Source organism: Gopherus flavomarginatus, chromosome 14 (assembly GCF_025201925.1).
Source record: "Gopherus flavomarginatus isolate rGopFla2 chromosome 14, rGopFla2.mat.asm, whole genome shotgun sequence".
In the NCBI taxonomy this organism is placed as follows: Eukaryota; Metazoa; Chordata; order Testudines; family Testudinidae; genus Gopherus; species Gopherus flavomarginatus.
The window spans coordinates 8223886-8284078 of record NC_066630.1 but is presented as its reverse complement, the minus strand read 5'-3'; the positions used below and the strand labels follow the sequence as shown (position 1 = coordinate 8284078).

The 60193-nt window shown below is 43.3% G+C and overlaps 1 protein-coding gene across 1 annotated transcript; it reads left to right on the top strand.

The window, feature by feature from the left end:
* The first annotated feature begins 8958 nt into the window (after positions 1–8958).
* On the top strand, positions 8959–34819 carry LOC127034424 (uncharacterized). The gene is made up of 12 exons (XM_050923269.1): positions 8959–9294; positions 12377–12511; positions 15583–15707; positions 17407–17475; positions 19222–19335; positions 20684–20799; positions 22000–22055; positions 24888–24940; positions 26894–27021; positions 28279–28435; positions 30529–30697; positions 34151–34819. The coding sequence occupies exons 1-11, from the start codon at positions 9004–9006 to the stop codon at positions 30671–30673; spliced, it is 1389 nt and encodes a 462-aa protein (XP_050779226.1). The 5' UTR covers positions 8959–9003; the 3' UTR covers positions 30674–30697; positions 34151–34819.
* The last annotated feature ends 25374 nt before the right edge of the window (positions 34820–60193 follow it).

Sequence of the window (60193 nt, the reverse complement as noted above, 5' to 3'; positions counted from 1 at the left end):
CAAATGATAAATTTAAACAACATTATTTCTCAGGATTAACATACAACGCTTATGTGTGATCTTTTAGAGAGAAAGGCTGTTTAGTACCTCAATAGTAAATCAGTCCTAATTTAATCTATACACTCAAATACATTCTGTGGGTTCTAGCCACAAGCATCTGCACTCCCACCACTCGACACTACAAGGCAACTGCTGGAGTTAAAATCAAGCACAAAATGCTGAGATAGATGAGTCCCTCTACTAATACAGAATGGAAAACAGAACCCAACCAAACCAGTTGATATTTATGCAGGATGGTTGTCACAGCCGCTTTTGTTTCATTCAGCTTCAGGAAGCTGGTACAGGGTTGAGAAGATGAACTGGTGGTCTTAATGTTGTTGATGTTTAGCATCAACTAACATGCTAGCTGGTTAGAGTTACTTGCTTGTAGCTGTCAAATCTTAGATATTGCCTGTTGCTGGACTCCTGTTCCTTAGTGGCCAGTGGGAACTGTGTAGGAAGCACAGACTGATTTGTCAGGAATGGCAGCATTGCATAACCAGAGAGCAGCAACTGATAGTTGCAGCAGCAGCTAGTTTAGGGGAAAAAGGCAAGCCAACAGTAAGTCTTCTTCCTTTCCTTCAGCTTTCTGAGGATAGTGTATTGACTAGCTCTTCCTTTTGGAACTTCTCTCCGGAGCTTCTAGGCAAATCAGAACGTGCCACTCCACTTCTGAGGTTGCTGGTGTGACAGATGAAGAGATGCTCTGTAACAATCCAACAATGTGGAGATGTGATAATTTTATGAAAACACTGTATGTGACCTGACCAGTGAGGTGAAGTTGTTGCTTATCAGCATATTGACCTAGCTTTATAGGGGGCTATGGGCAAAACAAGCAGTAAAATAGCTATTGAATAATAGCTATTGAAAAGCAACTTCCCAGCTAATGCCGGGGAAGCAGTTACAGGACAATGGCATCCTTCCATGCTCCAGGCCAAAGTGACACAGCTGTTCTGCCAGTGCTGGGAACTAAGATGAAAGTCTATAAACAGTTTAAAAAAAAAACACTTGTGGGTGGGGTATCAATTGTCAAGAACTGTCCAAGGAAACTTCCTGATATAGCCAGAGGCTCTGGAGAGGGAGTCTGAAAAAGCTGAGCTTTCCCAGATCTATCAGGGAATGGTAAGGCTTAAGGAAAAGCAGACATGAATAGAGACTGGCTTATTTTTTAAGATGTTTTCTCTTAAATGCTTTTGTTCCAAAATAAATAAAACACTGCTTTAAGAAGACTGCTTGGTTCCTGAATACCAACATCATTGCTCTTCGGGACAAGAAGACTGCAGGTGCTGAACATAAATCAGACCTGATGAGGTCATCACGGTTGGTCACTAGGCACTGCTCTGCAGCCCAAGGCTTGGTCAGAGTGGGAGAACCATGTGATTCCATCCTAAAAGAGAGGTGACAGCTTGAGGCCCAAGACCTGAGAGGGGTGTACTTGAATTACCCAGGAGAGTTCAGAAGTGCAGTTAACAACTGTGACAACTAGCATCATCAAATGGGGGCTGATTAGATCACCTTTATACAAAGGAAGAATCTTCCTACTCCAGTAAATGTGGGTAAGAAAGTCCATAGATCCAAAAATATACCTAGTCAGTAGATCCGTAAGTAGTTTGAGACATTTGAGGTCATGGGTCAGACCCAAGGTATTATCTCAAACATCCTAAAGGTAGCAAAAAATTGGAAATCCTGTGAAGATGCTGATCATATATGCATTCAGCCATGCACAGAGAGGGACAGTTCCTGTTTTAAGGATAGATGCTTTTAACTTCCCCCTTTATATTTCAATACTAAGCAGCAGAATTTGAACAGCATTTTTTTGACACACGCAATCTGGGTGGTCAGAGTAAAGTCTTTTCCTCCTTAAAAACACACACTATTTTGGTGTTCAATTTGTATATGCAGACCTATCTGCCTCACATTTTCTTTACTCCTGAATCAACAGGAGGTCCCAAAACATTATTACTTGTATTATCATAGTGCCTAAGAGCTCTAGTCTACAGACTTGTTCCCCTCCCTCCGTGCTAGGTGCTGTACAAACACTGGGGGGGGGGAGAAGAGACAGTCCCTGACCCCAAAAGCTTATAATCTAAATATAAGACGAAAGACAAATAATTGCAGACAGACAAAACAAGGGAGAACAAGGAAACAATAAGACAATATTGGTCTGAATGACAGTGGTCTCAACACACCGGCAGCCCAACCATTATCATGATTTTTGTAGGCCTCATGGCAAAGGCGAGACTCAAGGACGGTTGTGAGGAAGGATAAAGAAGGCTCGTTTTGTGGATGCTTATGGGGAGCTCCTCTGAAGCATAAGGAGCAGCAGGGGAAAAAGCACGATGGTGCTTGTTTGAAAATAAAATAAGCTGGATGGAGGTTGGCACCATGGGACGATCAAAGTGGTAACATGGAAACATGGGACTAAAGGAAACACTTTTACAATATGGGTATTGCTAATGTGATAACCCGCACTCACACTCCCAAAGGGCATGGTCTGAGGGTTCGGACAATGGTCCGACCTTTCAGTTTATTAGCACTTACTATTAGAAGGAGCAAGAACAACCCACCAGATGGTGCTAGCTGGCAGCACTGCTTTCTTGTTCCTAGTGCCTTGGCCCAGTGGATCTCTGCAACAGAGGATGTACCAGCCTGCATTTTATAAACCCCATCACTTCATCAGCCAACACTTTTAAAAAAGAAAAAAAGGTGCACTTTCCATCTTCCCCCAAATAATCCCAGTGCCAGTAGCCTAGTACTGGTGTGCAACCAGGGCCAGCACTTCCATTTAGGCGACCTAGCCAATTGCCTAGGGCGCCAGGATTATTGGTGGGCAGCGTTTTGCCGGAGGGGGAGGCCGGTGGCTCTGGTGAACCTGCCGCAGTCGTGCCTGCGGACGGTTGGCTGCTCGCGCAGCTCCAGTGGACCTCCTGCAGGCACGACTGCGGCAGGTCCACCGGAGCCACGGGACCAGCGCACGGAGTGGCGAAATGGCCGTGCACCTAGGGCGCTAAAACCCCTAGTGCCAGTCCTGTGTGCAACCCTATAACAAACCAGTGTATGCCTGCAATATCTAGATAAAAATTCAGTACAGACAATTATTTGATTTCAGTCTTTCTAAAGGGATTTTTACTGAAGTCCTGCACACCATTTTATTATGGTATTTCATTATTTTCCATTTGTTATTACGGCAGATGCTTACAAACTATCCTTTATAAATAAGATTCAGAAGGGGGACACTGTCATTTTGCATATCAAAATTATTTAAAACAAAAGTGTAAACAGCTGAACTATGACAAACTTTGAAAAAAATCACAGGCACTTTTTTTTGCAGTGCGTGATTTTTGCTTGTTGCATGAATGCCATCTAGTGGGACATTGAAAGAAACAGCATAAAGCAACATCTCTGCTTATCTGCACTAGAAAGTTTTGCTCCTTTAAGTATACTGGTATAGTTGAAGTGGCAAAATATACTACAGTATTTAAGTATATAAGTGCTTATACTGCCATAGTTTATTCCAGTTCAGGAAGTGAATTAAGCTATACCAGTATAATGCACCTCTTTGTTGTTATAACTGTCCACACTAGGGCTTATATCAGTATAACATCACACCCTAACATAGTAATAGTGATATAATTCTTTCTAGTTTAGCTCAAAGCTTAATCATGGGACATGAGCAACTTAAAAGCATGGGCCCAAGTCATCACTCTGCTGGATCCCTTTATGCCAGTGTAAAGGGGCCATTGAGCTAATAATCTATCTCCTGGGGACTCTACTTCATGTAGGTAGCTAACCAGGCTGAGTAACAGCTCCATGTCCCATCTCTGCAGAAGCCCCCAACACAGATGTTTTGGGATATGTGGCAAAGTGGCTCACCAGTGCGCTGCCTTGTGGCCAGGACGAGCATTGCAGTGTTTAGTTCCTCGCCAGTTCTGCTGCGCAGGCCCTCTAGTACCCTCCTTTTGCCTTGTGACTCGGCCCTTTGATTAGGGTGACCAGACAGCAAATGTGAAAAATTAGGACAGGGGGTGTGGGGTAATAGGAGCCTATATAAGAAAAAGACCCAAAAAACAGGACTATCCCTATAAAATCGGGACATCTGGTCACTCTACCTTTGGTCTCACCCCTTTTGGGGTAAATCAGGGCTTTCACTGTAAAAGGTTAAACAGTTAACCGGTTAGCATTAGGGTTACCGTTAACCGACATTAATCATTAACCCCAGCAGCCCGTACCGGCCAGAGGGACCCCAGCCCCGGTCGCCTCACGCTGACCAGCCAGAGAGACTCCAGCCCCAGCCACGCCAGGCTGGCTGGAGCAACCCTGGTTAATGGTTAATTGGTTAAATGATATAATTTTAATCGTTTAACTGGTTAATCTTTTAAACCAATATTTACATCCCTAGTTTTCACTCAGTAGTCCCAGGCCCTTACACAGGTTTACGGTCTTGGTCCAGGCTCAAATAGTCCATCAGGCCCCTTGTGTCTGTGGTCTTTCAGCTAGTCCTCCCAGCAAGGCTGTAGGAGAACCGAGGCTCTCTCCTTATCCATGTAAGTATGAGTATCCAATCTCCTTAGCCATGTAAGTATGAGTTATCAATGTCATGAAGGACTAAATGGGCAATGGAGATTAAACAAGTGTTAAAGGCCCTTTTCTGGTTAAGGTTTAAGCATGTTGGTGGGGCAGCTCTCTGGTTATCTTCCCATTAGTACAACAGAGAACCTCATTCTGGCATCTACTGACTCCTTCATAGAACAGTGGGTGCTGTGTGGGGTTTTCTGCTTGGTGTTTCCATCTGGTCCTGGCTTTGACCCTCACTCCCATCCCATTTTTTTTTTGTTCCATTTGCTATCCCAAGAAATTAGTTGTATCTGGTTCTGTGGTCCCTCCCTCTGGTGAGGGGGCAGGCCTCTAATTTTAGATGGGCTCTGCCCACCTTTCCAGAACATCAATAGGCAAGCACTCTTTACCAGCAGTAATTTCACCTCTTCTCCCCTCAGAAATGATTATAGTTATTTAAGAAAAGAAAATAATCCAGAAAAAAAGAGAGGGGAGCTAGACCCTTCAGAAATGTTAAATGTTCCATGTTGCAGAGTAATTCTTCATAGATATGAGCAGGGCCGGCGCCTCCATTTAGGCGACCTAGGCAATCACCTAGGGCGCCAGGATTATTGGGGGCAGGCAGCTCCAGTTGACCTGCCTCAGGCGTGCCTGTGGAGGGTCCACTGGTCCCACGGCTCTATTGGACCTGCCACAGGCGTTCCTGCGGAGGGTCCGCTGGTTCCGCGGCTCCGGTGGACCTCCCGCAGGCATGCCTGCAGCAGCTCCACTGGAGCTGCGGGACCAGCGGACTCTCCATAGGAACGCCTGCGGCAGGTCCACCGGAGCCGTGGGAGCAGAGCGCGGGGCGGCGAAATGACCATGCGCCTAGGGTGCCAAAAACACTGGCGCCGGTCCTGGATATGAGACGTTTAGTTTGTTTAGGGAGTTGAGTCTTACCAGTTAGAAAAGAATAAAAACAGCAGCCTTAGCTCGAGCTGCCATTCCTAAAAGAGTTGTCTTGAAGGACATTGCTGGTGTCCATCCTGGAAATGGAGCTAGAGAGCTAGGCCCAAACTGGAATCTGTCATTTGAACCCTGTTGAACATCGGTGGCTTCAATCAAATGGAATCCACGTCCCAACCACCACTGACTTGGGTTTTCCAAAGTCAAAAATCCAGCTGCTGAGACTTTATAAGACACATAACAAAGCATGGCCTCTTCTGCTTATCTCTGCTTAAAGATCAGAGATACAATAGACCAGGTAAACACCATATACGGAACTAGTAGTGACTGAAAGCATTCCCAGGTTTATAAGAAAGGTAACAGGGTTCTACTGTGACCTAGTTTGGTCCGGCAGAAACCCTGCCTCAGTTCCCCCTCAGGTTCCTTGAAAACTCCACTAGAGGCTCTCTTATTACCAATAATACCACTGCCTGGGGCTGGTTGTTATTATAATTATTCAAAGCAATCCACAAAGTCCCAAAATAAACTCCAACACAACACAGGAGTTCACACTGAGCTCTGGCATCTTCAATACACCCTGGGGCTCTTCTTCAGTCCCAGTCTGCTCCTCTTCAGCAATATATGTTGGCTAGCATATAAATATAGACCACATTAATAACATGCATTATCTGCACCATAGATATACTATACATTAGCGTCCATCAAGCACCAATACCCTTGAGTACAAATCTTGTAAGTTATCTAGCCTAAAATGGCCTATACCATAATCCTCTGTACATATGCCCAAGTATTCCATAACTCCTGGCATTTGCTCAAGTAAGGATTTGGCATAAGCAGATAGGAAACATGCCAAAAAAATTAATCAAGAATCATGGGCATAGTTTGTGGGGCAAAGGAGGGGCATTGCGCCCCCAAAACTGCAAGCAGGTGCAGAATCCCCTCCCCCGCAACCCCATTGGCCTGACTAGCACTGCTCCCCCAAGTAAGTCAAACTATGCTTATGCGTTCAATCTATGTCTTAACAGAAGACAAGGAAGTAGCTTCATGGACCAGCACCTGGAATGCTAGTATCCAAGACAAAGATAAGGAAAAACAGAACAGGTTAGGAAACTGGAACAAACTGATAGGTTAGATTTTAAAGACGTAAAGAAATGTGTCACTTGTAAATGTGTCACATACTCAAACAACAAACCAACATGTGGTCATGTAATTGACTATACAATTTATCAACACTCTCCATCAAGCAGCATCTCCCAGCCCATGTTAGCTACTCTTCAATCAGCCCCTCTCGGGCCTTCCTCCAGTACCTAGAGTCCTTTCTTCCCCCAAGAGAGGATCCAAAACTCTCCTTGGGCCATTTCCTGTCTATGTCAGAGAAGTCATCCGTAAACCCACTTTACTACTTTTTACCAAGCAACAACTCCCATCCCTTCTATATCTACAGGTTTCCCCAGGCCTGTCTTATCTACAACCAGAAGCCTGACTGGGTCACATGACCTTAATTTTCCCCACCTGGAGAGGAGGAAGTGGCTGTGTCACAGGTGAGGCTGAAACTCATATCCCCTTAAAGAGTCAGCCGCCTTGTGACAATAAAGAAGGCACTAGAGGAATTCTGCTCTATCTCCTCCAGATGACACTTTCACAAGCACTACCAGACTCTGGGGCCACTGTATTATATATCACAAGAGCAAGATAGTACTATTGCACCAGCAAAGCTAACCAGGCCAGCTTCAACTTAACTGCCAGAGAAGCTCTTATGACATTGGGAAATCATGTCTGAGGTCCTGGCAGCCAGAAAAGCCTGGAATTCCCCTTCTAAATTTCAGCATATGCATGCATATCCTTTCTGGGAAGTGCAGCGAGATCTGCAAGAATTCCTTTAGGAAAAACAGCTCTGACTGACATCAAGCGTCTGGGAACAAATAAAACAGCCCCTAAGGGAGATGAGTAAAATAAACAGTGAAATATCATGTATTTCAATACTGTATTTTTCACTCCATGCATCTGATCAAGTGGGTTTTAGCCCATGAAAGCTTATGCCCAAATTAATTGGTTAGTCTCTAATGTGCCACAAGGACTCCTCGTTGTTTTTGCTGATACTGACTAACATGGCTACCCCTCTGAAACACGTGAAATTTGTGCCTCTGGTAGGTGCCCCCGAGATGGAGCTTGAGTTCAGGAAAAGCTGCTGACCATGAATGGACAAGTGTTAGGATTGGGGCTGGTTGGTAGCCCCAGGCTAGAGTCTGGGGTGGATGGTGGCCACAACATAAGGTTAGGCTTAGGGCCAATTAGTGACATCAGGCTAGAGATGAAACCTATTAGTGACCACGAGTCAGGTATACGTGTGGGACTGGTGGGTAACCCTGGACTACAACTCAGGCTGGATGGTGGCCCCGGGTTAGGGCTGGGGCCAGCTGGTGGCCCTAGGCTACGACTGGAGATCAGTGGTTATCCTAGGCTAGTGTTAATGTTGAGAGTAGACCCCTATTCATACCAGCGCCAAAGAATTTGGAAGGGGGCATGAAGGAGACAGTTGCCTTTCAAGTATTAAGGAAAGGCAAAAAGAAAGAGAAACCAGCAGGGAATTCAATCCAAATCCAAAAGCTGCCAAGAGTGGGCAGGGCTGGGTTTCAGGACTCATTGCTAGAGGTGAGTAGCTGCAGAGAGGGTCGTTGTGAGCTAGGATTTGGCATCGACGGTCTGGAGGACTCTGCACAGCTTGTGCGCAAGGAAAAGGGACAAAAGACTATAGCTTGGGACCAAGTGTGTAGCAAGAGGGTGAAGTGTAGCCAGTGGCTGAGGGCACCACAAGTGTAGCCAGGAGCTTCTGGCTGTACTAGTGAGTATCCAGGGGCTGGATCCTGCAGTGAAGTAAGTGTATGTGTGTGTGTAGCCAGAGGCTGGATAGTGCAGCAGGAAGTGTGTATGTGTAGCCAGGAGCTGGATTGTGCACTGGGGAGTGTGTGTGTAGCCAGGGGCTGGATTATGCAGTGGGGAGCGTGTGCAGAGACAGGGGCTGGATCGTGCAGGGAGAGTGTGTGCGTAGCCAGGGGCTGGATCGTGCAGTGAAGTGAGGGGTGTGTGTGTAGCTGGATCGTGCAGTGGGGAGTGTGTGTGTAGCCAGGGGCTGGATTATGCAGTGGGGAGCGTGTGCAGAGACAGGGGCTGGATCGTACAGTAGAGTGGGGAGTGTGTGTGTAGCCAGGGGCTGGATCATGCGGTGAAGTGAGGAGTGTGTATGTTGTCAGGGACTGGATCGTGCGGTGAAGTGGGGTATGTGTGTGTGTGTAGCCAGGGGCTGGATCGCGCAGTGAAGTGGTGTGTGTGTGTGTGTGTGTCTGTAGCTGGATCGTGCTGTGAAGTGGCTGGGGGGCGGTGTAGCCAGGGGCTGGATCGTGCACACACTCACACAGGCTCCGAAGCTGCCCTGGGAGGAGGGACCCAGCGCTGCATCCCCGGACAATGCCCGACCTCCTCAGCCTGCTGCTGGCCGCGCTGTGCCTTTTCCTGGCCGGGTGGCTGCTGCGGAGCCAGCGCTGTCCCGCGGCCCGCCCGGCCGGCAGCTGCAGCCGCTACTCGGCCCCGGGGAGTTGCTTCCAGCTGAAGAAATGGGCCATGTGGGGGGTTCTCTCCCTCGCGTTCCGCCGGCGCCGGAGAGCGAGGGGCGCCGCCCGGCGGGCGCAGACGGACACAGGAGCCGGCCGCGGGGCGGAGGAGCGGGAGCGGCTGCAGGGACTGGTCTGCGATGCCCATGTGAGTGCGGCCCTTATATCCCCGCCTGCTAGGGTGTCCCCAGGGGGCTGGAGCCCGGCACCTCTCCGGGATCAGGGAGATGCGCAGGACTGGGACCAGCGCCTCCTCCCGGCAGATTTGTGGAGATCTTAGGGGCAGATTCTTGGCTGGTGTAACCGTGTAAGGCTCCGTTTAAACACCTGGGCTTCCCACTAGAATCTGGCCGGGTTAGGGCAAAGAAATTAACCATCTAGCTTTGGGTAGAGGCATTTCATACAAAAACATGTTGGTCATTACCTGAGTCCTGCTCCTCTTCCTTCTGATTGTTGCACCCTCTTGTCCTGTCTTCTCTTTGTAAGTTCCCCTTGGCAGGGATGCTTCTGTCTGTGTGTCGGTGCAGTGGGCATCTGATCTCAGTTGGGGCTCCCCCACGCTTCTGTAATGCAGATAATAAATATTATGAAGCCACTGTTGCAGGAACTAGAACAACATTGCAGGGCCAAGAAGCTAGAGATGAGAAAGTGCTGGCAAGTGGGTAAGGCGGAAGATGCAAAATAGCTAAAGATGTAGGGTAACATCTTCATCTGGTGTAAATGAGTATTGCTTCATTGAGGTCAAGTTGATTTACACCAGCTGAGGATTTGGCCCACTGTCACTATCTACCAATTTGCAACATTTTCTAAAGGTTTTGAGGAATCCAGAATTTCCTCTCTTTTTCAAGCTGATTGTCATCACATTGGCATTGTGTGTGGTTTTGATGGGCAGGGATGGTGTCCCTCGCCTCTGTTTGCCAGAAGCTGGGAATGGGCGACGGGATGGATCACTTGATGATTACCTGTTCTGTTCATTCCCTCTGAAAGACCTGGCCTTGGCCACTGTCAGAAGATAGGATACTGGGCTAGATGGACCTTTGGTCTGACCCAGTATGGCCGTTCTTATGTTTTATTTTGTTTTATTTTTTAAATAAAAGACTGTTTTTAAAGTTGGTGTTTGAGACACCAGGACACAAAGCAAGTCATGAAAATTGTAATAAGTGATATTGGATGTGCATCTTAAAGTAGGGCTGGAATAACCCTTCGTGTTTTTGTCCATTCCAGTTCTGTGAAAGCCCTTTCTGTGGCAAGGACAGAGATCGCCTTCCAAAACTGTGCTCACTCTATGACCAGACAACACTCCGACACCAGAGTGGTCTGAAAAGTGGTTCAGATTGTAACCTTCACCTGTCACCCAGCGTTACCCTTTTCCTTGTCAGACTGAGAGCAGTGGAGCACCTCTTATAGTATGCTTCCAGAAAATCCCAGCAATGGTCCTGAAACTCTCTCTCCAAATATCTATTTTGACAGTCTAATGCACTCTGCTTTGCACAATATAGGACCCAATTATCAAACTTGGCTACCTCAAGTCACACACATACATGCATATTTAGGTGCTTAGATGGGCACTTAGTCACCTGAAGTAAGTATTTTTAAGCATTATTCTGCGTACATTTTTCAGAGGCAGGAATCTTTCCACACCCAAAATGCACAAAGAAGTCAGGTTCTGCATGTGCAAACCTGATTTCAGAAACTGCATCTGGTGAGGGGTTGAATAATTTGTGCATGTATACAGCTGAATTTGAAAATTTGGGTCTAAGCACATAACACAGGCATTAACATTTATCATTTGGACCCATAACTAGCTGATTAGGACTGTGATTGGATTTTACTGAAATAAAATTCAAACTTCCCTGTAAATCTGAATATTCTGCATACAATTTTGAGCTACTATCTCAGCTTGACTCTGGTGTAACAAGTGCTAACCTGGGTTTGGAACCACTTCACACTGGATGCTGGGGCTAATAGCAGTGCTGTTTGCCAGCTGGGCAGATGTAAAGTCAGTCTGGATCGTGACTCCGAATGCCTGGGGATATCAGGCATGCTAAAACATATGAAGCACAAGAAGGCCCAGGACGAGGCCTACAATAATACATACAATAAATAATCATTTTGACTTGAAATGTGTCAAAAATCATCAAAACGAAAAGTTTTGATGTTTCTAAAACGAAATTTTCCCAGCATTTTGGTCTGGTTAAAAATGTAGAAAACTTGTCTTTTTTTGTCCTGGTTTGGGACAAAGCAAAATGCCAAGATTGTAGAGTTTTTTTAGTGAGTCATAAATTCCATCTTCTGGCCAGCTCTAGGTGACCACTCCCAACACACCAGGCTACACCAAAGGAAAGGCACAGGTGCTCCCAGGTGGAAGTGATCAATGTTAAAAGGAATGAAAATTTGGTTGTCGATGCTCTGTGCAGGAAATACGTCAAAGTGTTTCCCCAGGGTACTGGTCGAGCACTCTAGAGTTATACTGTTTCTTTTAGGGAGAGATGTGACACTATTCATTGCAAAACTAGCAACCTGGTTGATTTAGAACAATATCAGGCTTGTTCCAACAGACCACAGTGCCAGGGTTTTCAGTCATATTTTCCTTCTCCTACAACTTCCTCGCATTGTTTCTAAACTCCAAAGTCAGCAAACAGGAAAAAAAAAAAGTATCAGGGTCTAGCGAGCTAATAAATGGAACCATTGCACAATCCGTTAAAGTAATTGCTGTGGAATGAAGAGATTATTTTCTGTCCATTTCTTAAAGAGACATGTGGTCGTACAAATATTAAAAGAGGAAGAAGCATTGACAGCTGATTAAAAATAGTGGACTGGGAGTGCGCTCACTGACCAAGTATGACCTTGGGCAAATCTTTTAACCTCTTGGCAGCCCTGCATAAATAGAAATGAGAATACTTACCTACTTGCCTGAAGTATTGTGAGGCTTAATGTAATACATTGCTATTTGTAAAACACTTTGAGATGCTTGGTTGGAAGGGCCTTGGGGGTGGGGATTGCAGGTGTTAACTAAAAGCAGTCTCTGGATCAAGTCCACTAGTGTCATTCTACGAAGGACTCACATTAGGAAGAAAGAACATCCTACATCCTTTGAGTAGAGGGGAAACTTAGCTGACCTGATGATTTCTGACATGCATAATCACTCTTCCCCACACACCTCACTTCCCATTTGTTCTTTGTTCTCTTTCTCAATGCTAAAGCATTTTTTCCCCTTTACCTTTCTGTAGGCCCTGGATTCAGTTTACTTCACTGGGTTGACAGAAACTGACAAGACTTTTGTGATCACTCGTCTCGGAAGACGTCCGAATGGGCTCTGTGAAATGTGGCTCTTCCTCCGTGTGGATGGAATTGGAGAGTTTGAAGTAAGTGGAGAGTGAGAGGAAAGTAGGTGGCTGGAGTTTTGGGATAACTTTCAAGGGGGATGTTCGTTACCCATCTGGAATTTAACACTGAGGTATGACCCCAAGATTATTATTCTATTATCAGTGGTAGTGCTTAATGACTAACCCAGAATGGGGCTCCATTGTACCAGACACTGGACAAATGGAGAGTAGACAGTCCTTGCCCCCCAGAGTTGACAATCTAGACAGACAGGACAGACACAGGGGGAAAGATGAGGTATAACATACAAGCAGAGTGAATAATGTGATGGTCAATTTAGTGGCCAATATAGATCCCTGAGAGACTGCTTAAAGAATGGATAAAAAGTAACTCAAGCAGAGACTAAAGTTTTCTACCTCTTCATAAACATCAGCATCTGGAATTCTGTGCAAGAACGCAGTGCTATGACTAAGGTCAATTACAGGTAACGTGTCTGTCCCTTTGTTTCCCCTCACCATGTTTCAGTCTCTTTCCCCATCCTCTTGTTTCTCCACCATCCTTCAGCAGCAAAGGAGGTCTTACTAGCTCAACATGGCTCTACGCCACAGCAGCTCTTTTCCAAGTGGCTCTGGCAGCAGCAGTGTGAAGCAAAATACAATTGTGATCCCAGTTCATCCATTACTGGGACATAAATGATTCACTCAGCTGTAGGGCACTATGCAGGAGGACAAGGAAAATGCACCCCTTCCATGTTCCTGCACCGAATTAGCTGTTGCCATGATCCTGACATAGTGTGTGATTTTGGATTAGTGAGAGCTGTTTAAACTAAAGTTTTTGGTGGATTTGACCTTTTTACTGTTCACAAATTGCCCGCAAACTGATTGTGACTTAAAATTGAGCTTGTAAGATTTCTAGGAACATATTTGTGCTGTGAGCTGCATGCTCCTATTTAATCTGAGTGGTTGCTCACCTAACTGATATGGTAAGGTTACCGTTCTGTCATTGGACAACCTATATTTTATAAACAGGTGCGTCAAGAAATCCGTAAGGTGTTGAATATTTCAGGTGACGGACAAGGAGCATTTTAGGGAGACACATGTAGGGCTACTTATTTCTTGCAAAAAAAAATAATTAAATCTGTTCCTGGGTGTGTTTTGGGGTTGGTTTTTGGTTTTTTGTAAATGGATGGATTGTTTCCTGACTGTGGAATACAGAAAAATATAACAGATTTTTTGGCTGTCTACTAGACAACATATTTTAGTTTCTCCTGAGTACTTCTGGCACAAATGCCATCATTTGCAGGTAAAGAATTATATGCACATGAATAAAAGTTCTTTTCTAAACATTAACGGGACTAAAAAGCAACAGTCTAAATGTTTGCAGAAAACCAAACAAGTTAGGATCTAAATACACTTCTTATTTTCATTACAGTAACACTTAGAACCACCAAAAGCTAGAAGAGCTTACGGTCTAAATAGATGAGATGGACACAGGATGAGAGCACGGAAGTATTATCATACCCATTTTGCAGATTTGGAATTGAGGCAGAGGGACATTAAGTACTTAACTGAATTGAATCATAAGTGAGATTTAGCAAACATGCCGATATATTTTCCCACTGTTTGCCTAGCTGAGGTTAGGGAGATGTGTGTATAACCTGGACTCACTGCTCTGAGTTTAGCAGTTGCTAGGCAGTTCAGTTTCATTATCTGTTACCTAGCTAGTATTACCTGCAGTAAATACCTGGTGATTTGAACAGGATGGTATTTCAGACTCTATTATGGCAGATGAAACTGAAGTCTTAAAACAGTGATTGAAAACTGCTGAGTGTTAGAATAAGGAGGCACAACTGGTTCGTGGCTGGGACCATATGTATGCAGTTGATAGAAACCCCATTCTTTCGTAAACCAAAGCTCTGTCAAAATATTGCATATAAAGCTATTTTTACAAGAGGGAGTGACACGGGGAGGGACTCACAACAGATGCAAATCTCATTAACACGAAGTGGTGTTACTAATGTGCACTAACTGCAGAATCAGGCCCCTGGGTTGGTAAGAATTCTGTTTGATGTGTTCTGCAGGAGTAATTTCAAATAATAATAATGTCTTTACCAGCTGCATGGTCCTCTACAGCTCCTGCCACCTACAACATTCCCCTTCCTTTACCACTGTCGCAATATCATCTCTTTCCAAATTTCATGATAAAACAAATTTTTCTCCCTTTCCCATGCTATTTCATTTTTCTGTACCCTTCTATTATCAACTCCCATGAGTGTATGCCTGTATGAGTATATGTATTAGAGTGGATTCACCCTCTATTGCTTTTTTACAACATGACTTCCTCTAACTTATATGATATATGCTGTCATATATCATATATGTACATGATGATATATCATGTACATATATGATATATCATCATGTACATATATGATATATGACAGCATATATCATATGTTATATCATATAAGGCTTTATGAGCCTTTCATAATGCAGTTTACATTTAAAAAGTTGTACAGAATAACTGCATAGGGTGAAATCATCTCTCCATTGACATCAATAGGAGTTTTTTGTAACATTCTTTGAGATCCAGTGATGAAAAACGCTATACAAAAGCTCGGTACTATTATTTTGCCATCGACTTCAATGGGGCCAGGATTTCCTCCATTAAGTTTATAACTGTGAGCAGTTCCATTAAAGTCTACATAGGGAAATTGACTGGCAGAACGATAGGAATAATGATGGATGGATGGATGGATGATGGGATAAAACTGGTTTTATCCTGGTATAATCACGCTGGTCAATTTTCCCATGTAGACAAACCCTAAAAACAGTGTGATAGTAATGGTTACTCTTGACAGTGTTTGTATCATGAGGTCCTAGAATAGTAGTTTACGATTTCATTCCATTTACCATTTGTGCTGTCTGCAGTAATTACTTGATATTCATCAACTCAGGTATTTTACATGCAGTTTTCTCCTCTGTGAAATATGTGGAATCAGAAAGCTCTCTCTGTCAATGTTCTTCCTACCACAGATGAATAAATTATGTCCTCACCTCTGCCTTACCCCCACACTTTAATTCAATGAATGTTTTACTGAATTGTCTCTTAGCACCCAGTACATCCGGACATGATGGTGAGTGATGAATCTGAAAAATGCTGGCGTGGCGGAGGGCTGATGATTGAGTGCTTACAGCCACACAGATGCTGGAAAATAAAATTCAATGGACGACTCAGGTATTATCATATCATCTCTGGGGGGCAGAGGATTGCTAAGACACCGGACTCAGGAAAACTGGGTCAGTCCTCAGATCTGCCAAAGACTTGCTCTGTGACCTTGGAAAAGCCATTTATCTCTTTCTGCCTCAGTTCTCACCTGTAAAATGGGGATGATGATAATGCATTGTTTGTTACTGCCTTTTGTCTGTATTATCTATTTAGGTAAGTTACTTGCGTGGTCAGAGAGTGCCCCTCACAGTAGGACCTGGATCTGTTTAGTTAGAATGGTTACATGGGATAAATCATGCAACTACAAAAGAGGTTTCAGGACAGGTTGTGTACAAACACTTACAATAGCCTTTTCCCCGAGCCTCAGCTAAACTCTGCTGAAGCACAAGCTACAGTGCTGTCTGATCAGGATAATTTAGAAAGCATAAAACGGAGTTCGAAACTGAATTCCATTTCTTATTATCACCTTCAAATCCTATTCAAAGACAGCACCATACCACGTGGTAGCTTAGTGTACAAATGTTTACATTTAATACAAACAGCTCAAGCATTTTAACCAGTACTTGGAAATATATTTAAATAATTTTCTATTAGGTAATAAGTCTAGCAGTGTAGTCTTCTAATACCAACTTTAACAAACTCTGCTGTTGATATCATGCAAGTAGAGTTTATAATATCTGCATCACAGTGAAGGGTTTCAGCATAACATTTACATTTTACTTTAGCTCACATACACTCATTCTTGCCCCTCTGATCTTCTTCAGAGATAACTTCTGGTGTGATCTAAAATATACAGTGTCAATGATAAAAATTTCAGGCAACAGCAAGAACTGAAGTGTCTCTTATCTTGTCCATATCCAAACACTTCTGCCTAGCCAGGAAACAGAAAAAAATGTGGTCTGGGGGAGATCCTTCTGCTAACCGTACTCAGTCCTTTGTTGACAGACGACTTGCTCTCTTGAGATTGTGTTTCAGATGGGAAATCTGTAGCTAAGGTGTTACAGGTTTTGAGGCTATGGCTGAAATATTCAAATATTCAAGATGTAGCTAGACCCCTACTGGAATTTACAAAAGCACTTGAGCATGTTAGTTGCCTATTTGCATCTTTAGGCCCCCAAATAGCTGTGAGGATCTGGGCCTAGGAGTCTGACTTTTAAGGACTACACCTAAATCACATTTGAAAATGGAGCTAAGGCTCCTAAGTCACCTAGGGGCTCTTGAAAATTTTACTCCAAGCTACAACACCAGACACATATTTTGGCTTTGCATTATCATTTAGCCAAGTCCCCTGAAAACATCTTGTAGCAGCTATAATTCTCTGTCCTCCACAAGATCAGATTGGCTCAGCTCTCACAATGAGGATATGACTTGCAGAAGTGCCAGCCTATAAAAGTTGGCTACCTATGTTGGCTTCATAAAAGCTATCAAGCATGTTTAGTACCTACAACTCTTCTCTTTAAATTTTTTTGGTTTGCCTGCCCTGCCCACATACAGAAACAGGTGATTTTAACAAAGCCCCTCCTCCCTCTCCATTGTTGCTTTCCCATTCGTTGGACTTAAACTAATGAAATGTTGCGATATAAAAGCATATGGGTTACACAACAGCTCAGTAAATGAAAACGGAGAAGTGAAAAAATGTAAGGAATGTTGGTAAATAAGGCTGCTGATACAGAAACAAGGCAAGATAACAACATGTCTGATCTTCCAGAAAAGGACCGTATCGGCATCAGTGGAATGAAGAGGAGGGCGAACTTGTCCACGTTAAATTCTCTTTCCAGTAAGAGCATGGCTGTTTGATGCATCCATTTTTTTTTGTAAGAGTACAAATAATAAGTTGTGGGCCAGATCTTGACCCATTCTAATTCTGCTTAAGTTGTGCACGGACCTTGTTTTGTCTTTCAGCTCAGGGTGAATGTTCTCCTGTATGTATAAAAACATTTCCATTTAAATAACTAATATCATTTATTGAGGATTGGCCTGATAAATACAAATCCTGTTATCTAATCATTGCCTGAGTGTGCTGTTAATCGATTTGTCATTTTATTAACTCACTACAGCAAAAACTTTACTTATATTTTGGAACTTTTAATTTAAAGGAAAGCTGCCATATGCTTAATTGTCAAAGTTAGGCCTTTTTAAAAAAGTTTTATAGTCTCCTGGTGCATCTAGGTGCCACTATTCATATATTTTCTGTATTTGTGCAAAAGTGATGGGTAAAAAAAAAAAGAGTAATGAACAACCATAGTTTTATAGTAAGGCTGCTATGGCTATAATCATCTAGTTAGGAAAGAGAATTCAAGCTGACTAACACAGAGCCACTGTCTGCTTTTGCCTATCTGTGGACTTGGAATTTTGCATGCATATCCAAGGGTGAGATTTGACACATCGCATCAATGACAGAAATATATACACAAGGAATTAAACTGAGCAGCTCTGTGATGGACTGTGTAAGAAACAAATCCAATGTCTGTATCATAGCAAGGGTCAAAACTGGTAGGGAAAGGAATGTTGTAATCTAGAGTTAGACACACATTTTTATAGTGTCCCTTAAAACAACCCACAACTTGCCATCTCCCTTAAGCAATCTGTAAACTGGGAAAAATCAAGCTTATTAAAAATGATCTTGAGCAATATTTAGAATTTTTTTTAGTTTATTAAGATTAGGGTGACCAGATGTCCCGATTTTATAGGGCCAGTCCTGATATTTGGGGCTTTTTCTTATATAGGTGCCTATTACCCTCCACCCCCATCCCAATTTTTCACACTTGCTATCTGGTCACCCTAATTAAGATTATATTTTCAGAACCATTTTTTTCTAAGGGCTGTATTCTCCAGAGTACTTTGATGATATGTGCATGCAAATAGTGCACAGAGCCCACTCTTCATGTGACTGTCTGCCTGCTCTGATATGCTGCTGGGAAGTGACAACAGCATGGAAACAACAGGCAGATATAACTGTGTCTTCACTATGGACTTTTGCCAACACACAGATGTCAATCAGGGATTGTATGTCTTCACACCCCAGCCCATCATGGCTTTTTGTAGTATAGAGTTGGCCTGTGTTTGATTTGTGGTTGCCTACTCTTCCTGATCTATAGGGTGTGGCTACTCACTTTCCATCCAAATTAATATTCTGCTGACAAAAGGACATGGCATTTGTGCTACAACATGGAGTGTGTACATTACAATAGATCATGAGAGAAAACGAGGCAGCAGTATCACAGATTAGAATCTTTTGCTATCTCCACTGCGATTCCAACTTGATGAGTAATTAGCTGACATGTCCAGTGCTGCTATGCAATAATTGCATCTTTGCATCATAGTTTCTCCATTGATCCTTTGTTCTTTTTCCTAGAGAATTGTAATATCTAGAACTATTGTAAAAATCAGAAGATTCTAATCATGAGAAATACAAAGGCACAAATCCTGCAGACAAACTGAAGCTTTGTCAGAGTCACGATTGCAGGGTTTGACTCAATCCAAACTGAAAACTGATGAGATTTTGCTTTCTCTTCTTTTGTAGCTGGACTTCCTTTTCAGATATATTTGACTTTAACCTTGACAGTCACCCGAAAGCGTTTGCACATGCCTTTGCTTTGGAAAAGTGGAGTGCAGAGTTCTTCCGGAGAGTCAAAGAGTGAGAGACAGTTTTAACTCTTCTGGGGTTGATGGTAACTTTTGCTTTACTGGCCCAGCTAGTATTACCAGCTAGTTTTTCCGCAGACCAATTCATAATAAAGCTGATCAGATACAGTCAACATCTGTGTAAGTTTCTGCCTTTGTTCTGAAGGTTGTGTGTATTTTTATTATTTTATAAGAATATTTAATTTAAATCTGTACATAAAAGAACTTTGCTCCTCCTGGCCTAGATGAATACATAAGATACATTTTTATTGTAAAATACGGTAGTCACCAGTAAGGAGTCAGCATTTGCCAATAGTTGCTATGCACATAATTTAGACCCCAATCCTGGTATGCATTCTGTGCAGGCCCCTCACTCACCTGGGATCCCATTGGCTTTAGCGGGGCTTCATGTGAGTGCAGGGATCTGCCCTTTGTAAGAACAGGACCTTCGGCGGCAAGTTCTTTGGGGCAGGGACCATTTCATTCTTGGTGTTTTTTACAACATCTAGCACAGTGGGATTCCGATCCTGATTTGACCCTTTCTCTCTACTGCCTAGCACCTGGTGTAGGCAAGTGTGTGTCTGTGAAATGAGTAAAAAATGCTACTCTGTCTCTTCTGACATGGCAGCGTTTTACGCCCACTTCGTGCAGGTGTAAATTACTACCCCATTACACCGAGGCAGTCTCTACACCGGGAGCTAGGGGCTGTGATTCACCTGCTCATGTGCACACACTCGCCGTAGCTCCCAAGAGTATAAATAACAATGTCGTTGTGGGAGCGGCAGCGGAGCATGGCCGAGCCGTGCCAAGTGTGAACTTGCCTGAAACTGGTGCTCAGCTCAGCCTTGCCACCGCTGCTGCTGCTCATGCTGCTGTGGCTGCACTGCCATTTATGCTCATGCTTGTGTACATGAGCAGGGGAATCACAACCCTCGCTCACACCGTAGACATAGCTGATGAGGCAGAGAAGAAAAGACCTAAGAAAATTGTCTCTCTTATTCTAAGTACAGGGAAATACAGTGAGATCGTTGTTGACATATGCTGACTTTTAAGTGCAACTACTGAACTGTCGCTTTCATAGGGAAAAAAGAGGGCAATTATTTTAGGAGGGGAAGAACTTCTTATAGCTTCAGGGTGTCTTTTTGTATAACCTGTTTATAGGCTAAACAGTTCGTAGCAATATTCTTAAAACTCAAAAATATGTCTGACAACTTACAGCTGGGATCCAGATGTTCTGAAATCTGTGTGTCTTTCATAACAGTATCAGCCCTTCTCTAATTGGGGTTTGGGGAGTGTGTTTGAATAAGAAGCTTTGTTTCTTAGCTGCATGATCTCCCCCCCTTACTTTTTTTTTTTCCCAGAGATGGGGAACAACATTCTCGTTATGAACAATGGGGCCAGTCTATAGGAGAAATTGAAATTGAAGGTCATGGGAAGAAAGAGGTCTCTCTGAGAGGCGTTCGGAGCCACTCGTATGGTAACAATATCCTGAACGATTAAATTACGTGGCAACCTAGAGGTTATCACTGTGGCTATTAAGTATTGCGGCATAATCACCCTTAAGTGTGACTTGTAAAATGATCTGTTTCATGATTAGATCTACAACTGTTTAAGAAAAACTATTTTGCAGCTGAATTTATGATATGCAATGATCAGAATCTTCCCACTGCAAGCTCATTCGTGATCTCTCACTTTAAATGCCAAACAAAGCTTGTGCTGGGAGAACACGCTGTCTTGTGACCATCCAGCCGCATTCCTCTAGCAGAGGGAGTGCCTAAAACTTCATCCCTCTCCATGGCCCATATGGCTGAGAGACAATCTGAGAGACTGACGACTCCTTCTTTGTCCAACCCCACAATCGGAGCCAGCTGACTGCTCTGAAATGGTGCTAATGTCTGGCTAAGGGGCCCACTAGGGTCGAAGATTCCTTCCAGCCTTGCATGTAAGCATTGTGTGCGCATAGGATGGGGGAGCCGTGAGTGGGGTATATAAGGCCCTACAACCTCCCCCAACACAAGTGTTGTTTGTGAAGAGCTCACTCTGAGCCCCCTCGATTCACAGGCGTCCCTACCTCCCTCCACTTCGGCGAGGGCGTCTGCTTCCTCTAGGCAGCATTAGCCTCTATGGTTCCTGCACAATGGGGAAAGGAGTTTAGGATCCATGGAAACCCTTACCATAGCAACAGGCCTGTCCCCAGGATTGGTTAGGTCAGTGCAGAGTGAGGGGGCTACACTAGCCTGTTGATACTAACTCAATTAAGTATTTGAATTAGTTCTAAAGAGCTTTCCTAGTTACAGCAAAGAAGAATCTATCCTGTGGGGGTCATGCCACTACCCTGGAGTCTATCCTCTGAGCTGCACTGGGCAGGCAGATACCTACAGCCATATAGCCCTGCTCGCTAGCTTGGGGCCTTGAACAAGTTAAAGGGGAATGTTTGTCCCCTAGCTATGATTGCGGCTAATTAACATTAGTCAGGTCTCAAATTAAATCCTTAATCAGAACAGTTACATTGATATTTCTACCTACAGGCATTTTTATAACCGTAGTATGTGATTGCCTCGTAGAGCATTTATCTGGCTAAAGATAAGGAAACCAGATACCTTTATATAAATGATTGTGCTTAAAGTGCTCAATAAAGGTGAACTTTCAAGCACATATTCTCAATTTTTCCCCCTAGGCATCCGAAACTGGGATGAGATTTACCGATATGTCATGATTTTGATGCATTGTGAGGTAGGTCTTATCGTGCCTGTCAGCACTCTGGAGATCAAATGCAAACTTCACTCGACTTGTAGGATATGTCTGAACATCCAGAAGCAATATCCTAGGAGGAAATCAAATCTCATAACAGCCACATCTTTAGACCTTGCCTTTTAGCAAGTTGTCTCTTTGCCAAACCTAACATTAACACTCCCTGAACAAGTTCTTAGTAGCACGTGCTTGCTGGACTCTGACCTCGTTAAGCTTATTCAAGATGTTTGTTTATACAGTGAACACACAAGAAGATTAATGGCAAATGGTCATCCTGAGATAGTCACATTGTGCAATTTGCTAGGTGCGTGGGTAGGCAGTTGCCATCCTCTGAGACATCAGATAACGGTTCAGATCCTCTGGTCTGTCTGAGCTGTGCTTGGCACAGAATGCCTGCCACCCCCTGTCCCTCCCACTTCAAGCCATTTTTAAGTTCCTTCCGTTTGGTCTGACCAGTCCGATGCCTTGGTACAAATTTGAGCACAGCTCTAATTTGTCCTTGGCTGTCCACAACCCCAAGGATCTGCTCCTGCAACTGGGGATTGCCCCAGCCACACACCCTTTCCCCTGGGATTGCCACCTGCTGCTCCTTCCCCTGCCCCCCAATCTCAATTTGGGGGTGTGGCACAAAGTTACTGTGCAGGCTCTATTCCACCTGGGGATTCCCGTTGCACAAGGGAAATTTACAGGGGACTGGAGCTGCACGCTTTACAATAACTTTGAAGCTTCAGAATGTGCTACAGAGAATGAGTTCTCAGCGTGTGATTGGTGGGTACTGCAGCATTCGTTGTTTTCTCTAGAAAAGTTTATGCATGAGGACTCTAAGGATGTGGCTGTTAATGCTTTTTGAAGGTGATATTTCATTTCCTCTAAGGGTGTATGTCAGGGTGATACATATCCATTCTTGCCATTTTCCATTCCTAGGGAAATTGCTTCTAAAATATCTGTTTGTTTCCTCTCATGTTTCACTCAAAACTTTACATCTTTTGTTAGCCCCAATTCTGATTTGCAGCTTCTCTGTTATCAGGAACTTCACCACAGTCTCACTCTTGAAATAGCAGAAGAGGCGATTTAGAAAATGTCCTTATGTCTGGGATTCCCCCCTTCCCTCCAGTGCACTTACATTTATTTCACTAGCTTCTCAATTTCTCATTCCTCCTTTGCCAGGCATCTTGTTTTGATCTGGCTGTGAGTCCTTGCAAAAGACTGCCCATGTCTGTGGGTGACAATTCATCACTTCTGGGGACAGATTCTCAGCTCCTGTAAATTGGCACAGCTCCTTTGACGTCAATGGACTTGGAGCTACCCTGATTTAGACCAGCTGAGGGTTTGCAACGTTCTAAGTCGGGTCTAAAATGAAAGGCTTTGCAAATATTTCCATACTGTGTCTTTCTCATGATACATTTTTGTGGCTATGCTGAAGGAATGTGCGGAAACATCCCAGTATGAGCAGCTGGGCTAGTGGAATTATTCACATGGGGAATCCAAACTTGGGCATCTTGACAAGCAACAGTTTCTTAGAAGGCAGTTCCTGTATTGATACAAGTGTAGGGAATTCCAGAATGTCCGCATTTCAAAAGATAAACTCCCAAGCAAAGAAACAGAATGAGAGGACTCAATCTTACATGGCCAACATCACTTCATGCCCTGTAAAATCTTGTATGCATGAATGCAGTTGCCTTGATTAAACATGCAGCATTGTGCAGATATGTCGTAGGGTAGGACTGAGCCACTTGAGTATACAATTCTTATCACCAGCTGATACCCCCCCAGCAGTTTGTTTACAGTTACGGAGTGTATGCCTACAGTGAACACCTCCCCATCCTTCCAGCAGTGAGTCTCACAGCCTGGATCAACTGACTCATGCTACGGGGCTTAAAATAGCGGTGTAGACATTCCTACTTGGGCTGGAGTTCACACTCTGAAACCAGGCGAGGGTTTCAGAGCCCAGGCTCCAGCCTCATAGCGTGGGCCCAAGGCAGTTGAGCTGGGCTCTGAGACTGGATCTGTTTTTTGCAGTGGACACATAACCTTAGAAGTTAAAATTATTTCCACCTTTTGATTGGAAGCCACCCACATCTTTGCTTTGATAGGAGGGAGAAAGTGTTTGACTGGTAGATGGTTGGCCCCCTTCCTTTGTGTGTATATGCAACTCATGATGCGCTGAAATTTACACGACAGTGGCAGGAAAGGAACATACTCTAGAGGCTTAGAATCAAGATAGGGGCAGGTATGAAAAGAAGGAAGGCACATTTGCTTATTTATTTAACATTTTTCCTATGTACTGTTGCCAGACACTTCTAGTCCTTAACTCTGTGTCGGCTTTCATTTCTTTCTGCTGCTACTGCCTGTACTCATTGTACTGCTACTGCTGGCTGTGTGGTCCTTCTGTCCTCCCTTTGGGTATCCTTCTCCCATTCATCTCCATGGCTTCTTCCATGCAATGCCATTACACTGTGCCAAAACAGCCTCTCTCTGAAAACACATAAAGCCATTAAATATCACCGCTGCATCAAGGTTAGTCCTTAATGTCTCTGGTTTGAATTGTCTGCCTCACATTTACTGAATGCTCTTCACGGGAAATATAAAATGTCTAGTACTTAAGTTGATATATCAAGAAAGTTTGGCAACATGCAATAGTAAAATGCTACATAAACCTTCTCTTCTCTGGAATCTCTCATTTTAGGAGATCAGTGACTTTCTGGAAGAAAGTGGCAAATAGGAATTATTTTGATTAGTAGCATCATAAACTCAGGTGTCTCCTTTGCTCCAAGCAATTAGAATACTTTCCCAGCTCTGCTCTTTTTCTTACAGGATGGGACGTCAGCCCACTTAACTATTATTTGTATACCAGCAACTACAACACAGTAAGTTCAAGCTGCATGTGTAACTTATACTTGTCTTCTTCTGCACTGGAATGGCCAGATTTTCTTCCAGACCACAGCCAGACCTTGGTTTTTGTCCCCACAGTTTTGTGGTTGCAAATAATCATGAGTCCAGCTTTCACCTTCAGTTATTTGCAGTCTCTGTTTAGATCATTCAACTGTCTAAGTGTATGATTTACAGACACCAGCTGAGCACTTCCAGAGATCCAAGTTATTTTATGTGCACTTGCAAGTGAAAGATTGGAGGCAAGCATTTAAAATCTGTCCTTTTGTAGTTGGTGTGATACTAACGTAGCTATTAACAGAAAGAACTTACATAGCATCTGAAATCTCAAAGCACTTTACTAACATTAATACAATCTCACATCAACTTCATGAATCCAGGGCCGCACAGAGGGGGGGCAAGTGGGGCAATTTACCCCAGGCCCTGGGTCCTGCAGGTCCCCTCCCCCAAGAATATAGTATTCTATAGTAATGCAACTTTTTTTATGGAAGAGGCCCCCGAAATTGCTTTGCCCCAGGTCCCCTGAATCATGAATCAGGACACATTATAACCATTTTACTGATGGTCAAATTGAAATGGAGAAGTTAAGTGACTTGCCCAGAGGACACAAACAAATCAGGAGTCATTGTGGGGAAATAAATCCAGTAGTCCCTGTCTTTTTACATTGAGGAATCAGTTTACAGCTTAAAGGCAGGCGGTTTAAAGTTTCCAGTGAAGTGAACTAGTGTGTATGTTTTCAACAAGTATACTCTTGCAATATTTAAACTCAAATTTTAGAACTTCCCTTCCTGGATTTGATGACTTCTGGATTTTTAGCTTAACATCATCTTTTCTCAGATCTTCACAACCCTTTCTAGCTAGCCCCCCAGCTTTGTCATAAAATTCATAAAAATTCCCCTTCCCTGAAGTTCAAAAGAATTGCCATACTGGGTCAGACTAGTGGTCCATCTAGCACAATATCTTGTATTTGACAATGGCCAGTACCAGAGCCTCAGAGGGCATGTACAGAACAGGGCAATTTTGGAGAGATCCAGCCATCTTCCCCACTTGGCTTCTGGCAGTCAGACCTTCAGGGTCTCCCTGAGCATGGGGTTGCATCCCTGAGCATCTTGGCTAACAGCCTCTGATGGACCTATTCTCCATGAACATAGCTAGTCCTTTTTTTAATCCATTTATACTTTTGGCCTCCACAACATCCCCTGGCAATTTTGTCTTGTTGCATTAAACCTACTGCCTATTAATTACATTGTGTGACCCCTAGTTTTTGTGCTGTATCTATTCACTTTTTCCACACCAATCATGATTTTATAGACCTCTATTATATCCCCTTCATCATTTCTTTTCTAAACTAAACAGCCCCAGTCTCCTTAATCTCTCCTCGTACGAAGCCATTCCATACCCGTGATCATCTTTGTTGCCTTTCTCCGAACCTTTTCTTGGTCCACTTTTTTGAGATGGGGTGGCCAGATCTGGACAGAGTATTCAAGTGGGGGAACACCATGGATTCATATAGGGACATTATGGTATTTTCTGTCTTATTTTCTATATCTTCTAATAGCTCCTAATATTGTCAGCCTTTTTGACTGCTGACCCTTCTATCCAACTGGCTCTCCTATGTCTCTTCACTGTCTTCGTCTCAAGAGGCTCATTGTAAGTCTTGCCTCTTGCCTACTCTTGTTACTAAAGAGCAAAGACATCTTTAGTTTCCTTGCTCCCTTTCCCAGCATGCATTACTACCCATCTACAGTTCCCAGGGGTCCTCCGGGAACCACTCATCCTCAGTTCTGTGCTGGATCAGAATTAGGGTGGTACCTGCCTGTAGCCTCCCTTAAAGGGCCAGCATTCTGTCCCATGGAAGACGTTGTTCGTTTTAATTGAGCATCGGAAACAGTGACCTGCCCCAGCAGTATTCTGTGTTTTGTTTCTCTCAGTCTCGCTGTAGGTTATGTTCTTTTCCCTGATGGGAAGAAGGCTGGCATTGACTGGTCCAGTGCCTCCCTGGCTGAAATGGCGGATGATGGTTTTATCAGAGATTTATACCAAGTCAGTTTCACTGCAGGTAAGTTAAAGAAAGTCAGGTCATCTTCAGTTTTTTTCAGTACTAAACAAAATGCTTTAGCATCTAGGAAATAACTTCACTGAATTACAAGCAAGGGGAATTTTGCAGGATGCACTATTCAATTGCTATATTTTCCAGAGATCCCATGTACAATACAAGGAGGGGGAGACCAAAAATCAAACTAACAAGCATGTCCCCTCTCCAAACCAACCCAGCCAGCAGCGTTCCTAGTGATTCTAAAATGTTCTGGGAGTTAGGGCCTTGAGTCAGAGCAAAGACTCCAGGGCCTAGGTCAGGCTCGTGATGTGTGTGGGGAGAGGGGGCTGCAGTCAGCATGGCTTGTGGTCTCCTCTCTCACTAAGCTCTCTTTTCTTGTGTATATAGCCTAGCCCCAAGGGTGGGGCAGGGTGCTCCATGGTTGCACCCAGGCTATATTGGCTGTAAGTTCCAGACTGTCCCTTCACTAGTCAGAACACCCTGCTACAAGTCACTATTATAATTGTATTTATCCTGGTGTGGTTTAATTGTGTGTGATTACCTCTCAAAGGGCCAAGCTACCAGACTCTTTTTCACCAGCAAAGACGTACAGGGTATGTCTACACAGCAACTAGACACCCGCTTGGGCTTGGGTTGCAGGGCTGTTTCATTGCTGTGTGACTTCTGGGTTTGGGCTGGAGCCCAGGCTCTAGGACCCTGTGAGGTGGGAGGGTCCCAGAGCACAGGCTGCAGTCTGAGCCCCATGAACCTGAGTTGGCTGGCATGGGTCACCCACAAGTGTCTAGTTCCTGCATAGACATACCCACACGTGCTTAACTTTAAGCATTGACATAGTCTCATTGGCTTCAGTGAGGCTATTGAAGTGCTTAAGTATAAGCACATGTGTAATTCTTTGGCAGGCAGGAGCCTCAGGCAGCTGTACCAGAGGATTTCAAATCCCCAATTGCACTGAACATCCCTGTGTTGCTCAGGTTTAACTATCCGGGAAATGATGGTGAAATTTCCAATCTCCTTTGGTCAAAGCTCACATTTTGGCTTGGGGAACCAGCTGCTCGAAAACACTTAGAATGGTGGAGGGCCAAAGAAGCTTTAGAAAAAAATGTTCAAAATGTATACAAAATATTTAGAAATTTTTTTTTAAAAAAAGGTTTAGGGGTGGGGGAACTGTGTGAAATCAACATAAAGCTCTTGCTTGTTTAATCTCGACTAAGTACTCTGTCATATGGTCAAGGAAATCTGCCTACATTTTCCCTTCCTAAGGCGGCCAGTTCTTTGAGGTTTGTGCTATACTGGACAAGCAGGCTCGCCCTGTGGTATATAATGGTTTAACCGGAACAGGCGTATTCCATGAGTGCATTGCTGATTTCCAACTGAATCAGACAGTTCCAGGCTGGGGCTTGGTTGAATTTTATTACAGGTGAGATCTTGGTATACAGGGGTAGAGAAATTATTCTTATACTGAGAGCTGAATGGAGATAGCAAACTAATATGCTTTCCAACAAAAGGCACACATCTGAATTGCCAGCCGTGGCATTCACTGTTGTTTGCTTTCTGTGAACATTTGCACAAGCACAGTTTGTTCCAAAGAACATTTGTGCAAAACAAAACTGCCCTGAATACTTATGCATGTATTCTTGTGTCTATGTGTGCATCATAGGGGCTTGAATCTCCTGCTGGCATTGTGAGTTGGAAGGCCATCTGCTCTGGGAAAATGAACGAGACTATGTTAATTGGGTGGCCTGTCGCATTATGTAAATAATGAATCACAAGCATTATCCATTCACAAACAGCACTTTAGCCATCTCAAGGCTGAAATTTGTTCAGCTGAAAGATTTGTCAAACAATTGCAAGTAGCAGACAAAGTATGAATAAACTCATCTTTTGTTCATGGGTAACTTTGGACACAGCTCTGGTAAAGCTCCCCCTGCTGGCCATTCACCAGGCTGTTGTTTTGGGCCCACATGCTGTGTGGCACTGCCTCTGGTTTGGGTCTTGAGGCACACTCTTGGGGTGCAGCTCCTCCATTTAACACCTCCTTCTGAGAGCTGGAACTAGGCTCCAAATGCCTAGACCCAGTGACTTATGCCAGCTCCCCCAGAATCTCCAGTTGCTTAAGCTCCTTTCTTACAGCTCCAGCCTCGAGGTCACTCTGGATTACAGTTTACTTCTCCAGGGACACGTCATAGATAAAGCACGTAACACCCAGATGCTGCAAAAGTTATTTTAAAACAATTACTCTTTACTTGAGACATCACAAGAAATATATAGGTCTAAATTAAAGAATACAACATCTCTATCCCATCCCTGCCTCAGTTTCCTTACCATTCTGGAGTGTTCTTTAGGATTTGAAGCAATGTCTTTTCAGGATCCCAAGTCCCCCTCTCCTGCACCTCTCACATTATGGCTCCTTTTCTAGAACATGGAGTCTTCCACTCTTCCAACCAGCTTCCTTTGGCTTGGCTGGTCCCACAGTTCAAAGAAGACCCTCTCTGCTATGAAAGCATGCTCTTCTATTCCTCTCCTGCCTAAGATTCCCTTTTCTCTGAGTCCTTCTGAGTTTTTAAATGTGAGCAGTAGCTCCTGGTTTCGGTGTTTTCCCATTGGGACATTTTCCATTCTCCACTCCCCTACAGATAAACATGGTTGAATGGGTTTGCCAGCTCAGGCATCACCCTTAGCATACGCACTGTCCAGCCAGAGCCCAGCTGTTCTGGTTGACAACTTCTATTTGTTTATTCTGTGATATGTCAAGGACCCTACGAGCCCACGGTTGACTCACTACACAGTGAGGCCTTTGGTGATACAACCCTTGTATAAAATTAACCAGAATTCATAAACGATACATAGACAGGTTACTCAAATTGTCATAGCTTGTGAACAGGAGAAAAGGCTACAGTCACCAAATACATTTTTCACTGCAAATTGTTCGCTTGGCTGTGCTGAGATGTATGATTATTTCTGATTCACTAGAGAATCCAGTAAAAGATTAAGCCCAAGTTTTTCCAAAATTAGTAATGATTCCTGGGACTCAACTTCAAACATCTTAAAGGGTTATGATGTTCAGAGGACAGGTGCTCAGCACTTTCTGAAAATTGGACTCCTTTAAGGTATCTAAAGCTGGACTCCAGTGGAACATTAGTTACTTCTGAAAATTGTGGTCTAAGACTGTTGCCAGGTAACCAGATAGCTTATTAGACTCATAGACTTTAAGGCCAGAAGGGGCCACCATGGTCATGTAGACCAGTGGTTCTCAACTCGTAGCCCATGGGCCGTTTGCAGCCCAATCAGCACACAGCTGCGGCTCATGTGACATCCTCAGGGCCATATAAGTAGTATATAGTGTGCATGCAGCCCACAATGGTAAATAGGTTGAGAACCACTGATGTAGCCTGACCTGCACTGAGCGACATACATACATATTGAGAATGTAGTATTCATGACAGAAAGGCAGTCTTACTCCTTGTCTTCCCTACCACTGTGGCATAACATGCATAATTTCTATACTTCTAGAGATGCAGCTGGACAGCTTATTCCTAATTCTGGCTCTACGTTGAAGGAGCCATCCATTCCTGCCAGCTCCCAATTCACTGAAGAGCACTCTCTATGTACCAGGGACGTGGGGGGCAAAGGAGCCCAGCTAGATCAGCTCACATAGTTACAAGAGCAGCTCAGGAACAAGGTGAGTTTTCACAAGGAGCCAGCATCTTTCAACCTTCAGCTCTCCAGTTTCCAGGCTGTGGAGTTTTGCAGTGACATCTGTGTTGTTATAAATGCATGTATGTGGCAGGTCAGTCTTGGAAACTCAAGCTATATCATAGAATCATAGGACTGGAAGGGACCTTGAGAAGTTTGATAATTGGGTCCTGTATTGAGCAAAGCAGAGTGCATTGGACTGTCAAAACAGATATTTGGAGAGAGAGTTTCATAGAATCATAGGACTGGAAGGGACCTCGAGAGCTCATCTAGTCCAGTCCCCTGCACTCATGGCAGGACTAGGTATTATCTAGACCATTCCTGACTGGCGTTTGTCTAACCTGCTCTTAAAAATCTCCAATGATGGAGATTCCACAACTTCCCTAGGTAATTTATTCCAGTGCTTAACCACCCTGACAATTGGTAAGCTTTTCCTAATGTCCAGTCTAAACATCCCTTGCTGCAATTTAAGCCCATTGCTTCTTGTCCTACCCTCAGAGGTTAAGAAGAACAATTCTTCTCCCTTCTCCTTGTACCAACCTTTTACGTACTTGAGAACTGTTATCATGTCCCCTCTCAGTCTTCTCTTTTCCAGACTAAACAAACCCATTTTTTCCCCCAATCTTCCCTCATAGGTCATGTTTTCTAGACTTTTAATCATTTTTGTTACTCTTTGGACTTCCTCCAATTTGTCCACATCTTTCCTGAAACGTGGCGCCCAGAACTGGACACAATACTTCAGTTGGGGCCTAATCAGTGCGGAGTAGAGCAGAAGAATTACTTCTTGTTTCTTGTTTACAACATTCCTGGTAATACATCCCAGAATGATGTTTGCTTTTTTTGCAACAATGTTACACCGTTGACTCATATTTAGCTTGTAGTGTACTATGACCCCCAGATCCCTTTCCGCAGTACTCCTTCCTAGGCAGTCATTTTCCATTTTGTATGCGTGCAGCTGATTGTTCCTTCCTAAGTGGAGTACTTTGCATTTGTCCTTATTGAATTTCATCCTATTTACTTGAGACCATTTCTCCAGTTTGTCCAGGTCATTTTGAATTTTAATGCTATCCTCCGAAGCACTTTCAACCCTCCCACTTTGGTATCGTCCGCAATCTTTATACTTTAACCTTTTCACCTTATTTTCTTCTAAATGTTTGCGAATTGATTGCTTCATTATTTGCTCCATTATCTTTCTGGGTACAGAAGTTAAGCTGACTGGTCTGTAATTCCCTGGGTTGTCCTTATTTCCCTTTATATAGATGGTTACTATATTTGCCCTTTTCCAGTCTTCTGGAATCCCTCCCACCTTCCATGATGTGACGAACTGGGAATGTTATTAATGTGTTCTTTGAACACTGAGTGGGGAGTATTGACCTGGGAAGGTTGCAGCGGAGTTTTGCAGGGACTGTCTGCATTGGGGATGGGAGACTTTCCTTGAGGGAGGATACCTGAGCACATAATATGAGAACCCAGGAGGGGGGTTGGAGGCCAGGTGACACCTCTGCCTGGGAAACTGGACAAAGGGTGGTGGAAGAGCCAGGGCTGAGTGAGATGGCTGGAGGGAGTTTCATTTTGGAGCTGGCTGGGAAAATGGAGGGGAGCCGAGATAGGGCTCTGGCCTCCCTGCCCCCATTCCCCCCCCAAGAGGGACCTAACTCAGGGGGTCCTGTTGTCTGTACCTGCAAGACCGATCTTGGACTGTGTTCCTGTCATCTAAATAAACCTCCAGTTTTACTAACTGGCTGAGAGTCATGATGAATTTCAGGAAGCCGGGGGTGCAGGGCCTTGTCTCCCCCACACTCCGTGACACATGACTTTTCAAAGAATCGCTAATGGCTCAGATATCTCTTCAGTCAGCTCCTTGAGTATTCTAGGATGCATTTCATCAGGCCCTGGTGACTTGAAGACATCTAACTTGTCTAAGTAATTTTTAACTTGTTCTTTCCCTATTTTAGCCTCTAATCCTCATTTTCACTAGCATTTATTACGTTAGTTGTCCAATCACCACCAACATTCTTGGTGAAAACTGAAACAAAAATGTCATTAACACCTCTGCCATTTCCACGTTTTCTGTTATTATTTCCCCCCCCCCCCGCCCCGCCCTGGCCTACCCTGGCCTTGGTCTTCCTCTTGCTTCTAATGTATTTGTAGAATGTTTTCTTGTTACCCTTTATGTCTCTAGCTAGTTTGATCTTGTTTTGTGCCCTGGCCTTCCTAATTGTGTCCCAATATACTTGTGTTATTTGTTTATGTTCATCCTCTGTAATTTGACCTAGTTTCCACATTTTGTAGGACTCTTTTTTTGATTTTTAGATCATTGAAGATCTCCTGGTTAAGCCAGGGTGGTCTCTTGCCATACTTCCTGTCTTTCCTACACAGTGGGATCATTTGCTCTTGTGCCCTTAATAACGTCTCTTTGAAAAACTGCCAACTGTCTTCAATTGTTTTTCCCTTAGACTTGCTTCCCATGGGATCTTACCTACCAACTCCCTGAGTTTGCTAAGGTCTGCCTTCTTGAAATCTTGAAATCCATTGTCTTTATTTTGCTGTTCTCCCTCCTACCATTCCTTAGAATCATGAACTCTATGATTTCATGATCACTTTCACCCAAGCTGACTTTCAAATTCTCAACCAGTTCCTCCCTATGTGTCAAAACTAAATCTAGAACAGCCTCCCCCCAGTAGCTTTCTCCACCTTCTGAAATAAAAAATTGTCTCCCGTACATTCCAAGAACTTCTTGGATAATCTGTGCCCTGCTGTGCTATTTTTCCAACAGATATCAGAGTAGTTGAAGTTCCCCATCACCACTAAGTCCTGTGCTTTGGATGATTTTGTTAATTGTTTAAAAAAAGCCTCCTCCACTTCTTCTTCCTGGTTAGGTGGTCTGTAGTAGACCCCGACCATGACATCACCCCCGTTTTTACCCCTTTTATCCTTACCCAGAGACCTTCAACAAGTCTGTCTCCTATTTCCTTCTCAACCTCAGTCCAAGTATATACATTTTTAATATATAAGGCAACACCTCCTCCCTTTTTCCCCAGCCTGTCCTTTCTGAGCAATCTGTACCTTTCTATACCAATATTCCAGTCATGCATATTATCCCACAAAGTCTCTGTGATGCCAACTATGTCATTGTTGTATTTATTAACTAGCATTTCAAGTTCTTCCTGCTTATTCCCATACTACTCGCATTAGTATACAGACATCTAAGATACTGATTTGATTCCCCGCCCCCGATACCCTCCATTCTGTCTTGTCTCTCCTTTATCCCTGCTATAACAACCCAGGCTCCCCCCAAATTCTGACCCTTCTCCCAGGTCTCCATGTTTTCGACTTACCTGTGGGCTTTGGTCACCTGCCCACTTCAAACCTAGTTTAAAGCCCTCCTCATGAGATTAGTCAGTGTGTATTCAAATATGCTCTTCCCTTTCCTCGATAGGTGGACCCCATCTCTGCTTAGAAGTCCTTCTTCCTGGAACAGCATCCCGTGGTCAAGGAAGCCGAAGCCCTTCTGCTGACACCGTCCTCGCAGCCAGGCATTCACCTCCAGGATGCATCTGTCTCCGCCTGGACCCCTACCCTTGACCAGAAGGACTTAAGAGAACACCACCGGCACTCCTAACTCCTTCACCCTTACTCCCAGAACCCTGTAGTCACTTCTGATCTGCCGAGGGTCATACCTCGCAGTATCATTAGTGCCCACATGGATGAGTTGCATGGGGTAGTAGTCAGAAGACCAGATGATTCTTGACAATCCCTCCAACAATCTCCTTGATTTCTTGGTCCCTAGAAGTCACTACAAAATGGTCACAGAACATTTTGTGGTAAACTACCCAGATTTGTTAGTCTGTCTACAATTGTACCTGAAGCAGAATCAAAAAAAGTAAGAGACTGTGACAGCACTTCTTTAAAAGGGATATCCATCAGTTAACTCAAACCTACAACGCTATGTGCAAATATTAAATAGTCATACCAAAACTTCTAGTAGAAAGTTTATGGTTTATATCTAAGAATACAAAAATTTCTTATTAAAAATAAAGTATCAGAGGGGTAGCCGTTGTTAGTCGGGATCTGTAAAAGCAGCAAACAGTCCTGTGGCACCTTATAGACTAACAGCCATATTGGAGCATGAGCTTTCATGGGTGAATACCCACTTTGTCGGATGCATCCAATGAAGTGGGTATTCACCCACGAAAGCTCATGCTCCAATACATCTGTTAGTCTATAAGGTGCCACAGGACTCTTTGCTGCTTTTAGAAAAAAATCTGCATTCTATTCACAGCTCTGAATGGTTATAATGTGCCGTAAAACAGTAGAAATGCAGTGTTATTTATTAATATAATTCTTGTGAAAGATCCTGGACTGACAGCACTATAAAATGAAGTCCCATGTATCTGCAGAACAGATACATGGTGCAGCTGCAGTTTAAGTCTTGTCAATGTGCCTTAACACCAGTTTAGGTGGGAGTTTCATCTGTAGAGTTAAGAGGGTAGTACAGCCTCCGTGCATATTCATTTTTAGTTTCTATGCTCAGACTGCCAGCTAGGAGACTATTAGTGCCAAAGATGATGGTTTTTCTTTCTGATATGGACACCTGTCCATTAGAAACCAAGCTGAGATCACCGCACAGATAAGTAATTCCTTTGAAATAGGTCACCAACGCTACATCAGTTGGTAACTACTCTGGGCCCCACACTTAATGTCAACTGCTAAAAAGCTTTGTAGCCCATCTCCAAACTCAAATTATCTAGTTCCCCCAGGAATAAAGGTCTCTTGTAACGTTGGCCTGTTTCATTAGAGGGGCTTAAGTACCTGTGCAGAACTCCATTGACAGTTAAGTTTGACAACTTTTATATAAGGGAAATTTATTTTTCGTGATGCTTGGCTAGTTGTAACAGTCAATTAAAAAATATACATCCATGTACTTTTAAGAATAGATTACTTAACAGTTAATGTAAGTATTCAGCAGCCAAGGCATAAGCAGTGTATTTTAAAACCTGCACATAGTAGCAGATAGACAGTTGTTTAGTAAATGGCTTTTGGGGGGAGGGGGGGGACAGGGGAGAGAAGGGGGAAAGTCCAATACATTTGCTACTGTGAGCTGTGAATACATTGTAAATTATTTAAGTATATATTATTGTGCACTAACTGTCTATCACATACTGAAATATGTTAGCTCTTTATAATTCATTGCTGGACAACTTTTAAAATCAGTTACTTTTTAGAAGAATATAAACCACAGAAATTCTTTATTTAGCAATCAAGACCTGGCTAAACAAAGACACAGACATGAAGCAGGGTTTTGAGATTGGGTAACATTTAGAAATTGGAACCTTTCCAGTCTGATCTTGAATGATTAAATCATTGTAGTAAATGCCAGTTAGAAAGGCTTTAGCCATTAAAAACAAAAAGATCACTAAGCAGGAAAAACTATAATGCACAGTTTGGTCTTGTTTAAACATTTGCGTGGAACAAACCATTCCTGGCATCTGTCTGATATCTTAGGTTTCAGAGTGATATTTTAGTTAATCATACAATACCTGTTTTGCAACAATGTTAGAGCTCCCCTTTTTTCCCCAAACATTGGCTTAATAATATGCACATAACATTGATTCTGATCCCTGAGTCTTAATGCCGTTTGTGTTCAAAGTCCTCACTCTCTGCCATTACAGGATATTAGCCCTAGGGGAATTCAGCGCATCCGCAGACGCTCAGAATTAATCTGTCTCGCATAATTTTGTATTTTCCTGCATAAAAAACATTTTGCCTAAGAAGTGCTGCAGTTTCGCGATTTGCCCACCAGAGGCCGCTGTAGGGCTAGAACAGCCCCTCGTGTTCATGCCGAGTGTTCTAGCGCCACAGCGGCCTCTGGTGGGAAAAAGTCGTAACTGCAGCACTTAGTAGGCGAAACGTACATGCAGAATTTTATTCGGGAAAATACAGAATTCTGTGCCCGGTGCTGCAGAATTCTCCCAGGAGTAGAGTTCATCACAGCACCCTGCCCGGCTCGGACAAAGTGGGGCACACAGGGCTGCTAGGGAGGAGTGGGGGGTCACACGCTGGAGTTCAGAATGGCTAGTGGGGGGACAGACTGGAGCACGGCTCAGGAGCTAGTGGGGGGACAGCGTTGAACCTGGGATTGGGGAGGGCCATGGGCATGAAGGGTGCGGGGACAGGGGCAGACGTGCCTGACTGAATGGGAGAGGCTTGGGGTCAGCCAGTGTCTGCATGGGGAAGGCTTCTTATTGCCCTAATAATCCCCCCCCCAAAGAAAAACCTCCCTCCCACACCCAACACCCTTCAGGTTCATTCGTAGGCTCTTTTCTTCTCCCTCAGCTCCTGCGTTACCCCGACTCCCCCAAGCATTCGCACTGATTCTGACAGGCGCAGGAAATACAGTCCCCCCCCCACTACTCTAATTGCAAGTCTTGCCAGAACCTCACTTCTCTGATGGTTAGAAACCGTCTTGTAATTGCCAGTGTGGATTTATTCAGGGCCAGTTTATAGCCATTTGTTTTTTCGGCCAACGTTGTCCTTAAGTTTAAATCACTCTTCTCCCGCTGGGGTGTTTATCCCCCTGTGTATTGATAGATTGAGGTACTGTGATTTAAATGAATTGCACAAAAGTTCTGTATTAATATGCCTAGTAAGGAATCTATTTGTCAAAAAAAAATTACCAGAATATTTTTTTTTGGTCTGTATAGTTACAGACATACTTGCTGACATATTTTGAAATAAATTACCAAAATAATTGAGACTGGTATGATTATACTGTGTACTTTGACAAATAAAATATGCAGAATTTCGCTGAATTTTCAAATATTGGGTGCAGAATTTTTATTTGTTTGCTGCGGAATTCACCAAGGAATAAGCTATGAAAGAAAACAACTGAACCTGGCATGGGCTGGGACTCAGGAGACCTGGTTTCTTTTCAAGGTTCTGCTACTGTCCCCGCTGGGGGACCTTGGGCATGTACTGCATCACTCTGTGCCTCAGTTTGCCCATCTGTAAAATGGGAATAATGATACATCCCTCTTTCGGAGAACCCTTTGAGATCTGATTGAAAGCACTGTATAAAACTACGATATTATTATTAGAGCTGTATATTCTGTGTTTAGCTTTCTTTTCATGGGTCTCAGAAAGAGAAGTCCTACAGCTTAAAGCTATCAGTGTTTTAGAAGTCATAGAGTGAATTGGCCTTTCTTTTGTATTGGAAAATATTGTATAGCATCCAGTTCTAATGACAGCCATGCTAGATTGATCATGGTTTGACATCACACCGAAGTAAGCTGCTTTAAAATCTCATGGGTGAAATCCTGGCCCTATTGAAGCTGATGGGAGTTCACCCTGTGAGTGATATTCTGGCTTCATTTAAATCAGTGGCAAAACTGCATTTGACTGTAAATAGGATCAGGATTTCATGCTGAAACTTCCTTCATACTCTGAAATCACTTATAGCCTTTAACTCCTCTACATATAACCATGTGATTACTCATAGTTCCCAGATAACAAAAGTAACACTGGGAAACACTGATTTTGTGATAGTTTAGAGAAAGTGCGTTTGGGTCACTGTCTCACGGAATAGGACTGTCTCATGCCTTAGTTTTCTAAGTAGATCTCTTCATTGAACTGTGTAAGGAATTTTGCATCAAAGCTCATACTCTAATGACTTAAATTTGATGTGAGACAAGAAATTCTGCTCAACAGTCTGCTTTCAGTTCTCTTACACAGATCCGTAAACTTTATATCGGGGGTTCTCAAACTGGAGGTCAGGACCCCTCAGGGGGTTGCGAGGTTATTACATGGGGGGTTGAAAGCTGTCAGCCTGCACCTCAAACCCCGTTTTGCCTCCAGCATTTATAACAATGTTAAATATATAAAAAGAGTTTTTAATTTATAAAGGGGGGGTTGCACTCAGAGGTTCACTATATGAAAGGGGTCACCCCTGATATAAAGTATATGGCATTGGCTGAGGAAAAAAGTTATAAAATTTACTATAGCTAAAGTCAGAGCAGGGACACAGGACTGGAAGGGATCTCCTGGGTCATCAAGTCACCCGTGTTCTGCCATGGCAGGCAACCCCGTCCTATAATCATGTTCATAAACTTATCAAGCTCTATCTTAAGACTAGTTTCGGTTGTTTCCCCCCACTACTCCAATTGCAAGGCTGTGCCAGAACCTCACTTCTCTGATGGTTAGAAACCTCCTAATTTCCAGTGTGGATTTATTCAGGGCCAGTTTATAGCCATTTGTTTTTTTCTGCCAACTTTGTCCTTAAGTTTAAATAGCTCTTCTCCCTCTGTGGTGTTTATCCCCCGATGTATTGATAGAGACTAATGATATCCCTCTCAGTCTCTCTTTTGGTAAGCTAATGCAGCTTGTCATTCCAAATAGGGGTTCTTTCTTCTAACCCACTTTGAGGGGAAGCTTTCTGAGCCAAATCCCTCCCCTCCCCCCAGGGAAACTTACTCCATAGCCTTGGTGAGTTTGAATTCTCCAAGTTGTGGAATTTTCCTCCACTTGAGGAGGAGTTTTGGGTTGTGTAGAGAGGATAGGGGATATGGACAGGAACTCATGATGAACCTGGAGTTGCATCTGGTTTCTTCACCTTGTCTCTGAAGATTTCCCAGGTTTGCCCCTCCCAGCAGCCCTACACCAGTGGTTCTCAAAGTTGGTCCACCGCTTGTTAAGGGAAAGCCCCTGGCGGGTTGGGCCGGTTCGTTTACCTGCCGCATGCAGAGGTTCAGTTCGTTTACCTGCCGCATCCAGTTTGCTGCTCCAGGCCAATGTTGGCTGTGGGAAGTGGAGCGGGCCAAGGGATGTGCTGGCACAGCCCGCCAGGGGCTTTCCCTGAACAAGCGGTGGACCAGTTTTGAGAACCACTGGCCTACACTATTTCCCAAACCCAGAGAGCTTCTGCAGGGTGCTGTTCATGGGGCCGGCCGGGTACAATTCTGCCGTTGAAGTGGAAAAGGGTAATATGCAAAGTAGGTTCCACTGCCATCCATCAGCTTTTGGGACCTATATTCCTGCTCCCTTGCCATGCTGGGGACGTGAGAACAGAACCCTCTTGAGTTAAATGTTTAAAATAGTAATAAGGGGTCAGAAAGCTGTAATACAGTTCAAAACATAGGGCTTTGTTTGCCAGGTGCTGAAGCACATGAAGCAGTCTTTTGCTTAAGTTTAAGAGCTAAGAATTCACATCTCAGGGTAGCTCCATAATCTGTAAATTACTTTCCAATGATCTGTGTGTTCAGAACACATGGCAGAACTGTGTTATGTTTAAAATAAATCACCTACCAAAAACCTTCATTTAAACCATGCAAAGTTGTCCCTTTTTATGGCTCCTTTCTCGGTGGAAAATTAATCTTAGGAAATCATACTGCTGCCCAATAAAACAGGAATTCCAAAAGCATGAAGGTCCTCATGCTGAACATTCAGGATTTTGACAGGAGGCAATAAAATGGAGGAAATTCACAGCTAGAAGTGAAATGTACCATACAGCCCGTACTAGTTCAGCACAATAGGGATAATGTGCCTTATGTCTACACTGCAGACGAGATTGAGCCTTCCAGCCCAGGTAGACAGACCTGTGCTAGCTCTGCTGGAGTCAGTGAGCTAAAAATAGCAACGTGGACATTGTGTCATGCATGGCGCTCAAGTTAGCCACCCATATCCAAGCCCACCCCACCCCCAGGTCAGAACTTGAGTGGCTACCTTGGGCTGCTGTCCATACCACAACAGCCACACGAATAGTTTTAGTGCACTAGCTTTGAGCAGACCTAGCCCGTGTTAGGAGGACCTACCTGGGCTAGGAGGTAGGCTCCCAGCAGCAGTGGAGACATACCCTGGGGGACCTGGATAGATGAAGTAAATAAGCCAAGTCAAATATTTGCAACTCCCACTGGAGCAGTACATAGGCTGCCTAGATTTGCTAAATTTAAAGAAACAGATGCTTTTAAAGATGGACCAGGATGGGACTGGCATTCTAAGCATTTCCGGTTAATTGCTCCCTAGCTAGTTATCTGATTTGGAAAATGGTTTCACTGTGTTACACACCTAGACCTTTATTTCCCTTTAACTTTTCTGCTGGTGTCAAATGTTACTTATTATTTACCTGAAGTTAGGTGATTGTCTTTTGTATAACTATAGTAGATATAACCCCACTAGGAACGCCTTATGTGTTTCCATTGCAAGGTGGAAAGCTGTAGCAAACTTTTGCTGCATTTAGGTTTTAGCCTCTACGGTTCGTAAAACCAAATAACAGACTTAGTGAATCCCAGACCGCTCCACCGGGAGGAATAAGTTATCACAAACTGTACTGCATGACTGAATTTTCTCCAGAAAACAAGAGGAATTACTCAGGAAATAGATTATTCTCAATAAAGCTGTCTAAAAGTTGAGCTCTCTGTCCAACAATGAAATGAATCAAAAACAGTCCAAATGAGTAAAAAATACCAATTTATCAGAATCCAGACATCTCTGAAGTCCCTCACATTTCCCATTAAAAATTCAGTTAATTCTTTCTCGATCTGAAGTTGCTCCTCACAGAACCATAAATATCTGTATTTAAGTTAAAGCCTTAGAGCACAAATAGAATTCTAGAATTCAGAGCATAAATCACTCTCACTGAAAGATCTGATTTAAGGGCTTTATGAATTTACTCCATGCAGATGCCTTATTCTTTCACAGTTGGGATGTTGGTTTTTGCATTGTCTTTAGAACTTATACAAGAGACACCGGAGAACTATTACAGAGTAGAAAAACAGTGCAAGTGAAGTTCATTCTAATCTGGCTATAAAATGTAATATAGATCATAAAACCAAAGGGAGGAGAAAGAGATAAACCTGTGGAGCAACTGAGAAGCACTGGAGCTTTCTCTCTAGAATTAAACCCCTTTTGGAGCGAAGTACCTAACAAGGTGTTTAATCCAGTTATAAATAACACCACAGACTGAGACAAAGAACTGCAAAGGCATCTGCTTAGTTTACAAGGGATTTGTATTATAGACTTACAGAAAGCAGCAGTAACTGCGCTCTTTCTAATCCAAGGGGGAGGTGAAATTCGAAGAGTGGCTGGACAAACTTATCTCAAATATTTTTCTTGTTTTCCAGTAATAATAGAGCTTTGTGCCCCTACTCTCCTCACCTCAGCCTTGTTGTAAAGTGCTCAGTAGCTCTGCAAATCAGGACACATTTAATTCAGATGCCTAAATATGGAGTTAGGTGCCTAACCTCAATCACCCAAGTTAGAACATACAGTCTGTGTCTGTATAGAAGCAAGCAGGAGGCAGTTAAAAAATGATACTGTTCTGATGAGTGTGGAGATGGAACTGTGTGGGGACTAGTACTGCCTACTGCAGGGTTTCTTGCACCTGCCTCTAAAGCAGCTGGACTGGTCTCCATCAGAGACAGGATACTGGGCTAGATAGACCGCAGGGCTGATCCAGTCTGCCAATGTCTGTATTTCCCTGGGAGTTATGAGTATAACTACTATAAGATCAGAGAACAGATAGTTCTGCTCAGAATGAATGTGAATAACAAGATGTGTGTACCTTGCTAACCTTTATTGGATTGTGCTGGTTTGTGATTGGTGCAGTGATCAATGAAAGTTACTAGTACACACCTCTATAAATTGTAATCCGTAATCTCTTCATATGGAAGTTGGCAGCGATACCACAAGGTGGTGCTGTTTAGGGTTTTTCTTTCCCAAAAGAACGAAGCAATTCCGATGACAGAATGACTCACCCGCTCTACTCTTTTCTTTGTTGTCCTCCCTCCTTTTCCTTCTCCCTTATTTGTTTGCCTTACTCTTCCCCTGGCCCGCTTGGCTTTTCTCCTTTTCCTTTTGTCTCCTTGTCTTTTTTTTTTGTAGAAATACCTTGTAAATTCATAGACTTTAAGGCCAGAAGGAACCATTAGATAAATGTCTATCAGGGATGGTCTAGACAGTATTTGGTCCTGCCATGAGGGCTGGGAACTGGACTCGATGACCTCTCAAGGTCCCTTCCAGTCCTAGAATCTATGAATTAGAATAATCTAGGCTCAAAGCATTTAGAGAGAAAAAGGATCTAAAAATAACAGTCTACAAGCATATCTGTCTTACCTAAAGACTTACCATCCCCTGATGATATCTTAGGCAGACCTAACTTTCTTAAACGCCTTCAGCAGGGCCTGTGTAAGTGTTCTTTATTTAATCGCTATAGCCCTTTTAATCTCCTTCTTAGGCCTTGCAGCTGCTTGTCAAAACCTACTGTAGGTTGGCTGGATCTAGTAGGTAAACACTTCAAAGCTCACAGTTCAGGCTTATGTCTTAACAATCCTTAAATGTTTACCATGGGGCAATTTATTTTAAGCCATTGTTTCCCTTCCCACTTGCTTTTCCTGACAACCCCCCATTAAACTAAACCAACATGATCATACAGTAAATATCCCAAATACCAGATCAACATACAGTATTCATAAATTATGACAGAGAAGTTCCAGCTCTGTTTCTGGGCCCCTCCAGAGCAATAAGCATAAGCTGTGACAGTCTGAGTTAAAGAGCCAAGTTTCTCTCGCTAGGGCTGTGAAAGGCTCATATCCCCAGTTGGGCACAAGGACCTGTTACATATCCTCACCAGTGGGTCACCCACAGGAGAAGACCTGTTTGAAGTTCTACTGAAAATCAGGACCCAGAATTGCTAACGGTGTAAACAGCCACTACTTACTTGATTTAGCTACACTACTTAACCACTTAGTGAACAAGAATAAAGCCCTTTGAAATCTCCCCCTTGACTGAAAGCAGCATGAAGGATGGAACAACATGACAAATTATTGTGGCCTGTGTACAAAAAGAAAAATCATAGGTTTTCTGACAGCTGAAATCCTCATAGCACTATCCACAAATACTCCCTCAATTCCTTCCTCTCCTGTGCCAGATTGGACCCCAGAGGCCATGGCTGTGATTGCTGTGCTCGGTAACACCTGCCCAGATGTTTTGTCTGTGGAGTTGCCCAGGTCAGTTGAGGTAAGCCACACTGGTACTCTGGTTGTTTTGCAAGGCACCATTTAGCTCAGGAAGAGCTTAGGAAAGAGAACATTTCTTTGGAGCTTATTGTAGTGTTGTTGAGCTAATGATTTCACACTACAACCCCTCTTGACAGCAGTAGTTTTCATTTTCCATGTAACAGGCAGAAATCCTAGGGCATACTGTTCAACCAAATCAGTGAGATTTACTGGCTTAGGACCAGTTCCTCAGCTGGTGTAAATTGTAGTAACCCAGTTGAAGTCAACAGAACTATGACAATTTATAGCACAGTCAGGAGAGGCAGCACAGAGAAGTGGACTGAGCTTGGCCTGTTTCAGACTAGCAGCCACGTTAGTCTGTATCCTCAAAAAGAACAAGAGTTTCATGTTCTCTGTATATATATTGTGACAAAGTTCCTCCTCTACCTTGGTGGGTCCTGCGCTTCTTGGCAGATTTGCTCACCTCAGTGATCTTCCCCACAGTCTGGATCAACTCCTCCTGTGTCTGATCAGGAGTTGGGAGGTTTGGGGGGAACCCAGGCCCGACCTCTACTCCAGGTTCCAGCCCAGGGCCCTGTGGATTGCAGCTGTCTATAGTGCCTCCTATAACAGCTGCATGACAGCTACAACTCCCTGGACTACTTCCCCATGGCCTCCTCCAAACACCTTCTTTATCCTCACCACAGGATCTTCCTCCTGACATCTGATAATGCTTATATTACTTAGTCCTCCAGCAGCACACCTTCTTACTCTCCTTGTGCCTCTTGCTCCCAGCTCCTCACACACACTTCCTCTCCTCTGGATCCTCCCTGCCTGACTGGAGTGAGCACCTTTTTAAACCCAGGTGCCCTGATTAGCCTGCCTTGATTGGCTGCAGGTGTAGCTATCTCCACTGCCTTCTAGAAAGATCTTAATTGGCTCCAGGTGCCTTGATTAACCTGGAGCAACGGCCATTTGGTTACCAGGGTCCTAGGGATTTGTTTAGCCTAGGGCTAACATACCTGTTTCTCAGTACTTTCCTGTAGCCATCTGGCCTTGCCCCATCACAATATATATCTTCCTACTGTATTTTCCATTGCATATATCTGATGAAGTGGGCTGTAGCCCACGAAAGCTTATGCTCAAATAAATTTGTTAGTCTCTAAGGTGCCTAGGACCAGTGCAACCATTTAGGCAGACTAGGTGGTTGCCTAGGGCGCCAAGATTTGGGGGCGCCAAAAAGCAGCGCCCCCCAATTTTTTTTTAAGTGGTTGAATGGCCTGCTGCTGCTGGGATGGAGAGGGAGTCTGAGCTGCCGGCAGCACAGGGGCCCTGGGTCAGCAAGCGGCTGCAGCATCAGGCAGCCCAGTGGGGCCCCTGGGTCAGCACGCCCCTGCCAGCCCTGGGGTTCCCCTGGATCAGTGCGCCCCTGCCAGCCCTGGGGTTCCACTGCGCAGTCGCTGCTTCACTTCTCCCACCTCCCAGGCTTGCGGCGCCAATCAGCTGTTTGGTGCCGCAAGCCTGGGAGGAGAATTAGAGCAGGACAGCATGCTTAAGGAGGACTTGGAGCAGAGGTGAGCTGGCGTGGGGAGGTACCGCAGGGCTCCTTGGGTCAGGGGGTGGGGAGCTGCTACGGGGGGCGGGGGGCACGCTTCAGGGTGGGGGGGGGCGGGGAACTGCTGCAGGGCTGGGGGGCGCAAGGTGGAAGTTTCGCCTAGGGCCCGAAACTTCCTTGCACCGGCCCTGAAGGTGCCCCAAGTACTCCTGTTCTTTTTGAGCTTGGCCTGGGAGCCAGCAAATCCCAACATTTGTGATCATTTTGTCAGACATGTTTCTTGTCTTTGACATCTCCCAAATGGGTTAATGCTCCATGGGGATCTATTGGAAGATCACTGATTACAGAATGCTCCAGTATATCTGACCTGCGGGAGTGGATTACACTGACCCTCTAGTCTCTTTTGGGTTCAAGTCAAAGACCTGACTTCTCCTTTAACAGTCCTGGATGGTTGGGAACTAACTAATAGAGAGACTGCTCTCCTACCATTTTCTGCTAAGAGGGCTAAGGTCAACTGATCGCTTGAGATTATAGTTCCTGTATTGGAATATTGGGGGCTGATTGGAGGAATTTGTTTCCCCTGTTTGACCAACAAAGCTCAGGAATGTTGATCTTCAGGGCATTCATAGTTCAAAGTCCATCTGTTTATCCAGATCTTTGGCTGCAGGAGAAGGAGTGAATGTCTTATGTTTATTTTAATTTGGGGTAGAGTGTTTATAAATTGGCATTTAGGATATTTTCCTTTTAGAAATTGTTTGGATATGTGTATGTCTATAAACCCCCAGGTCCAGAGTATTCTCTACTATCCAAGAATTCTGCGAGCTGAACCTGTAACACCAAAGTGAATATCCAAATGCTTGTTGTTTGTTTTTGTTTTTCCAGGCTATAATTCCAGTTGTTAAAGACTAAGGGAAAAGTGCAGAATTTAGAAAAATGGATCCATGGAATCACCTTGCAATATGTAGAGACTGGGGGGCTTTTGCTCCCCCTCCTCTGTGGCTGAAAGGAGCAAAAGCCTGTTAATTACTAGACCCGAGTGAACAGTTCATAACAAATAATTTGATAAAATATAATCCCCTTTTTGTCCAGTGTCAGCTAACACATCCCATGTCCTCAGTATGGAATTTCCATTCTGTAGCGGATGACTATTTTTGAGATTTTTTTTTTGTTTCTGTGGCTTGATCACCAACAGTGCTCTGCAAATATATGATATTCAAGCAGTGGTGGTTAGTTGTGATTGGTTAGATAAGCCACCAGTTGTTACGCATATCCCCAGATTCAATAAGCAAGCAAGCAATTCCAGCCCCCACAGTGCATGGGCATTTTAAAATAGTTTTCCTTGAAGGACAGGTGGCTTTGAACTCTGCTGTCCAGAAACATTATTGGTATCAGAACCTGGCTGCTCAAATAGTCTCATAAAGCAGATGCAAACGGACCCTGATTAGAGTCAAAGTGAATGTATTTAAAACTTTGACTACAGTCAAATAAATGCTTTTTCAGTATTCACCCAGCTTGAGTAATCATTCTGGAGCTGGAGAGAAAGCCACAGAAGATGATTGCTCTACCTGACCTGCTCCCCTCATTCCCTCCCTTGAATAATCTTTGGCAGCGTTCTAAGGAAATTCACAGGCACATCTAGCTAGACACCAGTTATTTTCCCTGAGAGTAGGCAAATTACAGGTTTGATGTCCATGATGATGCTCCAGATTAAATGAGAGTCTGTGGCTTAATTATTATTATTTCTTATTTGTATCCCAGTAGCACAATCATAGATCATTGTGCTGGGTGTTGTACAAACACATAACAAAGAGATGGCCCCTGCCACAAAGAGCCTACAAGCTAAGTAGTAATGAGACTGGTGTGGCAGCCAGAGAATAAAAGGCAGAGCCTCAAATCAGTTTTTAGTATAGTCCATTCACCAGTATAGTGCATCCAATTTCTCAACACATTAGAACATCAGAATAGCCATAGTGGGTCAAATCGATGGTCCATCTAGCCCAGTGGTTCTCAAACTCTGGGTTGGGGCCCCAAGGTTGGTAATGACCCCATTTTAATGGGGTCACCAGGGCTGGCATTAGACTTGCTGGGGTGCCACGGCCAACACCTGAGCCCCACCGACTGGAAGAAAAGCCAAAGCCAAAGCCAAAGCCCGAGCCCCAGGCTTCAGTCCTGGGCGGCAGGGCTCAGGTTACAGGTCTCCCCGCCCTTAGGCTTCGGCTTTGCCCTCCCCACTGCCTGAGCTTGGACTTTAGCCTGCCAGCCCAGGGCAGCAGAGTTGGGTACACTCAAACTTCAGTCCCCCATCCTGGGGCTGTGTAGTATTTTTGTTGTCAACAGTGGGCTGTGATGCAGTCAAGCTGAGAATCCCTGATCTAGCCCACCTTCCTGTTTTCGGACAGTGGTCACAGCCAGCTGCTTCAGAGGGAATGAACAGAACAGGGCAATTTTGAATGATCCATCGTCCCCTGTCATCCAGCCCCAGCTTCTGGCAGTCAGAGGTTTAGAGATACCCAGAGCATGGAGTTGTATCTCTGACCATCTTGGCTAATGGCTGTTGGTGGACCTATTCTCCATGAACTTATCTAATACTTTTTTTGAATCCAGTTATACTTTTGGCCTTCACAACATCCCCTGGCAATCAATTCCACAGGCTGACTGTGCATTGTTGACTGTGCATACTTCCTTATCATTATGTTTGGTTCAACCTGCTGTCTATTAGAGAACAAGCATATTTGTAAATTGGCAGTTTGGGGAAGTTAACATAGAAAATACCTTTTGCATTTCACTTGTTATTCTTATGCTAATACGAACAAGGATAATGATGCTGTGTTTCAATTTCCAACTGTGCTTGAGATTGTTTGTTTGAATAAACCAACCCTGTTTTTAATGAAAAATTTTCACACACAGTAGATCTTGTTAAATAGGAATAAATATGTTTTCGTCCTACACTGGTTGGCAGTGCGTCCCTCTAATCATGTGATGCAATGAACACCTGGAGTCACAATATCTCCAATAACCTTTGTCATTCCCAATAGGGTTTCTTGCCAGATGAGGACTTGTTCTTCCTAACACGCTCAGAGATTAGAGAAGTCTTACGGCATAGATTGGCAAACATCGTACTCAGGTGAATCTTGAAGGAGTTTGTGTTGCTTAGAGCTTCTAAGCCTCTCTTTACTTCCAGTTTAGTGCCTGAAACTTACTTTGAGGTTCTTTTCCTCTCTGTTCTGCAGGGCTAGAAGGAGGAGGAGAATATTAGACCATCAGATGGCCTTACAGTTCCCAGAGGTGAATGTGGGCAGACCGGTTCCTTTACAACTTGATGAGGGTGCAACACCAACACCTGGGGCCATGCTCAGTGGTAAGGATGAGGGGAAGTCTATTGAATAGAGAGTGTACAACGAAGTTAGCAGTTTGTATAGATTCATAGATTTTGAGGCCAGATGAGGAACCATTAGATCATCTAGGCTGACCTCTTATATAACGCAGGCCATAGAATTTATCCAGTTACTTCTGCGTTGTGCCTAATAACTTTTTTGGCTAATGCATATCTCCCAGAAAGGCACCAGAATGTTGAACAGGTAAATGATATAAAGAAGTGCATAGAATATGCATGAAGTTATACAGGGAAATGGTGTGAATAGCCAGGAAGTGACAGAAAGAAATCATAGAATATCAGGATTGGAAGAGACCTCAAGAGGTCATCTAGTCCAACCCCCTGCTCTAAGCAGGACCAATCCCCAGGCCCGTAAATGGTCCCCTCAAGGATTAAACTCACAACCCTATGTTTAACAAGCCAATGCTCAAACCACCGAGCTACCCCCCATATTAACTGTAGGATTTTCAAAAGCCTTCAGGGTTGGCTCAACTTGGCTCACACCCATTGGGGTCAATGGGGATTTTCCAAATCACTTCAGTGGGAACGGAGTCCAATCAATGGCTGTGTACTTTTGAAATGCCATCATAAATATCCTTTATTACACAGCTAGTTGGAAGACAAGCCACTGTCTGGTGCAATATATTAGTTGATAAGTTAACAGCAAGGAGACATGCACAGAGCTTGGAGTGGCATCATAATATGTGAGTGGGCACTCAAGATGTTTGGTGCAGCTAGTCATGTTTCCCTACATAGCTGGAATAAGTTTGTGTTGGTGTTTTAGTATGAAGCCAGGACTGCATGTTTTTTGGTTTTTTATGTAGCAAGTATTAAGGTTGCCAAATTATCTTTCATTACACTAGGCCTGGAATTGTCAGATTCAGGCTTTAATATGTATTCTGACTAGCTACTTTTCCAGCTTTAAAAAAGTTGGATATTTTCAAGCCTGGTCCAAAATACTATCACAACTTTTTTTAATACTTTCACTGCGGTAGCACCGAGAAGCTCCAGTCACAGAGCAGGGCCCCAGCTTCTCATATATCTTCTAGGACATCATCTGCAGTTAAAACCACCACCAATTCTGCACTGTATTTGTGTAAAAAACAACTAGGAGTCCGGTGGCACTTTAAAGACTAACAGATTTATTTGGGCATAAGCTTTCCTGGGTAAAAAACCTCACTTCTTCAGGTGCATGGAGTGAAAGTTACAGATGCAGGCATTATATGACACATGAAGAGAAGGGAGTTACCTCACAAGTGGAGAACCAGTGTTGACAGGGCCAATTCGATCAGGGTGGATGTAGTCCACTCCCAATAATAGATGAGGAGGTGTCAATTCCAGGAGAGGCAAAGCTGCTTGTGTAGTGAGCCAGCCACTCCCAGTCCCTATTCAAGTGCAAATTAATGGTGTTAAATTTGCAAACGAATTTTAGTTCTGCTGTTTCTCTTTGAAGTCTGTTTCTGAAGTTTTTTTGTTCAAGAATAGTGACTTTTAAATCTATTATAGAATGTCCAGGGAGGTTGAAGTGTTCACCTACTGGCTTTTGTATGTTGCCATTCCTGATGTCCGATTTGTGTCCATTTATTCTTTTACATAGGAACTGTCCAGTTGGTCAATGTACATGGCAGAGGGGCATTGCTGGCACATGATAGCATGTATCAGATTGATAGATGTGCAGGTGAATGAGTCCCTGATGGTGTGGCTGATGTGGTTGGGTCCTCTGATGGTGTCACTAGAGTAGATATGGGGACAGAGTAGGCAACAAGGTTTGCTACAGGGATTGGTTCCTGGGTTGGTGTTTCTGTGGTGTGGTGTGTAGTTGCTGGTGAGTATTTGCTTCAGGTTGGGGGGTTGTCTGTAAGCGAGGACTGGCCTGTCTCCCAAGGTATTTGTGTACACACCTTTTGGACTTCATGCACTCAGTGTGTGAATCCCATTCATTATGCTAAGCGCAGACAAAACAAGCCAGTTATTTAATGATTTAAAATCTTCTGTTTTCTGTTATAATGTCTGCTTAATGTTGTTTTTGCTACTTTGGGCATCAGGCATAATAAGTAGTCATGGAGTGGCGAAAGGAACAGCCTGTGTGTTGAAGACCATTCAAGAAGCTAGCAGCATTAAGCAAGAAGATATAATAATTGTGGCAACCATAGATGTCGGCTGGACTTCATGTTTTCCATTCCTGGGAGGCTAAGTCACAGAAATTGGAAGAATGTTGTCACATGATATATATATTGGTGACTAATTCATAACCACTGATTTGATCAATGAATTTGCCCTCATTTTCTGTTTGTGAATTTTTTTGAGAACAAATCACAACATTCTCAAAATGTATCTATCATTCACAATGATTTATAGATTCTTTCAGAAACTCATTTTTGTTCTACAGATAGCACTGGAGCTGGTAAGTGTGAATAAGCAAAACTTTTGTCGTGTCAGTCATGTGGTATTTTTTCTGTTCTCTAATCAGATAACCCTGTAACTGAACAACACAATGTTAAAAGGTGCTTTCTGTGACTATTTGACTGTTCCGCTGTAAAATGTATTTTCCGTGAGTGTTTCTGTTAGTGAAACTGGAGTGGCTGAATGTTTCAAAAAGCAATGAAAATTCACGAATAGTTTTTCCACAACTTTGGGTTCCCTTAAAAATTTGGACAATTTTGAAAGGTTCAATCGTTTCTAGGGGACTTTCACATTTTGCAGATAGGGAATATCGCCGAAATCAGTGGGATCATTCACAAAGTTACAGTGAGTATAGTGAAAGTTATATTTGCTCAGCCATAGTCCAACAGTTGAATCTGAAAGTGGCCCTTGTAGTCCATGTCACTTACTTCCTCTCTATCCTTTATATGTGAAGATTATCTGCATTCTGTCTTGGCATTTGTATTCCTAGGTGTTGCTCTTTATGCACTAACTCTGGATTTTGTTAGATTATTACCTTTTCTGAGACCCCCTAGTGTAGTGTGCACAGACAAGAGTTTTCCTTCCGGTGCAGGAACACCACCTCCCCAGATGACTTTAGCTACAAATAATGGGAGAATTCTTCTGTTGACTTAGCTGCGTCTACACTGGGGGTTTTGTTGGCATAGCGATGTCGCCAGAGGGTGTTTTTTCACACCCCCGATCAACATAGCTATTCTGGTATACATTTTAAATATAAACCAGGCCTACCATGGCAACACCCCAACTACTTATAATGCCTGTGGTTTGAATCAAACTTTTAACAGAGCTTTGGTTAGACCCTATTTCTGTGTGGGATATCCTGCACAGCTTCATTAGTCGGGCAACTCAGCACATATATTACTGGGCTTCACTCAGTGTTGCTTTTGGCTATGCCTTTAAAAAAAAATCAATCAGAAAACTCTTTAATGCAATGTTATGATTAAGACTTTAAATGCACCAAGTCTGGAAATTCAAGGTCATGATTTTCATAACAACAACTTAGCTAAGTTGTACATAAAGGAGCCTCAGTCCAAGCTTCTAATTTTGCACCTGCGATTTTGTGCCTGCAATGAATTGTGGGTGCACATAATAGCATTTAGATGTCTGGCTACCTGATCTGGAGGCATAATCAAGCAGTTAGATGTCTAAACGCTATCAGCTGTTCTTGAAATGCATTGAGGACAAAGGAAGTGTGGGTACAAGATTAGATGCCATTTTAAAAATATTTGGCCGATTCTGTATTTTAAAGCATATGTGGTCATAATAAATCCATGCAAAGAAGCTGAGTTAGGGAATGTTGTGGAAATTATAAGTGTGTGTTTCCTAACTTTAATGTTAGTAAAATCTCAGTCATAATGTTGCATGAATGTAGATCTTTCATTTGTATATTGGTTTCTACACTGGCGTATAGGTAAGACTATAAGGAGTAGGGCCTTAAGAGAATATTTTTAGCCTCATTTTCAGTAATAGCGAGAACAGAAGTTAAATGTTAAAAGTGAAATATTTGTTTAGATAAGAAAATGCTCACAGGATTTTTTTAATTCACACACCAAAAGAATGGATGGCTTTTATTGGCATGCGTCTTTCAGTTCTTTTTTGATATCTCTAGGGACTGCTGGTTGTTCTGTATCCATTATGGCATCAAAAGAAATGTTACTGCAAGGAAATTTGCCCCAGGCCTTGAAAAACAAAGTTAAACAACAGAATATGAAGAAGCCCTGAGGCAAAGTTTGTCTAGGTGGGATGATTTGTTACCATTGCTGAGATGCGATAACCCAAAGGGACTTTGCATAGTCTTTATTAATGAATGTCTGTAATATTTTCAGTGTACCTTGCTGCAAAAGGTATAAGGACAACTAATTTACTAATAATCCAGGCCCAAATGATGTATTGCATTACATGACAGGACATCAGGTCAGAATGTGGATATAAAAGCCTCTAGAGACCTCTTGTGGACAACACCGATTTCTTTCTTCTTATCCTATACGTCTGTGTATTCATGAGATGCTGCATTTCATGTATTTGTGATTCTTTGCTTTCCCATGTTTTATTTTTTCCTTTCATGACATATTGTTCATCTTCTGAACTGTCATTGGCCATGATAATTATTTTAATTCCTGGGCAACTTATGACTATTTTATTTCCTTTTAACAAAATATGGCATTTAAAGCAGAACTCCTTGGGTGCAGCTTTTTGTTCTTTATACAGCACCTTGCACAATGGGGTCATGGTCCATGACTAGGCCTCCAAGACACTAGAATGATACACGTAATTAATAATAATCTCTCTCTCTCTCTGTTGTGCCAGGCGCTGTAATTGCAAGGGAGTGTGGGCTGTCCTGTATTACAAAATGCAACCTCCTATTTTAAATCGGGTTGGTTTCCATATTCCTTCATTTATACTACTTCTTGTTAGACAATAGCAGCTTTACTGTCTCTGAAGAAGCGGTGTTTCCCATTGTCATGGGGTAGGTCCATCCCATCTGGGGGTGTTGGGTTGTGGGGGAATTAATAGAGCTAGGGTGGTCAAAGTGGCCTACTTTTTCCAGTTACCATAGCAGCCCTGGCTTCTAAGGCAGCATGGCAAAATGATCAGGGACAGATCATGGACAGATGGCTCGAGTCACTAGGACTACCCTTCTAGCTTGGGCAGTGTGGCCTAGCAGCCAGAGTTAATAGAGCTACTCTCTGTGGCAGGGCAAAGTGGCCCGGTGGCCAGAGTCAATAGAACCACCCATTGTGGCAGGGCAGTGTGACCTAGTGGCCAGAGGGTGGTGGGCTGCCATCCGGGGTGGACAGTGGCTGGGGTAGGGAGACCCAGGCCCTCCCTCCTCTACCAGGTATCAGCCCAGGGCCTTATCTGGGGTGGTGTTATCCGCCACCAACTCAGTGGGATCCTTCCAAAACATGCTGAGTCAAAGACCGGTACCTCAACTGGATCAATGCTTAGTTCCCCAGGGCTACTTTCTGTGGTCAGATGTTCGGCTGCATGTGCGTTCTTTCTGTGTGCTGTCCCAACTCTGTGCAGATAATGGAGATAGACTTTGATTGAACTGCCCAATAAATTCACAGACTTGGTTTTCAGGGAAGGAATTTGGTCAGGTTTATTGCCAACAGAGCACGGTATTGGTGTCCTATACTTGCTACAAGTACTCTCAGTGCATGTATGCCCGTGTCAATGGATTGGCTCAGTCAATGGCAGGATTCTCCATTCTCCCTTCAGCCAGACAAAGACAGTCCCTCTCTAAGACTCCATTTTATACATCAATACCAACAAGTTACTTACTTCCCCTCTGACGTAGTTAGCTGACACCCTCTGACGTAGCCGGTTACCACCCATCACCTTGTACATCTCTATTCATCACACTGTCATCCTGACCTTATGTTTAGGAGGGGTCAGCGTGTTCCCGTTCTCTTTAGGGAATGTTCTCGTATTGAGGTGGTCTAGTACCACACTTCTGGAATGCATGAGTGCTTTGTGTCTAGCACCTCATAGCAATGTGTGGTTTTGCAATATCAGCCTGTTCTTGCCAGATTCTGTGAGCAGGGCCGGCCTCTACCTCACAGCCTGATTTTGCTTTATAGCAGCAAAGTTTTGACTGTCCCTTTAGCCGAGGCCTCAGGCCTCTGATGTAAGGACTTATGTTTTATGCCGACTTCCTACCTGTCCTCCCACGGTTGGTAGTCTGGGGGGTTCCGCAGTCTCACCGTTGTCTGTGGTGTTGGGTATCTGGGGGTTGGCTGCCTGTACCTCCTGGAGCACAGGCAGCCTCTTTGCAGGAGCCTGCAACACAACTCTGTTCCCTTCCGCAGTCAGCCCAGACTGAGCTGAGCTGCTCCCTTTTATATCCTGGTTTCAGCTGGAGCATGCCCAGCAGGGAGGAGGGGACATGACCTCTTTGGCCCATAGAGAGTGCTTAACCCTTGCTGAATCAGTGCAGGGTAGGTATATTCTGTCACACCCATGTTACACTAACTCTGTTTCCATTCACAATTGTGGAACAGCACTACTAAGAAATGGTGTTTTTTTCCTCCCACAGAAAATGTGGATGAAAATATACACAATGCTTTTTGTTTTGTTGACAGTTTTCTATAATTTTTTTTGGATTTCCTTCAAAGAAACAAAAATCTGGAAATTAATTATTCTTTCTTTATTTTTTATTTGGAAACTGGGAATTGAAAAAAATCAGCCAACCAGGCAAAAGTTGTGGGGTTTACTAAAAAATTTCATTTGACTAGCTGAAAGTTTTCATTTGTTGAGACCCAAAAGACTTTCAAAAAGGTTTAGTTACTGAGTATTTGTGGTGACTTTTGATGAAAAACCCCAAAAATATAATTGAAAAGGAACCTCAGAAATGTGTGTTTTGACAAAAAAGCCATTTTTTGTGAAAAATATTTCAAAGAATTTCAACCAGCTCTACTGTTAAATAATAGACATGAGTATGTGGAGTGAAGATATCTCTAGATATCTGTACAGTCTATGGCTAGATTCACGGCCACTCTGTTTTTGGTGCAAAATTATTGTTAACCTTGTGGCCATGGAGGATTCCCTTTGTGAAATGAATTCTCTGGCAGGCTAATGCCTCCTGTGATACCTCCCTTTCTGCGCTCACCCCAGTGTAGTGGGCGTGGCCAGGGGAAAAGGAGCACTGCCAAGACACGAGGTCATCCAACTGATCCTGGTTGACAGCTGGCACAAGACAGTTTCCCTTAATACTCTGTCTTGCACTGGGGATCAGATTAGCCTAGATTTGGGGGAACAGGAAGTGGACATAACTAACTTCCTCATACCAACCCAACCCAGTGCACTGCTTGGCCAGACTGGAGAATCTGGACCTATATCAATAAATATTGTTTGCATATCATCTTCATAGATGTATGCTGACAGATTGTAAGTTGCAATTCTTCCTGTTTAGCTAAAAATTAGGTTATCCAGCTAGGGAACATAAAAACATATAATGACAGTTTCAGAGTAGCAGCCATGTTAGTCTGTGTCCATAAAAAGAACAGGAGTACTTGTGGCACCTTAGAGATTAACAAATTTATTTGAGCATAAGCTTTCGTGGGCTACAGCCCACTTCATCGGATGCATAGAATGGAACATATAAGAAGAGTATATATATACATACAGAGAAGATGCCATACCAGCTGTAACAGGTCATCTTAATTAATTAGCCTCTTAGAGCTGGTATGGCATCTTCTCTGTATGTATATATATACTCTTCTTATATGTTCCATTCCATTCCATTAGTAAGGTGCCACAAGTACTCCTGTTCTTTTTAAAAACATACAGTGACCATTCACATGACAGGAATACCAAATAAAAACATTGGATTGTCTTAGTGACCATTTTGTGAACAATGAATAATATTTATTCTCCCAAACTATTCATTGAAGATTTGTGAACAAAGAACACATTAGCAAAAACAATGCCCACTTCACAAATAATTTGAGTAAATTGTTAGCTTAAAATAGTTCACCCATTGAGAGTTAAAGCAAAGAACAATGTGTGAAATGAAAATACTTTCCCACACAGCCTGTGGAACTCAGTACCACAAGATGTCATTGTGGCCAAGACCTCAGCAGGATTCAGAAAAGGACTGGACATTTATAAACATAACAAGAATATCTAGAGTCACAATTTTAAAAATAACTAACAGCCTTGGAAGGGACAGAAATACTTCTGGCTTCAGGGTAGATCCAAACTCTAACTATTGGAGTTGGGAGGGGAACTTTCCCTGGGGCAAGCCATTCCATAACCACCTACTGCAGAGTTCTTTGTTCCTTCCTCTGAAGCAGCTGGTGGACTGGAATAGGTGCACCCTGGTCTGACCTAGTCTCGACTTTCCTTTGTTTCTAGGCGTTTGTACACAAGTTTTGTTAAGTCAGTGGAAACCTGTCACTCCCATTCAAGAGCAAAACTTTGCCTAGCATGAATGTAGTTATTCAATCCCCATATATCCTGCCATATTTTTCCTAGTAAGGACTTGTGAGCACTTTAAATATTTGTCTTCAAAACTGGATGTCTTTCTGGGAGATATGCCTTTGTCAAACAAAACATGCGCTCAAATTAGGAGTAATGGGATGACTTTCTCTGGCCATTATTATACCAAAGATCAGACTAGGTGATCTAACAGTCCCATCTGGCCTTAATCTATGAATCTCTATGATTTGATCCAGTTTATGAATTAAGAATAAAAATAAATTTGTACGTACCACGTAACACAATGTATCCCACGGCACAATATGTCCTTGTGTGGGGACTTCTCCACCACCACTGAATTGGTATTAACCAGCCTGAGCAAGTTATTGTATAACTACCAGATTTTACAGCCATCAAAGTTTTGTCCTTTGTACAGCAGCAACCTGGAGACTAAGATTAGGGGAAACCTGAGTCCACTGAAACAGTTATTTTTTGTTCTGTGCTGAATATTAGCTTGAAGGTTAGAGAAATCTGCTTTCTCTCTCTCTCCCCTCAGATGTTTGCTCTGCTCACCTCATCCATCAGGGGACTTTTAACACTGTGCTGTTGGGTTTTTAAAAAATTCTTTAGCCCCATGTGGTCTGTGAACTGTTGAGGGACCCCACAATAAAGTTGGAGGATGCTTGGTATTTTTAAACTCAGTCCCTAGCGATATGTTTTTCCCCCCAGTTCAGTTTTGGATTCTGGCCATAGTCAAAGCCAAATATGGACCTGGAATCTAAAGTCCTGTCCTACTTTGCTCTGTCTTTTTTTCCAAAGCTTTCTCATTTCACTTTGACAAATCACCAAGGAATATGACTCTGAATATTATTTTTAGTGGTACAGTTTATCGGCCAGTTAGGATTTTAATTTAAAAATACTAGAGCCTATCTCTCTGTTCACAGTTATTCTGTCAGATAAAAAACAATTGTTTGGTTACAGACTACATGAATCAATGTTATCAGGACTTGTGAACTATCTTATTTGCTTTGGGATATGAATGTTTAAACATATTTTTAATTTTTTGGGGGTCTCATACTTTTATGTGCCATGAAAACCTTCATGATCTCAGCAGGCTATTTTCCTGTTGTTAAGCTCTGAACCCTAATCTGAAGGAAACAAGCCCAGCTCCTCTTATTTTCAAACAGATAAGATTTGTGAGGTTATTAATCACAGGTTCAAATGCTACGGTGGGAATTGAAAGTGATATACAGTTTTATATAAAACTTGTCAACATTTATTACAGAGTTGGACCATCAGTCCAGTGGGAGCTTTAGAAAGTCATTATGTGTCTGGTACATGATAAAGAGCAATTTAACTGCATAAACAACCATGACATCATGCTGAACTTACATGTGCTTTCATCTGCCTCCTAACAATACAATTTCTTTTTAGTGCATTGCATTATGCTTTGATTCTTGGATGAGGGAGTTGTCTCTTCTCCTGTGTATCTTTTAATCTACCCACCCTTTTGATAATAGAATAAATATACTATTTTTCTCTAAAATCTGGTTGTCATTTTGTTCAGGTTTATTGTATAGACCTTCAGCTGCTATAAATCAGCATAGTTCCAGTGAAGTCAGGTTAGACCAGTTGAGGACCTGGCTTATCAAGTGGTTTCTTGGCCAGTCTGTACGCTGAAAAATAGTCACCTCTCCCACTGCTAGTGAATCTGAAATTGTCCCAACCACAATAACATCTATCTCCATAAACAATAATTCTGGATAGTGTCCAACCTTTTGAAAGAAAATATATTTGTGTTTTCAATGCACATTGTTGTTATTGTTACTTAGGTGCCCTAGTCATGGGCCATGCCCCATCGTCCTAGGTGTTGAACAAACATAGAACCAAAAGACAGTCCCTGCCCCAATGGGCTTACAGTCTGAGTATTACCTGATTCAACTCTGCTGCTTAGCCTGGCTCTCAGATTTACCTATTTCATGGGTGAACTAAACTTAAAAGCTGATGAATCCATTGGATCACTTGACAATTGGCGGTACAGTACAATTTATAAGAGGACAGATTTCTTCTGTTGGGGTCACAGTAAGCGTGATGATTTGTTGAAAAACCTTTGGCTAAAGGTGCTGTCATCAGTCAGGATAACACTGCATTATGGTGATGCCGTAGTTTAAAACATTCGTATATAACCTGTCAAAGTCTTTTCAGTGGCCATTTATTTGGAGGCCCAGTTCTCAGATAAGTTAGTAACAATGCACTAAGACTTTCAGTATTACTTATTTAGGACTGGCTCGCGGCATCTAAGAGTGTGCCAGGTGCAGGAGCACAACACAGCCTTCTTTTGAATCATTTCTCGGACCGACCCCCCTCCTCTGAAGCACTGCAGGATCAGTGTAAAGGGTTCTGGGCTTGTAGTTGATGGACAGCTGTTCTGAGTAGCTGAGGATAAAAATCACAGTGTGAAAAAAAACCCGAGAAGCCTTGTTCTCAGGGATAAAAGATGTGAAGTCATTTTGCAAGCTGCAGGTAGGCCGTTGGCTGCACTTAGGTAGGATTAGCTCTGGCCTCTGGAAAAAAAATAGCCTCTGAACCAGACGGAAATGTGCAGCGGGTGGAGAGATTACACAGTGTGGATGATAAATACATCTTCTTTCCCCCATTAGCACTGCAGCCTCAATAAACAACATACTGATGCTGCCACAATGTGAACCCCAAGGAGAAAAAAAGCATCTATCCCCTCCCATGACAAAATATTGGCCAATGCCAGAAAACAGGAGCGATCCCAGAAGTTCTCCCGAAAGAATGGCAATCAGCTTTCAAAGACTTTACCTTTATCCTATTCAACTTCCCCACACCACACAGGGGAAAGTGTTGAACAATGGCGTCTTCAACGGAAGCAGTTGTGCATTTAGAGATACAAAAAGGTTCCTATTTCACAGAAGAGGAAGGATGGTCAAGTGATTAGGGTGCCTGCCTGCCAGGGACTCAGGAGATGAGACTTCTTGTCCTTGGTCTACCACAGACTTTCTGTGTGAATCTTGGCTTCTCTGTGCCTTGTTGTCCCACTTGTACAATGGAGATGATAGCACTGCCCTACCACACAGGGTTGTTGTGTAGCTAATCACATTAAAAAGATGAAGAGCCCCTCAGATACTATGGTAATGAGAAAGCCAGATAAGTAGCATAGACAGGATCCCAGCCATCATC

Coding starts and splice junctions, on each gene's coding strand:
- LOC127034424 (XM_050923269.1), top strand. CDS start 9,004: ATGCCCGACCTCCTCAGCCTGCTGCTGGCCGCGCTGTGCCTTTTCCTG. Junction 12,512..15,582: donor ATGGAATTGGAGAGTTTGAA/GTAAGTGGAGAG, acceptor ATTGTCTCTTAG/CACCCAGTACATCCGGACAT. Junction 24,941..26,893: donor ATACCAGCAACTACAACACA/GTAAGTTCAAGC, acceptor TGTTTCTCTCAG/TCTCGCTGTAGGTTATGTTC.